Source organism: Rutidosis leptorrhynchoides, chromosome 7 (genome assembly GCF_046630445.1).
Source record: "Rutidosis leptorrhynchoides isolate AG116_Rl617_1_P2 chromosome 7, CSIRO_AGI_Rlap_v1, whole genome shotgun sequence".
Classification (NCBI taxonomy): domain Eukaryota; kingdom Viridiplantae; phylum Streptophyta; class Magnoliopsida; order Asterales; family Asteraceae; genus Rutidosis; species Rutidosis leptorrhynchoides.
The window spans coordinates 8,973,588-9,045,676 of record NC_092339.1 but is presented as its reverse complement, the minus strand read 5'-3'; the positions used below and the strand labels follow the sequence as shown (position 1 = coordinate 9,045,676).

General features: G+C 33.5%; 3 protein-coding genes across 3 annotated transcripts; 1 reads left to right on the top strand and 2 right to left on the bottom strand.

Annotated features, from left to right (window-relative positions):
* Positions 1-17,418: 17,418 nt before the first annotated feature.
* LOC139858916 (uncharacterized mitochondrial protein AtMg01250-like) lies at positions 17,419-17,769 on the bottom strand. Its single transcript, XM_071847753.1, has one exon. It carries the CDS (start codon positions 17,767-17,769, stop codon positions 17,419-17,421), a length of 351 nt encoding a protein of 116 aa, XP_071703854.1.
* Positions 17,770-27,022: 9,253 nt separating this feature from the next.
* LOC139858891 (calcium-dependent protein kinase 33-like) lies at positions 27,023-30,476 on the top strand. The gene is made up of 7 exons (XM_071847731.1): positions 27,023-27,991; positions 28,566-28,709; positions 28,975-29,127; positions 29,222-29,337; positions 29,532-29,908; positions 30,094-30,193; positions 30,310-30,476. The coding sequence occupies exons 1-7, from the start codon at positions 27,310-27,312 to the stop codon at positions 30,379-30,381; spliced, it is 1,644 nt and encodes a 547-aa protein (XP_071703832.1). The 5' UTR covers positions 27,023-27,309; the 3' UTR covers positions 30,382-30,476.
* A 1,256-nt stretch (positions 30,477-31,732) lies between these two features.
* Positions 31,733-33,057, bottom strand: LOC139857362 (protein translation factor SUI1 homolog 2). Its single transcript, XM_071846105.1, has 2 exons — positions 32,931-33,057; positions 31,733-32,296 (listed from the first exon to the last, which is right to left on the bottom strand). Exon 2 carries the CDS (start codon positions 32,268-32,270, stop codon positions 31,923-31,925), a length of 348 nt encoding a protein of 115 aa, XP_071702206.1. The 5' UTR covers positions 32,271-32,296; positions 32,931-33,057; the 3' UTR covers positions 31,733-31,922.
* Positions 33,058-72,089: the final 39,032 nt, after the last annotated feature.

Genomic DNA, 72,089 nt, shown 5'->3' with positions numbered 1-72,089 from the left:
AAATATTTATTTGAATATATATGATAAGTTGGAATATTAATTGTATGAATAACTTACGACGTATATTTAAAACGTGTTTATGAATGTTGAAAATATATATTAACTTGGTCATAAAACGATTTGTTATTATATATATATATATATATATATATATATATATATATATATATATATATATATATATATATATATTAACAAATCGCGAGACAATGATTTATAGAAGTAAATGACCAAAACACTAGAAAGTTTAAGATACACTTTGAATGATATGGTTTAGTGATAATTTAATACTATATTTTGACAAAGGTACGAGTCACAAAATGTAAATTGCGAGTTTTCTAAGCGTACGAAAATGCGTTCGAGAAACCGGAACCGGGACATAAGTCGAGTGACAACGTACGAGTCATCGGAACGAAAATTACTAGTCAACTATACACATGAATTTAATATAATATATAATTAATTATTTAAATTATATATATTATATATATTATATTTAATTATGTCGACAAACAAGAAAACAAAAATATGTGAGCTGGATCTGACGGCCATACGATCGCATGAGAAATAGGCATAAAACCCATGCGATCGCATGGACATCAGAATCGGGAATTATGCCTATAAATACCAGGTTTCTGCGCGAGTTGTTTTACACATGTATTACTATGTGTAAATTTATTTATTTAAATTATTATTATTATTATTATTATTATTATTATTATCATTATTATTATTATTAAGATTATTATTATTTATTTTATTATTATTAATAGTATTATTATTATTATTATTAATTATATCACTTAAAATACTACGACGAGGTCATGAGCGTGTCACTTTCAAAATGGGTTTTCAAGTGGGATAGAGCTAAGGAAACTATGGGTTATTACTAAGGAGGTTATGGGTATTGTTCGAGGGTTTTGCTCGTAAGTTAAACCTAGTGTTTATCATCTCCGTTACTTCTACGTACTATCCTACAATATTGAATCTCAATATTGATACGTAAGCACTCATATTTTATCTTTTATATATTAATTGTGTATCCATGTCTAGTGCTCGAGTATATATATTTGTACATACGTGTATGCTAAATTTCGTCGTTAAACAGTTTATAATAGATCACGAATTAAATACATATATTACTGGTAAAAGGTATATGATATACATGTTTTTGGAAAGCTGGCGAAAAATCAATAACTTTTCATTTAGATATCGAATAATTTCGATGAACGGATTAAAATATATGAGCAACTGAATTATGATTGAAGTTAATTGAAATTGCTTATGAATCTACAATTAAGATTTAAACAACTTGTTTACGAGATTGATAAATTGGATTTTTGAATATTACCAACCGAGTAAATGAATCTTTATATAAGGTACGTCTCGTTTTGTTAAACTATTGTCAAAATTGACTTTTTGAAACGACTTTGGATAACTTTTGTATGTCGACATCGAGCATTAGGATTGTGATACACTATGACCTGACCTAGCTTGATAGACATTTATTGACCAACATATATTCTCTAGGTTGAGATCTACGGTTATTTGGTAATCCGAGTTTCGGTCACATTTTGGTGAACGACTTTATATGCTGCTAAGGTGAGTTTCATATGATCCCTTTTACTCAATATATTTTTGGGCTGAGAATACATGCGACTGTTTATAAATACTGAAAATACTAGATTTATATGCGTGAGTTTCATTTGCTCCCTTTTTAATTGCTTTTGCAATCTATATTTTTGGGCTGAGAATACATGCAATTTATTTTAAAACGCAATGGATACAAGTACATACTAAATTCTACACTGAGTTTGAACCGAAAATCCCTTAGCTTTGGTAACTAGTAGCTGACAGTACATAGGATATGGACTGGTGGGCGCGAATAACAGTATATGGATCCATAGGGCTTGACATCCCCGTCCGAGTTAGAGCGCTAGCCTTTTAACGGACGTGTGTTATTTGAGTTTAGGACACGTTGGTTTGCGTGTATTAAAACGAATGGGGTATTTATCATTATAACGTTAAAGCTTAGTTACCAGGGTGCTCTGTTATGTAGAATCTATTGATAAACGTTTCTGGATGAAACAACTGAAATCTTGTGATCCACTTTTATATACAGATTATGCGAAACACTAAAACTATGAACTCACCAACCTTTGTGTTGACACTTGTTAGCATGTTTATTCTCAGGTTCCCTAGAAGTATTCCGCTGTTTGCTTACATGTTATACAAGCTATGTGCATGGAGTCTTGCATGCTTTATTCAAGAAAACGTTGCATTCACAAAATCATCACCATGTATCTTATTTTGACTGCATTGTCAATGGAAGTACTATTGTAAACTATTATTTACGGTGATTGTCTATATGTAGAATTCATCAGATGTCGAAAACCTTTGATTTAAATATTCATTGATGGTGTGCCTTTTCAAAAGAATGCAATGTTTACAAAACATATCATATAGAGGTCAAATACCTCGCAATGAAATCGATGAATGACGTGTTCGTCCATATGGATTTGGAGCGATCGTCACAGGTTAGCATCACCTTGACTAAGATTCTACCATCAACACGCAATATGTTAAGACCAAGTAAGAACACAACTCATTTAAGAGTCTTAGATGGATGATGAACCAAGGTTACATCATATCCTTAGTCTTAACACAATTACAAGTTACATTTACAACTAAAGTGTAACGACCCGTCAAAATCGCTACTGACGCGGCACGTTAATCATTGATTCCACAGTGAGGTTTGACCTCTATATGATACGTTTTGATAAAATATTGCATTCATTAAAATAAGTGACTTTCTAAACATAGAAAGTTATAAACATGTGGGTGAGTGCTTACGTATAAGCAAATCCCCAAAATACATAAGTTTTTATCATACAGTTTGACATCACAGTCAACTTATTTATTACACAACGCAGTTTTTATTTCGAATGCAATAAACTTTATACAAAGCATGAGAGACTCCATGCAGGCAACAAGCACATCACAGCGGAAGCAGTCTAAGGACCTGAGAATAAAACATGCTAAAAAGTCAACACGAATGTTGGTGAGTTATAGGTTTAATTGCTCGAGTCATAATTATATATAAAGATAGACCACAAGATTTCATCAAAAATTTATCAATAGATTCTACGTAACAGAGCACCCTGGTAACTAAACTTTAATGTTATAATGATAATTACCCCATTTGTTTTATGTGATGACCCGGAAATTTCTGACCAAATTTAAACTTTATCTTTAAATGATTTAACGTTTCCGACACGATAAGCAAAGTCTATGAAGTTGAATCTCAAAATTTTAGAACTGTTTCATTACATTTGACTGCTCTCAACGATTCATGAACAATTATATGTATGTATGTATGTATATATATATATATATATATATATATATATATATATATATATATATATATATATATATATATATATATGTACAAGTAAAAACGACTTTCCTACAGTAAAACACTATTTGCTACAGTAAAATGACTTTGCTACAGTAAACACTATTTGCTACAGTAACACTATTTTGCTACAGTACACTATTTGCTACAGTAAAACACTATTTGATGTCGACGAACTAGCAAACAAAAACGGATAAGGCGGCCATGCGATCGCATGGCAAAAACACTGAAAACTCATGTGATCGCATGAGGTACTGTAGCAGGCCACATACTATAAAAGCTCGATTCATTCCTCCGTATTATTATTTTTTTATATTATTATTATTATTATTATTATTATTATTATTAAGATTAATATTATTATTATTAATCTTATTATAATATTATTATTTGTAGTATATATACCTAAAATACTACGACGAGGTCATGAGCGTGTCACTTTCAAAATATGTTTTTGAGCGGGATAGAGCTAAGAAAATTATGGGTTATTGCCAAGGAGGTTATGGGTAATGTTCGGGGGTATATTTGTGAATCAAATCTAGTGTTTATCATCTCTGTTGTGTCTACGTACTTTTCTACAATATTGAATCTCAATATTGATACGTAAGCACTCATATTTTATCTTTTATATATTAATTGTGTATCCATGTCTAGTGCTTGAGTATATATATATTTATATATGCTTGTATGCTAAATTTCGTCATTAAATAGTTATAATGAATCACGAATTAAATACATATATTACTGGTAAAAAATATGATATACATGTTTTTCGAAAGCTGGCGAAAAATCAATAACTTTTCATTTAGATATCGAATAATTTCGATGAACGGATTAAAAGATATGATCAACTGAATTATAATTGACGTTAATTGAAATTGCTTTTGAATCTACAATTAAGATTTAAACAACTCGTTTACGAGATTGATAATTTGGATTTTTGAATATTACCAACCGAGTAAATGAATCCTTATATAAGGTACGTCTCGTTTTGTTAAACAACTGTCAAAATTGACTTTTTGAAATGACATTGGATAACTTTTGTATGTCGATCTCGAGCATTAGGATTGTGATACACTATGACCTAACCGAGCTTGATAGACATTTATTGACCAACATATGTTCTCTAGGTTGAGATCTACGGTTATTTGGTAATCCGAGTTTCTGTCACATTTTGGTGAACGACTTTATATGCTGCTAAGGTGAGTTTCATTTGCTCCCTTTTTAAATGCTTTTGTAATATATATTTTTGGGCTGAGAATACATGCACTTTATTTTAAACAATGGACACAAGTACATACTAAATTCTATACTGAGTTTGAACCGAAAATCCCTTAGCTTTGGTAACTAGTAACTGCCGGTTATAAGAACTGGTGGGCGCGAGTAGTAGTATATGGATCCATAGGGCTTGATATCCCCGTCCGAGCTAGAGCACTAGCCTTTTAACGGACGTATGCTATTTGAGAAGCGTACACGTTGGTTTGCGTGTATTATTAAGATGATTATACAAAGGGTACAAATTATATATACGTTAAGTTTAGTTACCAGGGTGCTCAATTTCATAGAATATTTTGATAAACGTTTCTGGATGAAACAACTGAAATCTTGTGATCCACCTTTATGTACAGATTATGCAAAACATTAAAACTATGAACTCACCAACCTTTGTGTTGACACTTGTTAGCATGTTTATTCTCAGGTTCCCTAGAAGTCTTCCGCTGTTTGCTTAAATGTTAGACAAGCTATGTGCATGGAGTCTTACATGGCATATTTTTTCAAGGAAACGTTGCATTCACCAAATCATCACCATGTATCTTATTTTGACTGCATTGTCAACGGAAGTACTATTGTAAAATATTATTACGGTGATTGTCTATATGTAGAAATCATCAGATGTCGAAAACCTTTGATTTAAATATACATTTATGGTATGCCTTTTCAAAAGAATGCAATGTTTACAAAACGTATCATATAGAGGTCAAATACCTCGCAATGAAATCGATGAATGACGTATTGTCCATATGGATTTGGAGCGATCGTCACATTTTAATACACGCAAACCAACGTGTCATAAACTCAAATAACATACGTCCGTTAAAAGGCTAGCGCTCTAGCTCGGACGAGGATGTCAAGCCCTATGGATCCATATACAATTATTCGCATCCACCAGTCCATATCCTATGTACTGGCAGCTACTAGTTACCAAAGCTAAGAGATTTTCGGTTTAACTCAGTGTAGAATTTAGTATGTACTTGTGTCTTATTGCGTTTAAAATAAATTGCAAGTATTCTCAGCCCAAAAATATTTAAAGTATTTAAAAAGGGAGACTATAAACTCACAGTTCAATATTGAGACTCAATATTGTAGGCAAATTGCGTAGACGTAATGATGGTAGACGACTGTATGGTTGGCCTTGGATTCAAGAACAATACCCCGAACAATACCCAATATTTCCTTAGCTTAAAGCGGTTTGAAACCCGAATTAAAAACACCCTCGTATATACCTTATTATTATTAAACTTAAATTATAATTAAAATTATAATTATAAATATAAATACAGATTATAGAAGAAGAAAAAAAAATGTGAAGAATCCGTCGAGCAAACATGCGTATTTATATTACTTTTCCATTTACTGTAGCTCATTCGATCGCATAAGTTTTCAGTGTTTTTGCCATGCGATCGCATGGACGCCTTATCCGTTTTGTTTGCTAGTTCGTCGACATCAAATAGTGTTTTACTGTAGCAATAGTGTTACTGTAGCAAATAGTGTTACTGTAGCAAAGTCGTTTTCAATGTAGCATTTCAATGTAGTAAAGTCGTTTTCACTGTAGCTACTGTAGCAAAGTCGTTTTCACTGTAGCAAATAGTGTTTTACTGTAGCAAAGTCGTTTTTACGGTAGCAATTAGTGTTTTACTTGTACATCTTATAATATATATATATATATATATATATATATATATATATATATATATATATATATATATATATATATATATATACCGGTTTACATAATATTAAATCATATAAAGAATTGGTTTAAATTAGTCAAAATTTTCTGGGTCATCACATAAAGCTACAAACTTTACTTTAATCAAACAAGTATGAACATAATCTAAGTCAAATGAAGTGATGGAACCCTAAGCTAGAGAGCTTGGATCCCTTTCACACAAGTTATAAGGTCACAAAGCTAGAAAGCTTGAACCTTTAGTGTTCTTGAAGATCTTGAAGCATAAAGCTTGGATCTTTAAGTTACATGAAGACCATAAACACAAGTTTTGATCTTTATAACAAAATAATGATATCATAAGTTAGAAAACTTAGATCCAACAAAAGATTTGAAGATTTAAACTAGAAAGCTTGCATCTTGGTTGTTCTTGAAGATCTTGAAGCATAAAGCTTGGATTTTTAAGTTATATGAAGATTACAAACACAAGTTTGAATCTTTATAACAAAATAACAAGATTAAAATTTAAAAAAAATATAGATCTACAAAGTGGGTGAAGATTCAAAGCTAGAAAGCTTGAATCTTCCATGTTCTTGAAAGATTCAAATCCATGTTTGAATCTACAAGATGTAATCAAGATCAAAAGCTAAAAAGCTAGACCCATGATAATGATGATGATGATGATGAATTCGTGATGATGAGAAGGAGAAGAAGAAGTAAAATTCAAAATACTTACACTTTTAGAGAGAGAAAGAACTAGAGAGAATTAGAGAGTGAGTGTGTGTGAACATGGGGGGAACAAGGGGGATAACTTTTTGCTTTATGGATGGATTAAGGCTTGTATTTATAGATGGTGAGGAGGTGGTGGTGGTGTTAAAAATGTGGGAACATGGGGGGAACAAGGGGGATAACTTTTTGCTTTATGGTTAATGGTTGTCTAAAGTTGGTGCTTATGTTAGGATCTCATGCAACATTAAGGATAATACTTGACAAAAATGCTAGCATGTTCCCTCTAATAAATAGGCATTTGTCTTACTTATTAATGGGTCACTACCTATTAATAATTGGGCTAATTAAATAGTACACTAACTAGTGTAGGGTGGGCTAAGGTTCAATAAGGTAGAAAGTCCAACAAGACTAACTAGTAAGCATAAGTAAATTACTAAGCGTAATTAAGCATCCAAAAACCCAAGTAATTATTATTATAAAATAATGATTAATATTTTGTAGTCATAATATTCCGATTATGACAAAAGTTAAACGTGTACACAGTACGCAGTTTGTTCGAAACGTCAAGTGACACTAACGGTCATAAGGGCTTCCGGTGATCAAGTTAAGTGATTACACACTTAATAGCACGTTGTAAGGTATTAATAAAAGTAATTAATCATTAAATAAGATCCCATAGCATAAACTAGCTCAGTACGCACATATACACAGTTTCGCGAAAGCACAAAAGCAAGTTGAAAAAGCCGGGTCGTTACACAGACTCCTCGACCAGGACCACGTGAAGCTCCACGACCCATTCAGAAACTGTAGTCTTTCACTTATTGCTGCTGATTTGAAAGTCTCCAACCTGTACAATCTTGGAAACAAATCTTTAAGATAGGACCCACCTACCCATGAATCCTCCCAAAACAGAATATCATGCCCGTCGCCTAATTTGCGTTCAAAAAATGAGTTGATGTTTATGCCAATCTTGAGCATGTCGATTCCAAGTTTAATGATGTTGCGCCATATTGAACAACGTTTTAAATTCGAATTATTATTGTCAGACCCCAACCCGCCATCCCGCCCGTAGATGCTTTTGACAACTTTGACCCATAATTGTAACACCCCGTTTTTCCCCGTACATGATTTATAGGTGTATTGTGTATGTACGACAGGCGTATGAAGGGTTCGATACATGTTTGGGTGTTAAAGTCTTGTATGCGAGAAAATGTGTCAGGCCACGTTGGGTGTCGCGGCGCGACAAAGGGAGCCGCGGCGCGGCGTTTCAAATAAATCCAGATCAGAAAGCTTGTTAACAAAGTCACCAGTTCGAGGCAATCGTCGCGGCGCGACGAATTAGGCCGCGGCGCGGCGAATGGTGTGAACTGGCACCAGATTCTTGTAAATTTAAATGAAGTTCAAGGGCAATTTGGTCTTTTCGCGTTTGAGCCAGATTTGAGGATTTAACCTCATCCATTCATTTCATTTCTCATTTTAATTTCCCTTTTCTTTTCATTTTTCCTCTTAAACTCAAACACCCATTTGATTTCAAAAGGATTTTTGGAAAGGAAGGATCGGGAGTTGATCCTTGGCATAGTTGACAAGTGTGTTCTCCTCGTTCTTAGCTACACGGTGATACTAGTGGTAAGCTCTAACTCCGAAATTCATTTTCGTGTTCATCATTCAAGTTTAGGGCTTTTGATTGTATGATTCATAGGTGAAACCCATTTAGTTGTTAATTGAAGGTTAACACCAAGATTCGGGTTTTTTGTTGTTAATGTCGGGTTTTGGGTTTGGTGTGCAAGTTCATGCTTGTAAGACTTGTAAATGGTGTATAATCACTAGTATTAGTGATTATTGAGGTTTTGGGGACATTTAGGGTTCTTGGAGTTGACTAATTTTGACTAGAGCCAAAATTAGGGTTTGGTGATGATTTTGACCCGATTGTTGATTTATTAAGGTTTATAAACTTAAAATGGATTAAGTTGAAGTATTAAACCGAGTTAAATGTGTTTTGGTGTCAAGACTTGTAAACGGTGAGATTTTGACTTAATGGGTCAAAATTACGATTTTGGTGTCAAAATGGGTGAGACATGTGTTTAACACTTGTGTTTGGGTTTACTTGGCATATTAGGACCATTTTCACCCGTGTTAGTAATTATTGGTTAGTTTGGGCGCGGTTTGTACTTGGAATTACATTTGGGTCGAATTTGCACTAAGTGTCAAATTGGGTTGGTTTGTAAATCCAATCTAAGTGTGTTGTTGAATTTGTGATAATGGAATAGGTACTTTCCATTGACGAGTTGCGGATTACTTGGTTGCATTCATCAAGGCTTAAGGTGAGTGTTAATATCCTATATGCATATGTATGTGTAGGATGGGTGCGGGTCGGGTGAAGTGGTTCTCGGTTATAGAGCTCACTTCACATATAGGTGGATTGATGGACTTGTGTGTAGGTCCAATTGGCACGGTTGTGCGTTTTGGTTGACCATCTTTGACGAGGTGCACACCTTGCGTGTACTCTATCACATGGGCGTGTGATGTGGATTATATAACCCCAATGGCGAAGGGTTAATATTGTGAGTGGAATAATTATGCGTGTACGTATATAATGTATTTATTTGTGTAGTATGAATGTGGTATTGTCGCGGTGTTCAAGACACCACATTCTAAGTAACGAGTAGTAGTGTCGCGGTGTTTAAGACACTACTCATTGTTTGATTGGCATGTGGTATTGTCGCGGTGGTTAAGACACCACATTGTCATGGGAGTGGAATTGTCGCGGTGTTCAAGACACCACTCATTATTTTGATTGACGTGTGGATTCGTCGCGATGTTTAAGACGCCACATTGTCATGGGGTGAATTAGTCGCGGTGTTTAAGACATCACCCGGGGGATTAGTGATTACGCGGTGTTTAAGTAACGCTAATGGATGTTACGAACTCCGACGGTCTCTTACGAGTATCGTTCCCTTGTACGATTGGTTAACCATGGTTATTGTGTTGTAAGCGTAAGCAAATTATGTTATTCGAGAGATATATACATATATATACATATATATTGTATACATATAATGTTGTATTGTCGTGTTGTAGCTAACCCTCCGGGTGTAGCTTATTGGCATTGTTCACATCGTTGTTGGCAAACTTATATTTTGTTGATGTATCTTTAGCTCATTGCTTAGTGATCTTACGGTATGCTTAGACTAGCTTGCCTTTATGTTTGGATGCTCCGGTATGCGGTATTTGCTATTTTGTGGCGTGTCCATTTTATGCATATATATGTATGTAGTATATTCTCACTCACTAAGCGTTAGCTTACCCTCTCGTTGTTGATATTTTTATAGGTTCGCATGCTTGGCGGCTCGGGTAAGCTTGGGAATTAGAGATCTCGGCTAGGTTGCTTTAGAAGATCTTGCTTTTGGACTCGATTAGGATTTGGGTAGCGTAGTCCCAAATCACCATGCTCGGTTTTGTGTAAACGTAACTAGTCGGGTCATAATGATTATAACCAGTTTACGATTTAATTAATGAACCATTGTATTAAGGAGTTTAAATCATTAATGTATGTTTTAAGTTCGATGAACTTACTTTGATAACAAATACGTTTTGGAATATGTGTAACGGGACTTAAAGTATTATTTAACGCGTATTAAAAGGAAAAAATTTTATGGGCCGGTTTTAATACGGGTTGGGTTGTTTCAAGTGGTATCAGAGCATGGTCTAAGGGATTTAGGTGACTTGAGATAGGTGCCTAGACTTAGACTTTTGTGTGTGATTAATTGTTGCGGGACTTGTAGGAGTACGGGTCAGAATGGGTTCTAGCTAGTGCCTTGTTTATAGGTTGACTAACGTTTATATTAGTAATGCGAATATTATTAATATGCTATTGTGATGTGATAATAATTCTCGCGTGTGTTTATATCGCGTAGAATTTTGTTTGTGTTTGCATATATCATCGAGCGAGATGGTTGTTGTACTAACGAGCCGATACAGCGTGTATGCGTAATAAGGACTTGCAAACCTTATTACGGGTGCAAATCGTGTCTAGCAAGTGATGTACGACAAATGTTTAGCAAGATGGGGCGGTGTTGTGCGTGTGATTTACACGTTCGTGGTCTAACCGCTTTGCATTCCTTAGAATGGCGACGGGAAATGGGATCGAGACGAACGACGCTGAGTTTAACGCTAGAGTTGCGGCCGCCGTTACGGAGCAAATGAGTGCGTTTCGAGAAGAAATGGATAGGAAGTATTCCGAATTTCGAAATGGTGGAGAAATGGAGCATTGTTTTAAGAGCTTCATGAGGACTAAACCTCTGATGTATGACGGGAAACCGGATCCTTTAGTAAGCACAACTTGGATCTCGGATGTTGAAGGGTGTTTTCGTACTATTGAATGCCCTCCCGAGAAAAAGACAAGACTCGCTACTAGTTTATTGCGGGGTAGGGCGAAGGATTGGTTGGATGGTAAGATTGATCTTGTCGGTGGTGAGCCGTTTATGGCATTATCGTGGGACGATTTTAAGAAGGAATTCTTCGAGGAGTTCCGGACTTCGGCCGACTTGTCGGAATTGCGTGATGAGTTGCGAAACTTGCAACAGGGATCTATGGATTTGAATACTCTCAAGACGACCTTTATGGCGAAGACTCATTTTTGCCCGGAGTATTTAGGGAATGATCGGTCGTTGATGGAGGATTTCTATCGAACCTTGAATGATGACTTGAAGAATAAGATTAGCCGGGGTCACGCGAAATCGTTTGCGGAATTATTCGCCGTGGCTAGAGGTTTCGAGTCGTATTCACGATCAAAGAAGGGTGAACCTTCGAGCGAGAGAAGGGTTGTTTCGCATGGTGCTCCGAGTAAGAGGACTAAGGGTCCGAGTGTGAGCACGGGTGGTACACGGACGGGTATATTGGATTCTAGTGCGTCTAGATGTTACAATTGTGGCACAAGGGGTCACAAGTCTTGGGAATGTTCGGTACCAAAAGGCGATGGCATGGTGTGCTTCAATTGCCAAGAAGAAGGACATCGTAGGTCAGAATGTCCCAAGTTAGCGGGGACGGGGCCGACAAGGAGACGTTAAGATACGTTTCGTTTTTATAAATATGTCTTTTGATTATTTATTAAGTGCCGTTTGAAGTTGAGTTTATTAAATGCATTGTGTTGTGCATGTTATTGATATGGGTGACGTTCCTAATGGAAGTACCCTATGACGACGTTTTGATTGACGGGCGAAGGGCGTAAGACTTGGTGTAACCAAGCATTCCTTGATATTTGTAAAATGTTTCTACCAAGCCATGGAAATGGGTTGGTGTTCGGTTGTTAAGCGCGTGTTCGCTTTTGTGTTGAGGTCGATGAACCGTGAGGTTGGACGGGTGGGCTGAAACCCTTGAGATCGAGTGTTTTGAATCTCGATGTATGTTGGTAATGGAGTCTTTATGACGCGACATTAGGTGCCTCTTTTATACCTACTAGCGTGGTGTTCGACTCCGATTATGTTGCGGTTACATTGTACTTAGGGTACCGAAGTGAAATCCTTAGGTACATGAGTGACTAGGTGGAATTTGACAAACTAAAGCAATTGGATGATTGCGAAGGTATGGTTTGTGTAATCGTGGTACACTTTTTGCTCGAAGTGTTTAAGGATTGATTGAAATCCTTTGTGTGCTCAAGGCTGGAGCAAGATATGGTGACGGGTCGTGTGAGCCCAATCTTTGTAAAGTCTACCTTAGGTAGCATTGTACGGTTGTACGAGTTGTGGATATGGGACGTAGTTCCAAATGGGGGAGTTACACTCCCGCACGAGGAAGTTTTAGTGTGAGATTTCGGATGATGCTTTTGGTAGATCCGGAAAATGTTGTCGAGACCTGATTTTGGTCGATTTGTGGTAGATTACAATTTCGGATAAATTGTACTTATGGTTTGGATTTGAATTATCACCGAGGTGGTAATGTGGTAAATCTCGATTGAGAGATAATGGACGTGTTTGGCGAGCAAGGTGAAATCCTTCGGTTAAGGGAGGTGTGTGTCGGATTCTCTTCTAGAGAATAATTGTTTTGTGCCTATGTTTGATATAGGTGGTTCTTGCTCGTGTATGTGAATGGTTAGTGGTATCCGTTAGGATTCACTATGGCGTAGCAGAGCGCGATGTTACGCTACTCGTCGTTCGAGGCCAAAAGGGCGTTGATTGATGAAGCATGACTTTCGGGTCCGCTGACTTCATCATGGTATTGGTGATTGATGAAGCATGACCTTTAAGGTCCGCTGACTTCATCATGGGAGTATGCGATTGGTGGAGCATGACCTTCGGGGTCCGCTGATTTCATCATGAGCGAGGTGTTATATCGGTGAAGCATGACTTTCGGAGTCCGCTGACTTCATCCGGTGTTGAGATTGGTGAAGCATGACCTTCGGGGTCCGCTGACTTCATCATGGGATTATTGATTGGTGAAGCATGATATTCGGGTTCGCTGACTTCATCATGGTAGTGAATCGCGTGTAGTTCGGATTCACTAAGGCGCGTGTGTTTTCGGCCAGCCTTCGTGTTGTGTGATCTGTCGGTTGTTTTATACACCGATGGTGGGGTCGTAAGGACCGTGATGTTGATCTGTTGGTTGTTTTATACACCAATGGTGGGGTCGTAAGGACCGTGTTGTGTGATCGATCGGGTGTTTTTATACGCCGATGGTGGGGTCGCGAGGACCATGTGGTATGATTAGTGATGCGATAGCCGTGTTTCGCTCACGTGTTGTTACGGGTGTGACGATAGTCGATTTTGTACACCTTTGGATTTGGCGTTTTCATAGTCGTTTTGGGCGCTATCGGTTTTAGCCTTTTGATTATGATGTTACGGTAGTTGCGTATTGATCGTATTGCGCACTATAAGGGATGTTTAGTGATTGGTGTTATCCGTCAGGATTCGTTGGTTCGGTCTTCATCGTTTCGGATTGTTGACCTTAGGTTGAGACTTGGTTGCTTTTAGCGTTGTACTCTGTAAGGGTACGCTAAGGGGTTGATATCTCTGTACGAGATTGGTTGAGTTTTCCCGATGTTAGGGAATGAGCATGGTTTTAGTGCTCGGATTGTGGATTTGATAAATCGCGGGTGACGATTTAGTTGTTAAAGGCAATTCAGTGGGAAGAATTGCTTAGGAAAGTCGGTTTGGACTTATGTTTGAGGACCGTGAAGTGTGGTCCGTTTGGTTAAATGACAAGGATCACGAGGACGTGATCGAGTCTAAGTGGGGGAGAGTTGTAACACCCCGTTTTTTCCCGTACATGATTTATAGGTGTATTGTGTATGTACGACAGGCGTATGAAGGGTTCGATACATGTTTGGGTGTTAAAGTCTTGTATGCGAGAAAATGTGTCAGGCCACGTTGGGTGTCGCGGCGCGACAAAGGGAGCCGCGGCGCGGCGTTTCAAATAAATCCAGATCAGAAAGCTTGTTAACAAAGTCACCAGTTCGAGGCAATCGTCGCGGCGCGACGAATTAGGCCGCAGCGCGGCGAATGGTGTGAACTGGCACCAGATTCTTGTAAATTTAAATGAAGTTCAAGGGCAATTTGGTCTTTTCGCGTTTGAGCCAGTTTTGAGGATTTAACCTCATCCATTCATTTCATTTCTCATTTTAATTTCCCTTTTCTTTTCATTTTTCCTCTCAAACTCAAACACCCATTTGATTTCAAAAGGATTTTTGGAAAGGAAGGATCGGGAGTTGATCCTTGGCGTAGTTGACAAGTGTGTTCTCCTCGTTCTTAGCTACACGGTGATACTAGTGGTAAGCTCTAACTCCGAAATTCATTTTCGTGTTCATCATTCAAGTTTAGGGCTTTTGATTGTATGATTCATAGGTGAAACCCATTTAGTTGTTAATTGAAGGTTAACACCAAGATTCGGGTTTTTTGTTGTTAATGTCGGGTTTTGGGTTTGGTGTGCAAGTTCATGCTTGTAAGACTTGTAAATGGTGTATAATCACTAGTATTAGTGATTATTGAGGTTTTGGGGACATTTAGGGTTCTTGGAGTTGACTAATTTTGACTAGAGCCAAAATTAGGGTTTGGTGATGATTTTGACCCGATTGTTGATTTATTAAGGTTTATAAACTTAAAATGGATTAAGTTGAAGTATTAAACCGAGTTAAATGTGTTTTGGTGTCAAGACTTGTAAACGGTGAGATTTTGACTTAATGGGTCAAAATTAGGGTTTTGGTGTCAAAATGGGTGAGACATGTGTTTAACACTTGTGTTTGGGTTTACTTGGCATATTAGGACCATTTTCACCCGTGTTAGTAATTATTGGTTAGTTTGGGCGCGGTTTGTACTTGGAATTACATTTGGGTCGAATTTGCACTAAGTGTCAAATTGGGTTGGTTTGTAAATCCAATCTAAGTGTGTTGTTGAATTTGTGATAATGGAATAGGTACTTTCCATTGACGAGTTGCGGATTACTTGGTTGCATTCATCAAGGCTTAAGGTGAGTGTTAATATCCTATATGCATATGTATGTGTAGGATGGGTGCGGGTCGGGTGAAGTGGTTCTCGGTTATAGAGCTCACTTCACATATAGGTGGATTGATGGACTTGTGTGTAGGTCCAATTGGCACGGTTGTGCGTTTTGGTTGACCATCTTTGACGAGGTGCACACCTTGCGTGTACTCTATCACATGGGCGTGTGATGTGGATTATATAACCCCAATGGCGAAGGATTAATATTGTGAGTGGAATAATTATGCGTGTACGTATATAATGTATTTATTTGTGTAGTGTGAATGTGGTATTGTCGCGGTGTTCAAGACACCACATTCTAAGTAACGAGTAGTAGTGTCGAGGTGTTTAAGACACTACTCATTGTTTGATTGGCATGTGGTATTGTCGCGGTGGTTAAGACACCACATTGTCATGGGAGTGGAATTGTCGCGGTGTTCAAGACACCACTCATTATTTTGATTGACGTGTGGATTCGTCGCGGTGTTTAAGACGCCACATTGTCATGGGGGTGAATTAGTCGCGGTGTTTAAGACATCACCCGGGGGATTAGTGATTACGCGGTGTTTAAGTAACGCTAATGGATGTTACGAACTCCGACGGTCTCTTACGAGTATCGTTCCTTTGTACGATTGGTTAACCATGGTTATTGTGTTGTAAGCGTAAGCAAATTATGTTATTCGAGAGATATATACATATATATACATATATATTGTATACATATAATGTTGTATTGTCGTGTTGTAGCTAACCCTCCGGGTGTAGCTTATTGGCATTGTTCACATCGTTGTTGGCAAACTTATATTTTGTTGATGTATCTTTAGCTCATTGCTTAGTGATCTTACGGTATGCTTAGACTAGCTTGCCTTTATGTTTGGATGCTCCGGTATGCGGTATTTGCTATTTTGTGGCGTGTCCATTTTATGCATATATATGTATGTAGTATATTCTCACTCACTAAGCGTTAGCTTACCCTCTCGTTGTTGATATTTTTATAGGTTCGCATGCTTGGCGGCTCGGGTAAGCTTGGGAATTAGAGATCTCGGCTAGGTTGCTTTAGAAGATCTTGCTTTTGGACTCGATTAGGATTTGGGTAGCGTAGTCCCAAATCACCATGCTCGGTTTTGTGTAAACGTAACTAGTCGGGTCATAATGATTATAACCGGTTTACGATTTAATTAATGAACCATTGTATTAAGGAGTTTAAATCATTAATGTATGTTTTAAGTTCGATGAACTTACTTTGATAACAAATACGTTTTGGAATATGTGTAACGGGACCTAAAGTATTATTTAACGCGTATTAAAAGGAAAAATTTTTATGGGCCGGTTTTAATACGGGTTGGGTTGTTTCAATAATGAATTATTTTCGACCCGGTAACGCCACCATCATTTTTCGACTAAAGCCCAATTTTTAGATTTAAGTGACCCAATATTTAACCCGCCCGACTCATAAGGTAAAAGAATAGACTCCCATTTGACCCAAGATAATTTATTATCATCCCCAAACCCGTCCCAGAAAAACTTACGACGGATGCTCTCAAGATGATTGATGACGCTTGCGGGCGCACGAAACAAAGAGAAGTAATATAGAGGTAAACTACTTAGAACCGATTTGATGAGTGTTAGACGACCCCCAAACGACATAGCTCACGCCTTCCACTCCGATAACCTTTTGGTAAATTTATCAATCACAACATTCCACGATTCTTTTTTGTGCATTTTTTGATCAATGGGCAAGCCTAGATATGTGAACGGGACGTTGCTAACACCACATCCAACTTTCGAAGAAATGTTAATAATTTCAGAATGTGGAACCCCCACCCCGTATAAGTAGCTTTTATTTAGACTGATTTTTAGTCCAGAAGCTTTTCAAAACAACCAAGGGTTTTATGAACATTTTTGACATTTGATTTACTCCACTCACCGAAAAAGATTGTATCGTCCGCGAATTGAAGATGAGAAGCACAAACTTTGTTTACACCAATCTCGACACCCCTGATTAATCTGTCACGAGCTGCAATATTGGCCAGTACATTAAGACCCTCACTAGCAATGATAAAGAGATACGGGGAGAGCGGATCACCTTGACGAACACCTCTTTGGATATTAAACTCCTTGGTTGGGGAACCGTTGACTAATACTGAAATATACGCTGATCGGAAACATGCCTCCATCCAATTTCTCCACCTGACACCAAACCCCATACTACTCACGACATCAAGTAGAAATCTCCATCGAACAGTATCAAAGGCTTTCTCGAAGTCTGCTTTAAATATGAAACATTTGGATTTTCTTTTTCTAGCATCATCAACAAGTTTGTTAGGCAATAAGAGTACTATCCAAGATAGATCTACCTTTGACAAACGCGCTCTGTTCAATCCCAATGAGCTTATTGATTACACACCGAAGTCGGTTAGAGAGGATTTCGATATGATCTTATAATAGCTACCTATTAAGCTTATGGGTCTATAATCCCGAAGACACGTAGGATCATTTTTCTTAGGAATAAGAGTGATGAATGAAGCATTGCAACCCCTAGATATCTCACAACGTTCCCAAAACCAATTAAAAGCGTTCATTAAATTATGTATATGTTATTTGCAGGGCGGAAATATTTGAGGGCAGAGGGGGCACCTGTTCCCAGTCGATTTGCAATTTTTAATGTAAAAGTGGATTTAGTCTTTTGCCTCAAAGTCTCCACATTTTACCTCAAAAACTCAATATTTTATCCCAAAACCTTCATATTATACTAAAAAAACCTTCACATTTTGTCTCAAAACCTTCATATTTTTGCCTCAAAACCTTCATATTTTGACCCAAAAGAAGTTGTTACGCTCTTTTACTTAAAATAACCATAAAAATCGCTTGAAGGTCCAGTTATACCCTCTTTATAACTTAAGAGATATAATTGAATATGACAACTACTAGTTAATATTCTATGCAATCTTTAATATATCCTTTTGTGCATTATTTTATGTGGCCGTTATTTCTTTTGTGGTTCGCCTTGTGTGATAAAAATTCTTGAGAATGTGAGGAGAGTGTTCTTTTGGGACGGGTTGAATACGGGTTCTAAAATTTCATGGGTTATATTACTCCAATGATCATTAATTCATTATTCGATTATAAATGTCATAAATATACAGTACTTTACAAGAAAAAGTAATATGTTGTCAACATTTTAACAGTGAGATTAGTTGAAGATATCATTGATTGTAGATATCTTTTATATTAAATCTATAATTAAATTATTGTCTTTTTATAATAAAAGGCTGATAAGGTCTATGAATAACGGCCACATAAAATAATGCATAAAAAGATATATTAACTTTGAAAAATATATGTATATGTATATGTATATATCTTAAAACTCAACCTTCCTTTTGTTTTCCTCATAAATTTCCTTGGATTATATTAGTGAAGAAAAACAAAATTATTTATCAAATTGACGAAGAGACAAGCTAGTTGGAAACTGAATTGAACCATATGCTAAAACTTAAACATCAACTGAAATAGTAGCATCCGGTTGACCTCAACAATTTCATCTTTTGTAAAAAATAAAAAATTTAGGAAGATCTTGAATTTTTACCCACTTCGATTTGTTTCAGGCTATTTTTTACTCATTTTTGTCTATTAAATTTAATAGACATTGGGTTTTTTTTACACTCTTCGATATGGAATTATGGATCTCTTGATGCTATTTTTTTTTACTCATTTTTGTATCGAATTTAACAAACATTTTCTTTGCGCCGTTTAGACTAAACACTAGTTGTAACTTGTACGGAGTAAACAATTACTACGGCACATTATTTTTTCATATCGAAACCCGATTTTATGTACGAGTACCATGAAAATTATTTTATCAGTTAAAATTTGTAAAAGTTAATTATTTCGTTTCTAAAAACGTGTCAATAAGATAATAATGTATTAAACTAGTAAATGAGCCCCCACGCTTCGCAGCGGAATGTCAGAACGAACACTAAGGAAAAACATAATATTAAAAAAACAATGTGTATGAATAATAACCCGAGATATTTAGCGTTTTTTGAAAAGCGTCCATTTATGCGTATAGGTAGTTGCGTTATATTCGTAAAATATTTCGAGTTGAACCGTGATTTCGGAAAAATTTAACACGTAGCGAGCGAGAAGATGTGGTCCGTTGAAGATTTAGGTGAGTTTTTTTTAGTTTTTTTATTTAAAAAATGTAAGTTTCACTTTAGCCCTTGGAGTTTGAGGTGTTTGACATTTGTTAGTAAAATGTGCTAGTGGGTACGACGATTTAAGCGAAACGTACAACTCCTCTAAGCATAGAAGTGAGCTACTATTCATCCATAGTAACCCACTTTTGCTCAAATGTATATATATACAATAGTAAATGAGCCCCGGCGCTTCGCAGCGGAAGGCCAGAACGGACACTAAGGGAAAACATAATATTAAAAAAAACAATGTGTATGAATAATAACCCGGGATATTTAGCGTTTTTTTAAAGCGTCCATTTATGCGTATAGGTAGTTGCGTTGTATTCGTAAAATTATTTCGAGTTGAATCGTGATTTCGAAAAAAAATTAACACGTAGCGAGCGAGAAGATGTGGTCCGTTGAAGATTTAGGTGAGTTTTTTTAAGTTTTTTTATTTAGAAATATGTAAGTTTCACTTTAGCCCTTGAAGTTTGAGGTGTTTAACATTTATTAGTAAAATGTGGTAGTGGGTACGACGATTTAAGCGAAACGTACAACTCCTTTAAGCATAGAAGTGAGCTACTATTTAGTAATTCACTTTTGCTCAAATATATATATATATGTTATAAAAGTAATATTTGGATGATAATTTTATTATTATTATAGATATTGCATAGTATATTTTTTTGAGTATAAATATGTGTGTTGAGTTAGAGTTTATGGTATGTATTTTTTTGGTTAACAAAAACACTCTCTCTCTAGATTCCAAATGCCACCAAACTCTCATTGTACATTTTTCTATAAATAAAAAACCAATTACTCATACCTTTTGTTCAACCTTTGTTTTCTCAGTTTTACAGTATCTCTATCTCTATATACCTTCTACAGTCAAGAACCACTAAAGGTAGTTATAAGCCTACTGAATTATAACACGTTATCAGCACGAAAAGCTTAGTGTAATTAAAAGATATCTCAAACGATCACGAATCACTAATCAAGGTATGAAATTATTAATAATTTTCAGACTCGAATATATCAAATTTTGGACTACTAACATTTATATTTATGTTATTTAAGTTATATATGGTCGGTTATACCACCTGAATTATATTTCTGTAATCTAACTTTTACTAACTTCACTAACATTTATATTTATGTTATTTAAGTTATATATGGTCGGTTATACCACCTGAATTATATTTCTGTAATCTAACTTTTACTAACTTCACTAACATTTATATTTATGTTATTTAAGTTATATAGGGTCGGTTATACCACCTGAATTATATTTTCTGTAATCTAACTCTTATTAACTTCACTAACATTTATATTTATGTTAATAAGACCTCATGATTGTACGCAACACGTCATTTGACAACACGGTACTTTATGTACGCAACACGTCATTTGACAACACGGTACCATGGGTCGAGATTAATTCCGATCAATACGAATACGACGGGGTCTTTATATGTTATCTAACATTTATGATTACTTATGCAATTAATCATTATTTATTTCATGTATACTAATGTTTATTCTTAAATTTATAATTTTAAAAGTTAAAATAAAAAAATAGTTTGTATTTTTATTAAAAGTAAATCTTAAAAGTTAAAATAAGAAAAAGTAGTTTGTACTTTTATTAAAAGTAAATCTTAAAAGTTAAAATACAAAAAGTAGTTTGTATTTTTATTAAAAGTAAATCTTAAAAGTTAAAATAAGAAAAAGTAGTTTGTATTTTTATTAAAAGTATATCTTAAAAGTTAAAGTAAGAAAAAAAAGGGATGGTAAAATAGAATAGTTTTTTTGTCAAAAATGAAGTATTGAAAATGAAGTGGTCTCCTTCTATAACTAAAAAAAAATATATATACTTTTATCAAATGAATTTTTTTGTGGCCGACAATTTCAAACACGAGTCCGTGTTTAGTTTATCAAAAATATCTCTTGCTTTGGTGAAAGCTCACGATCACGATATCAGGTGTTGTGAAAGAATTAAAAAATTGGTCAAGTGGCCTTTTAAAAACTAGAAAAAAAAAATTAAACAAAAAGTTTTTTTATATATTTATAATTTACGGGTAACGTAAAAAAAAGGAAGTTTTTTTTTAAAAAAAAAAAAAAAAAAAAAAAACAAAGAAAGTGTTTAAATGAGTTTTACAGAAAGGGTGAAAGCAAAGTAAAAAAAAAAACTTTTTTCCAAACAAAGATAAATGAAAGTAGGACTTAATACAAGAAAAAAGTAAACATCTCCTAGACGTGATAAAATCTATCAATGATAAGTATTAGACTTGATGAGCTAAATGTGACAAAAATATTTCAACATGTCTTATGTTAATTTTCTAAAATAAGTTATTATTTTTCCGAGTTTAACACATATACATATGTTAATTAAAAACAACCTTTTTGTTCTTATGTAGTGTTGGGTTGCAATTTTGGTTGTATGCCATAATTCCATCCAGTAGAGTGACAATAGAAAACTTTTGATGATAATCAATAAAAAACTTTTTTCCAAACTTGTCAAATGTTTTGTTAAAAACGTGACCGTTGAAAAAAGGAGGTTGAATAATAAAACTTAAAAAACAAATTATTTTTGTAAGAGTGTGCATCAAAATGACCCGTTTAATAATGGGGAGTAAAAATATAGTCAAATTGTTTCAACGAACAAGGGTTCAATTGGATGTCTTTTAAAAAAAATCCGCGGGTACGGGTGATGGATCCAATGGATCCGCATCCACGACCCGCGGGTGCTATCCCTAATTGTGACAAGTACAAATCAACTAAAAGTCTAAAAAATAAATGCTCTTATAGGGACCAAATGTTCACAATAATTGCCTAAGCTAGATATGAAACAAATAGTTCATAAAAAAAAAGGTCGTTGTGCGTTTTCGGGATGATAGCCGAAATACACTTACAAAAGTAGGTCAGCCGTCAATTCTTTATGGCCATATCAACGTAGATCAATAAAATCATTTATGGTTTTGATAAAAGATTAATTAAAAATTAATTGTTTTTTTTGGTCTTGGATTCTCGGTAACAAAAGCAAAGGTTGTTTTTGGTTGCCACAACAAACAAGACAGAGGTTGTTGACTTTTGTTGTTAAACATGGCACAAGTGAACAATAACAATAGATTATTGTTTTTGAAAAGAATAATGATGCGTTAATTTTATTGTATAAAATAAAATTAAAGAAAATGGTTTTCATTGATGACTATGAACAAACGCAAACAAAGTGTTTGTGGTATTTGGTGATTAAAAAAAAAGTGCATCTAAAGCTTCTACTGAAAATTAATGTGCAAGGTACAACGTATAACTATATGGTCAAATTCATTTGAGCCTTCGGAGTCACAAGTATATGATGTATATATATATTACTCAATTAACAAAATAGTAAATCTAAATTAATTCATATGAATAGTAAAACGTAATTAATTAATTTACTATTCACATAAAAAAGCGCATATGATAAAAAGCGCATCGCATATGATAAGCGCATATGATAAAAAGCGAATATGATGAAAAGCACAACGCATATGATGAAAATCGCATATGATTAAAAGCGCATATGGTGAAAAACGCAGCGCATATGATTAAAAGCGTATATGGTGAAAATGATATATGATAAAAAAACACATATGGTGATTTATAAAAAAAAAAAAAAAAAACACATATGGTGATTAATGGAAAGCACATATGGTGATTAATGAAAAGTATATTGTGAAAAAGAATCACAAATGTTTCTTGAAAGAATTCAAGGTAAGATATATGAACCAATTCATCCATCATGTGAACCATTTTGATATTTCATGGTTCTAATAGACGCATCTAGCGGATGGTCTCATATTTGTATGTTATCAAGCCGTAATATGGCATTTGCAAAGTTTCTTGCACAAATTATTAAATTGAGAACACATTATTCTGATTACACCATTAAAAGGATGAGACTTGATAATGTTGGTGAGTTAACATCTCAAGCATTTAATGATCATTATATATCTACAGGGATTGTTGTTGAACATCCAGTTGCTCATGTGCATACACAAAATTGGTTTAGCTGAATCAATAGATAAACGCTTACAGCTAATAACTAGGCAATTGATAATGAGTACAAATCTCTCAATATTTATATGTGGACATGTAAATTTACATGCTGCGACATTAATTCGCATTATACCATGTGGAAGTCTTAAATATTTTCACTTAATACTTGATTTTGGCCAAGAGCCAAATATTTTCTACCTTAAAACATTGGTTGTGCAGTGTATGTTCCAATTGTATCACCACAACACAATAAAATGGTTCTTCAAAGAAAGATGATAATATATTTTGGATATAAAACATCTTCAATCATAAGATATATTGAACCCATGATGGGTGATGTTTTTACAGCACGTTTTGCTGATTGTCATTTTAATAAAACATTGTTCCCTAGATTAGGGGGAGAAATAAAAATAAAAAATAAAATGATGCTTCATGATGTGAACATCAATTAAGGTATATTGAACTCGCACAAAAGAATGTGAAACGAAAGTTCAAAAATAATGCATATGCAAGAACTTGCAAATTAATTACTTTATGCATTTACAGATATAAAAAAGTGACTAAATCATATATACCAGCGATAAATGCTCCAGCTCGAACTGAAATTCCAAAAGCTGGCAATAATGTCACTGTTGAGTCTTTGCCACGCATCAAACGTGGAAGATCAATTGGTTCCGAAGATAAAAATCCTCGAAAAAGAAAATCAGCTGATAATGAGGTAAGAGAAAGTGTTCAAGAAGAATCACAAATCAATATTCCTTCTGCAGAGGATATTGATAAATGTAAATACTAAAATTGCGATAAATTATGCAATATTATGGAACCGAAATGAAACTAAAATCTCTATGAGATATTTTCATATAATGTTACAATGACATCATGAATAAAGATGATGATCTGGAACTAAAATCTGTCATTGAATATACAAAATGGACATGATTGAGCTCAATGGAAAGGAGCAATAAGAGCTGAATTAGAATCGCTCGATAAAAGAAAAGTTTTCGGATCAATCGTTATCACTTTTAAAGATGTGAAACGTATGGGATACAAATGAATTTTTATCCGAAAAGAAATGTGCAAATGAAGTTACAAGGCAAAACTAGACTTGTAACTCAATATTTCCCACAAAGACCAGAAATGAATTAGGAGGAAAAATTATCCTCCTGTAATGGATACAATTACTTATTAGATACTTAATCAACCTGGTAGTTATTTAAATGCATCTCATGAATGTTGTTACTACTTATCTGTATGGATCACTTAATAGTGATATATATGAATATACCTAAAGGGTTAAGGTATCATAAGCATCTAATGTAAAACCCAAGGGAATATATTCCATTAAATCACAAAGATTTCTAAGTGGGTTTATACAAACGGGACGTATGTGGTATAACCGATTAAATGACTACTTGATAAAAAAAAGGGTATAAATATAAACTTATTTTGCACGTATGTTTTATAAAAACAATGTTCGGATATGAGATCGTAGTTGTTTATGTCAATGTTCTTAACATCATATGAACAAATAAAGAGATCTATGAAATCATTCAACTTCTAAAGAATTATTTTGAAATGAAAGATCTTGAAAAAACCAAGTATTACCTTGAATTGCAAATTGAGCATATGTCTAATGGTTTACTTGTACATCAAACAGCTTATACCGAAAAGATTTTAAAACATTTTTTTTTAAAGACAAACTCATTGTTGTTAGATCACTCAATATTGACACTGATCTATTTCATCCCTGCGAAGATCATGAAAATTTTAACAGATCGGAAGTTCTATATTTTAGTGCAATTGAGGTTCTTATGTATCTTATAGATTATACAAGATCTGACATTTCTTTTGCAATTAATTTGTTGACAAGGTTCAGCTCAGCCCCTACCAAAAGACATTGGAATGGGATCAAACAAATAGTTTGATACCTTCGGGGAACTACTGATTTATAATTATTTTATTCTAACAACTCGAAACAAGATTTGTTTGGTTATACAGATGCAGATTATTTATCCGATCTACATAAAGCTAAATCTCAAACTGGATATGTATTCCTAAATGGAGGCACCGCAATATCATGACATTCTCAAAACAAACACTTGTTGCAACATCATCAAATCATGCCGAAGTGATTGCATTACATGAAGCTACTCGGGAATGATTTTAGTTAAGATCAATGATACAAATCATTATTGATTCTTGTGGACTAGAACGCTATAAAAGCGTAACAACTATCTATGAAGATAATACAGCTTACATAATACAAATGAAAGAAGAGTATCAAAAATGACAGAACAAAACATAAATGCTGACGAGGCGCTAAAGCTATAAACGGTCTTAACGGTCATAAGTTTGATGGAAAAGAATGGTATATTGGTAAGGCTCAGAAAAAGACTGAAAGGGAATAGGAACTGAAACAACGATTTGAACAAACCATGAAGGAGACTGTAGACAAATCACGAGGGCCAAACTTGTACATAAAAGATTTAGATGATACAGTTTCAGATGAAAACCTCAGATTTTTCTCATATACTCAAGATATCGTAAAAGACAACCAGATTAAAATGAGATACGTTCAATCAACAACTCTGCTGATCTTTATACCAAAGCACTGCTAACTGCTATTTTCAGAACACACGTTCATAATATTGGCATGAGGCATGTTCAGAAGATGTAACAACTCAGGCGTTGCCTACTTGAGGGGGAGTCAACTCTATGCTGCACTCTTTTTCCCTTAGCTAAAGTTTTATCCCAAAGGGTTTTCTTTAGCAAGGTTTTTAACGAGGCAGTACTAGTTATTCACTAATAAAATTATCATCCAAGGGGGAGTGTTATAAAAGTAATATTTGGATGATAATTTTATTATTATTATAGATATTGCATAGTATATTTTTTTGAGTATAAATATGTGTGTTGAGTTAGAGTTTATGGTATGTATTTTTTTGGTTAACAAAAACACTCTCTCTCTAGATTCCAAATGCCACCAAACTCTCATTGTACATTTTTTTATAAATAAAAAACCAATTACTCATACCTTTTGTTCAACCTTTGTTTTCTCAGTTTTACAGTATCTCTATCTCTATATACCTTCTACAGTCAAGAACCACTAAAGGTAGTTATAAGCCTACTGAATTATAACAATATATATACAATGGTAAAATGATAGCCAGGTGAGTATTTTTCATGTCATAGTGGGACAACTGTTTCTGTTTCACCTACACACAATTCTTTAACAAACTTTTTTTGAAAAATCATCTGTAAAACTACAAGTCAAACTGATCCAAAACAGTAGACAAACGCGTTGTGAATTGTGATTAATTCTCACACACAAACTGTATCATTTATTTAATATTTAATTCAAAGCTTTCAAGCCATCAACTGTAAGCTACCCACGTTCTTTCCACTCCATTTCCTTAAATACTTCATCTTTTTTTCGATTTCAACCTCATAAAAATCCTTACTTTCGATCTGGGTTCTAATTTCTTAATAAAATTTCCGAACTTTTCCATCTGGGTACCTGTAAATCAATCAAAAATGGGTGTTTGCATAAGCAAAAACAAGAATTCTTCAAGAACTGAATTGGGTGTTCCTTATAACCAAAGATCCGGTGAGCCAAACATTGTGTACACCAAATCTCCGGCTCCGGCAGCTCTATTTCCGGGCAGAGCACAGCCACCTCCAGCAAGCCCAAAAAGAGCTACTAAATCAGATACAATTTTAGGTAAAACACTTGAAGATGTTAAAGATCACTACACAATGGGAAAAGAATTAGGCAGAGGCCAATTTGGTGTTACATATTTATGTACAGAAAAATCAACTGGTCAAAAGTATGCTTGTAAATCAATATCTAAAAAGAAATTGATTACAAAAGGTGATAAAGAGGATATGAGAAGAGAGATACAAATTATGCAACATTTAAGTGGTCAAGCTAATATTGTTGAATTTAAAGGTGCTTATGAAGATAAACTTTCAGTGCATTTAGTTATGGAAGTTTGTGAAGGTGGTGAACTTTTTGATAAGATCATTTCAAAAGGTCATTATAGTGAAAGGGCTGCAGCTTCAATTTGTAGATCAATTGTTAATGTGGTTCATGTGTGTCATTTTATGGGTGTGATGCACCGCGATTTAAAGCCGGAAAATTTCTTGCTTTCAGATGAGAGTGATAATGCATTATTGAAAGCAACTGATTTTGGGTTATCAGTCTTCATTCAAGAAGGTATTGACAATTTTTGATTATAATTGTTATGTTTTTTTGTTAGTATCGATATGGATATTTAAGTAGAATAGATTTATTTAATGATGCAAATATTGATTGCTAAAATAAATGGTCAAATCCATGGAATTTTAAGTAGAATTTTTAGAATTGAACCTGTTGATCCTGCAGGTCTGCAAGAATGTATAGTTTAGTACCTGATTAAAGATTTAAATTTGTGTTTATCCATGGATCATGAAGTAGAATTCTAGTAGAATAACCCTTTAATCATGCAATACTTTATGCTTTAGTACATGCTTATTAGTTGATCTAAAATTAGTATTTAGCATATGAACTTTTCGACACTGCAACATTTCAGATTTTGCTAGTTTGTTTTCGTTCTTCGCTTATCAGTCATTACTTATGTATTAGGTTGGGTAATGAAACACTGTCCAGATTTTGGCTACGAATGTATCAAATGGAAGTTTATATAAAAAAAAAAAAAAAAAAAATCTTTTTTGAAAAGGGTAAAATTCTTAGATTTAGATAGTCGTGCGTCATGCTAATGTTTTTGGAATTTTGAACCAAACTACTTCAGGAAAATCGTATAGGGATATTGTTGGCAGTGCGTATTACGTTGCTCCAGAAGTGTTGAAACGTAAATACGGGAAGGAAATAGATATATGGAGTGCAGGTGTTATGCTGTATATCTTACTCAGTGGTGTGCCTCCATTTTGGGCCGGTAAGTTACAAGTCAACTAGATTCGCAGTAGTTTGGATCATTTTTGTACAGATCGGGTTGAATTGGGTTGACTCATAACCACATTATGTCCTTAGAATATTAAAACACTGTTTAGGAGGTTTTATACATTAGTAATTGACTTTGGGCTAATCAAACCTGTTTGAGTCAAAAACACAACCCAAATCAACTCATTAATAAGTAAACAAGTTGAAATTGCCACCTCTAATTAATTTGATTACGACTGAAAACGGATACCAAACTGCAGAGACGGAGAAGGGAATATTCGATGAGATTTTAAAAGGAGAAATTGACTTTGAAAGCGACCCTTGGCCATCAATTTCGGCTAGCGCCAAGCACCTTGTCGAAAGAATGCTAACACTTGACCCAAAGAGGCGTATAACATCTGCTCAAGTTCTTGGTATGCTTCCATCTCAATTATTATTTCATAAATTTTCACTCTTTATATTTAATTAATTGTAATTAATTGCATATTTTTTGTTAAACGTGTACAGAGCATCCATGGATTAGAGAAGATGGAGAAGCATCAGATAAGCCAATCGATAGTGCAGTCCTGTCTAGGATGAAACAATTCCGGGCTATGAACAAACTCAAGAAACTTGCTCTCAAGGTTTTTTTTTACAACATAACTAATTTGTATCTGTTGACCTGAATTCATCTTAGCTTATTAAGGTTGCGTTTGATAAAACTGAATAATCTAGCGCCGAATGGTTCATAATATAATCTGACTGACTCAATGAAAATAAGCTGTTTGATAATCTATTTGAATGAACTGGGTAAAATTACCATTTTGTGTCGATGCAGGTTATTGCTGAGAATCTATCAAAAGAAGAAATCCAAGGGCTAAAATCGATGTTTATGAATATGGACACTGATAAAAGTGGTACGATCACGTACGAGGAGCTTAAAACCGGATTGGCTAGACTCGGGTCAAAACTAACAGAAGCTGAAGTTAGACAACTCATGGACGCTGTAAGATTCTGTATTGAAACACTTTTAAAACATCGAAATTTGAACACGAGTTTTCAAGAATCTAAAGGTTTTATGTTGCAGGCGGATGTAGATGGAAACGGGTCGATTGACTACATCGAGTTCATTACAGCAACAATGCATCAACACAAACTAGAACGCGAAGAAGATTTGTACAAAGCATTTCAGCATTTTGATACAGATGGCAGCGAGTACACATCTATATGATATTATTTCATTATAATTTTCTAACTAATAATTGCTCCAATCATATTTACCATTCGATAACAATTAAAATGTAGAATCGAACGATGTAGGACACTATATGGATCGATTTGGCGACGCTAATCCTGTTGCAATAATGATTTTTGTTAACTTATTTGTGCTCTAAATTCAGGTATATTACAAGAGATGAACTAGAATCAGCAATGAAAGAATATGGAATGGGTGATGAAGCTACCATTAAGGAGATTATAGATGAAGTCGACACCGATAACGTAAGTTTATCCTTCTCTATATGAAAACACATTTGCATATAAATTCAGGTATATCCTCTGTTTTTTGTTATTTTTTTTTTTTTTTTTTTGGGTTCTAAATGAAAACACATTTGCAGGATGGGAAGATAAACTATGAAGAATTCTGCACAATGATGAGAAGTGGAACACAGGGACCAAAGCTGTTTTAATACCAATTTCTAAAACGAATCAATTGCTTTAGCAGATCCACGAACCAGATCCAATACGGGTCCAGGCACTTTGTCAATCGGGTCGGGTTCAGTTACTAGGTTTGAGCTTGCTATCTTTCTTGTAGAACTACTGTAAATTTTCACCTGTATAATGTTTAATTGTATTTGTATCGATCCTAAAAATCACATGTACATTGTTTGCTTGAATGAATACAATCGTTCTTTTTCCCGCATTATATATTTACCTGGATGATCAGTTTTTTAGATTATGGTATAAACTAGTTGCGGAGCCCTCGTTTTGAATGTCAGTTAAAAAAAAGTCTTGATCTATTTTATAAAAAAGAATTTTTTTTTTCGACATCTAACATTGAAGGGTTGTTTCTTTTGAGAAATTTGCTTCTTTTAGCGTTCGTGTGTTTTTTTTTTTTTTAAAGTTAGTTGATCTATTTTGTAAAAAAAAATGTTTTTCGACATCTTTTAGTAGCATTGAAGGGTTGTTCCTTTTACGAAAGTTGCTTCTTTTATCGTTGGGAAAAAAAGAAATTAGCACAATAGTGGCCTATGTGGGTCCTACTGTTTCAGCGCAATGTATAAGTCGGTAAAGCGTAGTTGGTGTTATTATTCAGTATTTTTGGTGTTAGTGATGGAATAAATAATAATTTAGAATATAGGTATAAAGTAAAGGGTTCGATTTGTATTTTAATAAAAGTTATATAAGTATAAAGTAAGGGGTTCGATTTGTATTTTAATAAAAGTCAAGGAGTTAGTTTTGTGAAATGTGAAAAAATAAATAGTCCTATTCATAACTAATAAAAGTTTAGGGGTTCAATTTGTATTTTAATAAAAGTTAAGGGGTTTTGTGAAATGTGAAAAAATAAATAGTCCTATTCATAACTAATAAGACAAATTTTGTTTATTAGTTATGTTATTAATTTATCCACCTCTATGATCAGTTTCAAACGCCAAATCGCTTCATCGTATGGGAAATGATACCTTAAATATATAGAACACAATGTTATCAAAAGAGCCAAGCTCTGTTATACAGTAAATTACTGTTATTAACTGTGTTTGATATGGTGTTGCAGTTTTCTGCTTGTATTTGATTTGGGCAGGTTTATACACCGTGCCTTGTAATTTGTTTGCAGTTTTCTGCTTGTATTTGATTTGTGCAGGTTTATATACTCTGTGCCTAGTAAATTTTTTGCAGTTTTCTGGTTGTATTTGATTTGGGCAGGTTTATAGACCGTGCCCTGTAATTTGTTTTTGGTCTTTCAACATACGACTATGTTTTGCCAAAAAAGAGGGAAAAAAAAGAAATTGATTTTTAATATGTAACCAAACAAATCAGATAGGAAGAAAAATATAATTAACACACCAAGAACTTTTATTTCAAAATGATCAGCCAAACTGGCAAGCATCATCCAATTACATATATCATCCATAACTAAGAAAACACGGTAAACATCAACAGAAATTCAAGAAATAGTAATAGGCATCAATAAGTAACACAAACAGATTATGCAAATCAAAGAACTATAGTTTTAAAAACCATGAATCTTGATCTGATCCTTCTTGACAATCGCAGCTTTGGTCAAAAACGCAGAAACGTTTTTGCGTTGATCACCTTGAAGCTGGATTACTTTCCCTAGTTCTTTGTCTTGTACAACAGTACCATTGCAACAAAACTCTTTCTTCAAATCTTTTAAAATCTTTTCGTAACTCAGCTCCTTTCGAAGACCTTGAACTGTTGTCAAGCTTTTTCGACCATTCCTTTGTTGTATACGAATATGAACATACTCTTTAACCCCAGCACCACCACCACCAGAATCTTGATCAACGTCAGTAAATGGATCGAAAGCAGATGGAATATGAACTTCTATATCAACCATGAACTTTCTTGGAATAAAATTAGTTTCTGTTTACAATATAAACGCCATACATCAGTATCAGAAACAAGTAATTAAAATCAGAATAGAAAAATCAAGGTTAAAGAAACAATTTTTACCATGGCCAATATGAAGATCAAATTTTCAAACATGAATAGTTTCAAACAACAGTAAAGTATAAAGCTTTGTTATCAATTCAGAGATAATTTTAATATTTAATATGTATTAGGATCAGCTATAGCATCAGACACGGATATCAAACTACTTGAAAGTTAGGGTTTTCACATTAGGGTAAAAAAATTCACGCATGTATAACCTACTAAAGAACAAATCAACGATAATTGAGTTCTATAATTGGTCAATTAGCTTTTAACATGATCGAATTACTCGGTAAAATCAATAACTGATTACAACAAATTAAAAAGAAAAGAGTCCCTGTTTATATATAATCATAACACAAACAAAATTTAATCACCGTCAATGAAATTGATCATCAGAATCAACGAATATTGAATAGATCAGTAACTACGACACGAATTCGTTCGTTAAATAGTCTTCGATTAGTTGAATTAAACAGGAAGCAAAATCAATTTAGGGAAAATAAATGATTTTAATTTATTTAATTTCATAAAATAAGTACGAAGAAATTAGATCAAAACATACCGATAATCGCAGGCTCCTTCCGAAAGAAACTCGAATGAAGCAAGATTTGTAGTTTTTATGAGGAGAAAATAAATAAGGGTTGAGGATGTTTATATAGAAAGAAAATCGGGTAATTTTTATGGCGGTGAGTCTACGGGTTCTCGGGTCGGGTTTATATGAGTTGCGTGACGAGTATTTTCTCGAGTTTACTTGTTAAATTAAAAAAGAAAAATAAAATAAGGAAACCAAGTTGGGGTGGGCAACTGGGGTGGATGGGTGTGCTTGGCGTCACATATGAAGTCAAAATACTTAAGAATTAAAAATTACTTTTGGTGTCGGTATGAAATTATTTATGGTTATTATTATTGTTATTGTTATTATGTTATGTTATTATTATTTCTTTTAGCGAAAAAATAAAAACTTTTATAACAAATCTTTTTCATAGAAAGAAAGAAGTAAAACAAGATAAAAACGTGGATATGGTTGGAAAGCATAAATCAAAAACCTAATTTCAGAATCTTAAGAAAAGCTAACAAAACCCGAAGTTCGCCGAAAGGCAATTATCAATGTGACAAACAAACTGAATTCATGGAAATAAACCAGACTAACAAACAATCTAACATGAAGACCGTAATAAACAACAAACGAAGTCAACTCCAACTAGCCGACATCGTCATCAACATCTGTAAAATTGGGACCCGTCATGGGACCTCATCGCGAGTGTTGTTGATGTCGACGCCAATACTTGTGCCAGCCTTTAACGAAAAGGTCGAGCCGTTACATATCCAGATACCAGTGAAAATACCCGCTAAAGGAGGACTGAAACCGCGTTTATTATTATTATTATTATTATTATTATTATTATTATTATTATTATTATTATTATTATTACTATTATATTATATTATTATATTATATTATACTTATATACTAAACCTCCTCCCAAATTTGGTCGCCAAATTTGGTCGTTTCAGTTTTACCGAGTTTGCGTTCACACTACAAATGGTCCTCCAAATTTCGCACAAATTACACAACAACCCCTCAACTTTACACTTTTTCAGGGGTAAAAAATGTAAATTTATAATTTAATTAAAATAAAAAAACCTTACTCCACCCGAATTTATAACGGGTCCTATCTTCTCGTTCGGTGCGAGTTAAATTTTTCCGAGGCCACCGTTCAACTCGAAAAAATCTCACGAACCCAACGGGACTAACTATATGCAAAACGGACATCGTTAAAAAAACACTAAATAACGGGCCCTATATTCACGCTCGGTGCGAGTTAATTTTTTCCGAGACCACCGTTCAACTCGAAATAATTTTACGAACACAACGCGACTAACTATACGCGAAACGGACATCGTTAAAAAAATAAATATTTCGGGTTATATTACATACATATATATACATATACAACACGACTAACTATACGCGAAACGGACATCGTATATCCAAATTGGACCGCGCGTCGAATACAACCGCAGCAACGCGCGGTCGGATTTTTTCTAGTTATTACTATTATTATTATTGAAACTTTTAGTAATACTAATACGAATAATAATAATAAGAGTAATAATAATAATAAAATTATAAATAATATAAATATTTTATTTATTTATTTATTTGTTTATATATTTATGCATCATGAGTGGAGAAATAGTCCGCGAGTGTTTGCGTAAAAAATTATTTCGCTCCATAATGTAAATATTGTCTAAATAGTAAAGATTACTCGTGCATTGCTGCGAAAAATCGTTTGCAAAAATACATGACTTTTAGGTATCCATTTAACATTTATTTGGTAATTTAGAATTACAATACGTGTATCGAAAATATGTACAATTTATTAAATGAAATTAAAAAAATAATGAAATGAATATATTATAATGGTAAAGAAAATCAGTTGAAGAAAAAAACACAAAACTAAATGGTGTTGTTTAAATGACAACCAATAACACGTTCAACGACCAAAAATCTCCATAATTTATTAGTTACAAATTCATCTTAATACTAAGAACTTATAATTTCGGGGTTAGATTTCCAATTTTCAATATATAATTTAAATTAATTAATGATTAACACAATAATTTTTGATTAGTTTGGTAGACCCTTTATCTGACCCTATCAAGTAGTCAGACGACGACTTATCAAACGAAACGACAATTTGCAAAAAATTAAACGACCCAAAATTGCTCTAGTATGTACTCACTAGTCACTAGTATATATATGTATGTGTATATATATTACTACGTATATATGTATTATATTATACGGAGTATTATATTATTGTATTTTATATTTTATTTATTTTATGAGAATTGATATGTACACAACCATTTTTTATATGTACACAACCAAATATGTTTTACTATGTTGTACAGTACAACATTCAAAGCAATTTGGTTGTGTACATATCATCCTCCTTATTTTATTTTATATGTGTGGGTTACGTGTTATTTGATTTGGAAAAGTAGAAATCTAAAGGTTTTTAAAAAGGACGGATGGGCTACATCGAAGATCATAAGTGAGATACAAGTGAAATCATTTGAGTGGATTAAAAACCGTTCGAGAAACTCCTCTATGTCTTGGCATCATTGGCTTACTAGTCCGACATCGTCATGTGCACTTGGAGCTAGTTTTGATCCGGGGTGAAATGTAATGGGTTTAGTATCGTGTAGTTATTCCTCGGGTTTCTTGTTTTTGTAACTTCAGTGTCCAATGTGGGTAGCTACTTCGGCTACCTCACTCTCTGTGTACATTCTTTTCTATATATTTTATAGGTGTCTATAACAAAAATAAAAATTCGGTCAGCAGTTTGTAAGGTATTCTTTTTTGGAAAGTTGCCCGAATCATGCTCCAACAAGAATCCACCCACCATCTGTCTAAACATGGAATCTAACCTGGCCTTTGTTGTCTTTAAATGACCCATATCCCTCGATCCTCATCCATTCACAACAAATATCATTCACTCAATCAACTTGCACCCATAAACTATATTCTTTTCTTACATTTTTTGAATTCATAAAACAATGAATTGTGAATATCATCCCCTTGCTACAAGATTTAATTAATTCTCATTGACTAACTTTTAATATCTGTTGAGAAAACTGGAGAAAATTAAATATGAAAACTATATTATGTTTAATCGAAGAAATGAATAATTGAAGATGACACTTACAAGATAGATAATTCATTCGTGGTTGAGATACAAGATTATGTGAAATACAAGGATTTTTCATATTAGGAGACTAACATGACTTATATTTTCATTTTACTTTATGTAAGAAAAATTGTAAATTTGAAAATAAAAGTAAGACTAGCATACTGGTCTTTAAAAGTTGTCTCTTATATCATCCGTTATGATAAAGGGCATGAGTTATGTAGAGACCCGTCCTAGTCTATCTGGACGAAGTCTTCAACATATGGTTCTATTGCGAGGTACTGAACTCTATATGCCATGAACGACTCCATGTAATATCTTTAAAATGAGCAAATGCACAGCGGAAGACTTCTTTCAGACCTGAGAATAAACATGTTTTAAAAGTGTCAACCAAAAGGTTGGTGAGTTCATAGGTTTATTGTAAACAATAAAATTCAGTGATTTTGATAGACCACAAGATTTAAATATGGCATGGTACAAATGGACCCGAATCCTATACTCACCTGTAATGTACATGCGAATTCTTTTAAATACAGTACACATATCTCGTGTACGAAATCATTTTTTCAAAATGCTTAATAAACCGTACACATATCTCGTGTACAAAATATAATACACATAACCTGTGTATAAAAATCATTCTCTCGATACATAACATTCACATCAATTGGTGGCAATTATCATGTCCACATAATTCAATGGTGGCAATTATCATGTTCACATAATTCAATGGTGGCAATTATCATGTCTACATAATTCAATGGTGGCAATTATCATGTCCACATAATTCAATAATAATCCGCAGAACTTCTGTCTGCATAATAATTCATTCGAGAAATGTTTTGCTTGTGTCTATCTCGTCAAACATTTATAAAAGCATTTCATGTATTCGCAGTTCAAAATATATTTCAAAAACATTTAATAAAGCAGTTATAAAATCAGCGCATGTATTCTCAGTCCCAAAAATGTAAAGAGTAAAAGGGAATCAAATGAACTCACTATACGATATTTTGTAATAAAAATATGAATACGACCGAACTGAACAATGCAGGGCTGGCCTCGGATTCACGAACCTATATCAATTATATATATATTAACACGTATAATTCATAATCGAACAAATTTATTTACTATTAGTGATATAATGGTTACATTAATAGATTATATGTTTTATTAATAACCTAATTAATTACATTTATTAATATTTATTCTAAAAGTATTAATATAGTTATGTTATATGTAGTAAATATATTTTTATTATATATATGTAATATTTATTTAGTACATTAATAATAATAATATTAATAATGATAATGAAAATAATAATTTTGATAATAATAGCCATTTTGCTTGTAGCAATACTAATACTGTAATAATGATAATATTAATGATAATAATAATGATAATAATGTAATTAAAATTATATAAAAATCATGTTAATGAAATTAATAATAATGATAATAATAATACCAATAATAATAATAACTATGATAATAATAATAATAATAATAATAATAATAATAATAATAATAATAATAATAATAATAATAATAATAATAATAATAAAAAGTATAATAAGAATGGCTACCTTATGAAATAAGCCTTAAAAATAATAATGACAATGCCCGGGCTCGAACCCAAGACCCCTTGCTTATTCTAAACACCTTGAACCATAGCTCTGCTATTTCATTTCTGTTTTAATTCATATGTCAAAACTATTTAACCCGTTTCATTCCTGTTTCCTTTTTCTTAAAAACAAAACCCATTTAAATTTAACGCCTTAGAACGAGTAAATTATTTTTTTTTTTTTTTTTGAAAAACTAAGTTACTGCCCAGACAGGGCAATCGCCGCGGCGCGGCTTGCCTTGTCGCGGCGCGGTACATAACAGGAAAAATTGCACTTCTTAACTCAGTTACTGTTACCAATACTAGGCCATTGCCGCGGCGCGGAGCCTCTTGCCGCGGCGCGACATATAACGGGCCCAGGGCCTGACCTGCAACATTTTATCTAAACCACAAATCATGAACACTTCAATAACCCAATCTCATAAACCACTTTCAATTCATCATCAGACATTACAATGACCAAATAAACTACAAAAACATGTTTTTACTTTCAAATTCACATTTGGTCCCAAAAGTTAAACGACGACATCAATGACACATACAAAACGTTCGGCGTTGGTAAGCGGTAATCGTAGAGCTAGATTTTAAGAAAGACTTGCAATACCACTTACTATAGTGCCAATGCTCCTCAAGTGCTTCACATGGGTTCCTTACCTTCACGATGGACTTTAGTACCTAAAACATAAAACATCATGGGGGTAAGTTTTTACACTTAGTGAGTTATAGGAAAGTAATAAAACACAAAGCACAAAACATTTGGGCACAAATCATAACACTTATCCTTCAACCCATTGGTTGCTTGCATACATTCGGATCCAATTCATTCATACCATAGACATGACTTACTAGGCCGAACCTAGTAATCATGCCTAAGCTAACCATAGACATACTAAATATGCCTAAGCTATCATCATCTCATACATAGACACTTAATGTGTCTAAGCTAACACAAACCATAGGCAAGATTACTAGCAATGTAATAACCTTGCCTAAGCTAAACATCAACCATAGATACAACTATTAGGTTAACCCAATAGTTCTATCTAAGCTACATAACTAGTGCACTTAGTCGTTTCTCTCTTGCACGGATGCAATCCGAGAACACTAAGCCACTCTTGACCCGCCCATATTACCCCCTATGAACTCACCTTGCTTAATTGAATTTCCTTGATCACTTGAAATCTCTTTTCCTTGATTAGCACCTATACATGAGCTAATCCCATTAATCACATAACTCAATCAAAAACACAACTTTCTTGAATCATTACATCTTTTCATACTTACACACACATTTAACCCCCTAATCACAACAAGCATACAAGTAGCCTTAAAATCTCATTTTTCCTAAGATGACAATGTTACCAATTCAACATCACATTTTAATCATGTACATTACTAACTCATCCCTTTTAGCTCTATCATGCAACTTTTTCTTTAATCCTTTCATTAATCATCAAATGTGCATAGTAATCCAATTTCATTACTAACACCATTAAATTATCAAATTATCAATTTCTATAACTTACAACTATAACAAAAGTTCATACATGAACATCCTTCATCACAATTTCTAGCTAGAACACATAATTATCTCTTTGAGACATTTTAACAAACACTTGGTGTGCATGACTAGAAACTTAACTAGAACATCACCAAATTCACCATATTCATAACAAAAATCCATCATGCAAGTCTATACATAATTCCTCTTCCAAAATCAATAACAATTACATTCTAACTCAAACAATTGTGCACAATTCAACAACTAGCAACTATTTAAGCATAAAACTCATCATAAACACACCATATAAGCAATACTTGGACACAAAATCCATACCTTGACTTTTAGAGTTTAAGAACCCTAATTTGTGCACAAGAAGAGAAATAAGAAGAATTAAGGCTTGCTAGTGTGCTTAGAATATCTTAAATTTCACCAATTTGAGCTTGCATGAACACACTTTTATCAATTTATGGTTTCCTTCTTCTTCTCCCTCTAAAATCGACACACACACATATACAGGAGGCTTTCTGTATTATTTTTTTTTGTGAATAAAACTAGATTTCCAGCATTTGATTTCTTTTATTTAAAATAACTTTGGCTTATTTACACTTTCTACCCTCCCCATCACATCTATAGTTAAGGAGGTCCTTAATTCTAACTTTGCACTATTAGTCCTTCTTAACTTAACCAATAAACTTAACTTTTATCCATTTAACATAAAATAACCTTTACCATTTAATTTCTTAGCAATAAAAAAAATTTACATAAAATAATACCTTAAATATTTGGGATGTTACAACTCTCCCCCTCTTGGATCGTTCGCGTCCTCGCGAACCATTCTTGATGCAACGACGGATAATACTTCAAGAGCCATTCTTCGGGTTCCCATGTACACTCGGAACCTTTTCTAAATTGCCATAATACCTTCAATAATATTACCGACTTATTCCTCAAGTGCTTAACCTTTTGATCCATAATTTTTATCGGCTTTTCCGCATACCTTAACTTATTATCGACCTCAATTTCATTCAAAGGAACATAGGTTGATTCATCCGCCAAACATTTCCTCAATTGTGACACGTGAAACGTGTCATGTATATTACTCAATTCATCGGGTAGAGCCAAACGGTAGGCTACCTTCCCAACTTTCGCCACTATCTCAAATGGTCCCACGAACCTTGGACCCAATTTTCCCCTCTTTCTAAAACGAATGATGCCTTTCCATGGAGAAACTTTTAGCATCACTTTATCACCTACTTGAAATTCTATCGGTTTTCTCCTTTTATCTACATAAGACTTTTGTCGATCTTGTGCCGCCTTTATTCTTTCACGAATTTGGTCAATCATCTCGGTGGTTTGTTGTACTATTTCCGTGCTTCCTAATTCCCGTTGACCTACTTCGCCCCAACAAATCGGGGTTCTACACCTCTTTCCATACAACATCTCATATGGTGCCATTCCAATTGTAGAGTGATAACTATTGTTGTATGAAAATTCAACTAATGGTAAATGAGCATCCCAACTACCACCAAAATCGATAACACATGCTCTTAACATATCCTCGAGAGTTTGTATAGTCCGCTCACTTTGACCATCCGTTTGCGGGTGAAACGCGGTACTTACATGTAACTTAGTACCCATTTCCTCTTGAAACTTTCTCCAATATCGCGATGTAAATCGGGTGTCTCGATCCGAAACAATAGAAACCGGCACTCCATGCCTTGCAACAACTTCTTTCATATATAACTTTGACATTGCTTCCGACGACGAAGCTTCTCTTATTGCCAAAAATAATGCACTCTTAGTCAATCTATCAACAATAACCCAAATTGCATCGTGTTGTCTAGGGGTCTTAGGCAACTTAGTCACTAAATCCATCGTAATATGCTCCCATTTCCACACCGGTACCTCTAAAGGTTGCATTTTACCGTAGGGCATTTGATGATCGGCTTTCACTTGAAGACAAGTAAGACACTTGTGCACATACTTAACTATATCCCTCTTCATTCCCGGCCACCAATAGTCTTTCCTTAAATCTCTATACATTTTCGTAGCACCGGGGTGAATCGAATACTTAGACTTGTGAGCTAAGTCAAGGAGCTCACTTCTAACATCACTTTGCAAAGGTACCCAAATTCTCCCATATCTAAGCCTTAAACCACGAGAATCTACCACAAAATCGTCAACTTGCCCCTTGATTCTTTCTTTTCTCACGTTTTCGGGCGATAATGCTTCACCTTGTGCAACACGAATATCATCAAATATTTGAGGTGATATTACCATAGCCAAGCTTGTTATCTTAATCGGTTGATGACTTGACTTCCTACTAAGAGCATCCGCTACTACATTCGCTTTTCCGGGGTGATATAAGATCTCACAATCATAATCTTTCACCAAATCGAGACCTCTCCTTTGCCTATCATTCAGATCCCTTTGATCAAATAAATATTTTAAGTTCTTATGATCGGTATAAATGGAAAACTTAACACCATAAAGATAATGACGCCAAATCTTTAGAGCAAAAACCACGGCCGTCAATTCTAAATCATGCGTAGGATAGCGTTTCTCGTGTTCCTTCAATTGTCGGGAAGCATAAGCTATGACCTTCCCATTTTGCATCAATACACACCCTAAGCCTTTCTTAGAAGCATCACAATAAACCGTCATGTTCTCATTCCCTTCCGGTAAAACCAATATGGGCGCTTGAACAAGCTTCTCCTTAAGGAGTTGAAACGCTTGTTCTTGCTTTTCTTCCCATTTCCATGGCACACTTTTACGAGTCAACTTGGTGAGTGGGGTGGCTATTCTAGAAAAATCTTGTATAAATCGCCGATAATACCCCGCTAAACCTAGAAAACTCCTAACCTCGGTAGGATTCGTAGGTGGTTCCCATCTCATAATTGCCTCTATCTTCACCGGATCAACACAAATACCCTTCTTGTTAATGACATGGCCCAAAAATTGAACTTCACGAAGCCAAAACTCGCACTTAGAGAACTTAGCAAACAATCTTTCTCTTCTTAAAGTCTCTAATACTTGTCTTAAATGTACCGTATGTTCCTCTTCACTCTTAGAATATACCAAAATGTCATCAATGAACACAATTACAAACCTATCAAGCATCGGTCGACAAACTCTATTCATCAAATCCATAAACGCGGCCGGAGCATTTGTTAATCCAAACGGCATAACCACAAACTCATAATGACCATACCTTGTTCGAAAAGCCGTTTTAGGGACATCTTCTTCCCTCACCTTCAATTGATGGTAACCCGACCTTAAATCTATCTTTGAAAAGAAACTAGCACCTTGTAGTTGATCAAACAAATCGTCTATCCTTGGCAACGGGTACTTGTTCTTAATAGTGACTTTATTCAATTCTCGATAATCAATACACATTCTCATAGTTCCATCCTTCTTTTTCACAAATAAAACCGGAGCTCCCCAAGGTGAACTACTAGGACGTATAAAACCTTTATCTATCAAATCTTGTAATTGAGTCATCATTTCTCTCATTTCCGACGGGGCTAATCGATAGGGAGCTTTGGCAATTGGCGTGGCCCCGGGTATCAAATCTATTCTAAACTCTACCTCTCGCTCGGGAGGTACACCGGGCAATTCACTTGGAAACACATCCGGAAACTCGTTAACTATTGGTACATCATCTAATTCAACAACCTTTTTCGAATCATCAACAACATGTGCCAAAAACGCACAACACCCATGAGACAAAAATCTTTTAGCCTTAGCATATGTGCATATAGGAATTGCACGCCTAGCTCGTTCCCCATAAATCCATATAACTTTTCCACTTGGTGATTGAACTAACACTATTTTCTTACGACACAAAATTATCCCCTCATTGTCATCTAGCCAATCCATGCCCACAATTACTTGAAATTCCCCCATTTGCATGGGTATTAAATCAATGACAAACTTTTCATCATCCAAAATAATTTCACACCCCTTAATGATACTATACACCATCACGGTCTTATTATCCGCTATTTCAACCTCTAATGGGTGTTCTAACATACTTGGGGTCATATTAAAATGCTTACAAAAAGAATATGATACAAACGACCGCGTAGCACCGGAATCAAACAAAACATGCGCAGGTAAAGAGTTTACAATAAAGGTACCTGACACCACATTTTGGGACTCCTTCGCTTCGAGTGCGGTAATCTGATGAGCTCGGGCCCTTGGTCGGCTATCACTAGTCTTTGGTTCCGTCTTAACCTCTTTCTTAACACTACCACTAGCTAAATCCTTCTTGTATTCCGGACATTCGGCTTGAAAGTGACCTTTCTCAAAACAATAATAACATTGCTTACCTTTCTTAGGACATTCGGCGGCCCTATGTCCTGGCTTTCCACAAGAGTAACAATCGGAGGTACCCGCTTTACATTCACCCGTATGATTTTTACCACATCTAGTACACAACTTGGCTTCTTTCCCACCGCTCTTACCCGACACAAAACCCCCTTTTGACTTGTGCGGGGATTCGGAACCAAACTTACCCTTCTTCGGACTAACATTATGCATCGCCTTAGAGTCTTGATCTAACTTCCGTTTAAACGCCGCCTTCTTCCTAAGTTCATGCTCTCTAACAAGTGCTCTATTCATCATCTCGGCTAAGGTCTTATAAGTGCTCTTGTCGATAAATTCACTTATCTCGGGATTTAACTTTTCATGATAATGATCCATCATCAACTTGGGACTTGACACGAAGTCCGGACAAAAACGAGACTTGTCATTGAACTCAGCATTAAACTCGGTCACCGACTTACTTCCATGCTCTATATTCATAAACTCGGATTTCAACCTACTAACCTCGGCGGGCGGAGCAAATTGAGTCATAAACATTTCACGGAATTTGTCCCATGAGAAACTTGTAGCTACGTCTCGCCCATGAGACTTAACTATAAAATTCCACCACTCATAACCACTACCCTTCATTTGATGTGCCGCATAAATTACCTTTAAATGCTCGGGGCATTCACATAACATAAAAGTTTCTTCAATTTCGTCTATCCACCTTTGACTAACGATTGGGTCAACCTTACCATGAAACTCGGGGGGATGGCAATTTGCAAAGTTCTTGTATTCAAAACGATCATCCTTCTTCTTTGGGGCTTCTACCTCTTCTTGTCTTACCCCACTACCGCCTTCACCTCTTAAGGTAGGGTTATTAGCAATAAGAGTCTTTAACTTCTCATCTAATTGATCATTGATCAATGTCTTGATCTTTTCTAACAAGGTTGGGGTATAACGTATCAAAGCTTGCCCTATTTGCCCCGAAATGTCATTTGGCATGTTAACTTCTTCCGATTCGTTTTGAGAGTCTTCTATAGACTCCGTGGATGGGGTGCGGGCGTACTCATCATCCTCATCTTGACCTCGGTTTGGTGATACAATAGCCATTCTGAAAATTACATTCAACCCATTAGTTCAAATACCGGTAACACCATTATTCATCAAAACCAAACAATCTGAAAGAATTCCTAACTCGATTCACCATGACCATAGTAGACGTCCATGTGTACTAGAATGAAGTAATAGCAATGGCCTGTTGTTATTACATCATTTCATTACACATCTAGTCTACCACGACATCATGGCTAGCGAGTATCAAACTCCTTACATAAACCAATTCGTAATCTTATTCATTATTCTATGGGTCTTGTCAATGACTCTACCCTATGGAGCATGGCACAACTATACGACTTAAACACTTATGCAAGTCCTAAACCGCTTATCCTTTCACAACAATGGTTTAAGCCTAGATAATCCCTATCGTGGGTTATCCAAGTCCCTTAAACCTCAGCTCTGATACCAACTTTTAACGCCTTAGAACGAGTAAATTTTTTTTTTTTTTTTTTTTTTTTTTTTTTTTTTTTTGAAAAACTAAGTTACTGCCCAGACAGGGCAATCGCCGCGGCGCGGCTTGCCTTGTCGCGGCGCGATACATAACAGGAAAAATTGCACTTCTTAACTCAGTTACTGTTACCAATACTAGGCCATTGCCGCGGCGCGGAGCCTCTTGCCGCGGCGCGACATATAACGGGCCCAGGGCCTGACCTGCAACATTTTATCTAAACCACAAATCATGAACACTTCAATAACCCAATCTCATAAACCACTTTCAATTCATCATCAGACATTACAATGACCAAATAAACTACAAAAACATGTTTTTACTTTCAAATTCACATTTGGTCCCAAAAGTTAAACGACGACATCAATGACACATACAAAACGTTCGGCGTTGGTAAGCGGTAATCGTAGAGCTAGATTTTAAGAAAGACTTGCAATACCACTTACTATAGTGCCAATGCTCCTCAAGTGCTTCACATGGGTTCCTTACCTTCACGATGGACTTTAGTACCTAAAACATAAAACATCATGGGGGTAAGTTTTTACACTTAGTGAGTTATAGGAAAGTAATAAAACACAAAGCACAAAACATTTGGGCACAAATCATAACACTTATCCTTCAACCCATTGGTTGCTTGCATACATTCGGATCCAATTCATTCATACCATAGACATGACTTACTAGGCCGAACCTAGTAATCATGCCTAAGCTAACCATAGACATACTAAATATGCCTAAGCTATCATCATCTCATACATAGACACTTAATGTGTCTAAGCTAACACAAACCATAGGCAAGATTACTAGCAATGTAATAACCTTGCCTAAGCTAAACATCAACCATAGATACAACTATTAGGTTAACCCAATAGTTCTATCTAAGCTACATAACTAGTGCACTTAGTCGTTTCTCTCTTGCACGGATGCAATCCGAGAACACTAAGCCACTCTTGACCCGCCCATATTACCCCCTATGAACTCACCTTGCTTAATTGAATTTCCTTGATCACTTGAAATCTCTTTTCCTTGATTAGCACCTATACATGAGCTAATCCCATTAATCACATAACTCAATCAAAAACACAACTTTCTTGAATCATTACATCTTTTCATACTTACACACACATTTAACCCCCTAATCACAACAAGCATACAAGTAGCCTTAAAATCTCATTTTTCCTAAGATGACAATGTTACCAATTCAACATCACATTTTAATCATGTACATTACTAACTCATCCCTTTTAGCTCTATCATGCAACTTTTTCTTTAATCCTTTCATTAATCATCAAATGTGCATAGTAATCCAATTTCATTACTAACACCATTAAATTATCAAATTATCAATTTCTATAACTTACAACTATAACAAAAGTTCATACATGAACATCCTTCATCACAATTTCTAGCTAGAACACATAATCATCTCTTTGAGACATTTTAACAAACACTTGGTGTGCATGACTAGAAACTTAACTAGAACATCACCAAATTCACCATATTCATAACAAAAATCCATCATGCAAGTCTATACATAATTCCTCTTCCAAAATCAATAACAATTACATTCTAACTCAAACAATTGTGCACAATTCAACAACTAGCAACTATTTAAGCATAAAACTCATCATAAACACACCATATAAGCAATACTTGGACACAAAATCCATACCTTGACTTTTAGAGTTTAAGAACCCTAATTTGTGCACAAGAAGAGAAATAAGAAGAATTAAGGCTTGCTAGTGTGCTTAGAATATCTTAAATTTCACCAATTTGAGCTTGCATGAACACACTTTTATCAATTTATGGTTTCCTTCTTCTTCTCCCTCTAAAATCGACACACACACATATACAGGAGGCTTTCTGTATTATTTTTTTTTGTGAATAAAACTAGATTTCCAGCATTTGATTTCTTTTATTTAAAATAACTTTGGCTTATTTACACTTTCTACCCTCCCCATCACATCTATAGTTAAGGAGGTCCTTAATTCTAACTTTGCACTATTAGTCCTTCTTAACTTAACCAATAAACTTAACTTTTATCCATTTAACATAAAATAACCTTTACCATTTAATTTCTTAGCAATAAAAAAAATTTACATAAAATAATACCTTAAATATTTGGGATGTTACATTAAACTTCCTGATCCATTAATCCACTAACCCTGTAAGTATATTCGATGGACTCCTGGGTAATAACCTAATAACGTAGCAGCAACTAATAATTAGATTACTTCGGTTTATTATCATCTTCAAACACATAAAATCATAACTTATTCATCCTAACCTTAATCGTGTTTCATCATCATCGTTATCATCCTCATATATCAACATATATCGTTATCATCTTCTTCCACATAAAATCATAACCTTAACCCCATGAAATAATAATCCTAATCATTATCATTCTAGATTATATCAATTTATCATCGTCATCAAATTATTATCTTCTTTAATTGCTCAACACTTTTATTCTCCACAAGGTCACGTCAGTCTTCATCATCAATACCATTAAGGTGGATTCGAACCAACAGTAAACAACAGATGAGTCACGGCCCAAAACTCTAAATTATATAAGTCTAAACAAACAGCCCGTTAACAAAGTTCCATACTCGTCTGGCCCAACAGAAACATAAGTCCATTTAAACAGCCCAACGATTTGACTGAATCTCAGTCCAACAAAATTATAAAATATACGGCTCAATCATCGACCAGCTGTGATATAATAAAGAAAACTTTCGGTTCTTTTAAAAATAGATAAATGATGAATTGGCTTCACGTGTTTTTCTTGGATACCTTTAATAAGTGGTTTATCTGATTAATATGTCGGCCACAAAACAAAACACGCCAAATCACTATGGATATATAATCTTGTTTGCCCCTATTCAATTTATAACGGTTTTGTGTTTTAGGGTTTTCGACATCTTACAGTAGTAAGGATTGAGTTGAAGAAGATGAACATGGGGTTTCATCGAAGCAGGCAAGAAAAAAAATAGGGTAAGCTGTAGTTCGATCATCATCTGTATCTATCAACAGTCATTATCTTTATTACTTCTTCTTCGTGCTTGTTTATACAGAAAACAGACAAGGAAACAGCAGTAATTGTTGCAGTCGTGACCTCCAGGCAGAAGGGTGGTGATGGTTTGGGTTGCGACAGAAAAACAGGAATAAAAAAACAATAGCAACAGTTCAAATGGGTTGTTTGGAACATGAAACATTAACAGATGTAAAGAGTGAGAGAGATAGTGGTGGTTTAATTACTAAATAGAACAGAAACAGATAGTAGACTTGTGAAGGTGGTGGTGATCAGATGGTTATGGGTTTGATGGTTGTCTGGTTTCGTACAGGTACGATAAACAGCTGAAATGGTGTTTTGGGTTCATGACTTCAACAGAAAAATATAAAGTGGAGAAAAGGTGAGTGGTGAATGTAAATCTATAACTCTCTCTCCCTCTATGTGCTTCGTATATGTAATTATGTATATATTGTGAGTGATACCGTAATAATAACTGATCAAATTTTGTTTTAAAGTGGTGTAGGGTTTTGATGCAGAAGATGGTATGATTGTTATATACCATGGAAAGAGTCGACAACAATATTCGAGCTAGAAGTATCAAACAAGAATATATAAAGCAGAAAGTGAAGTGTAACAAATTCGTACAATATGTGACGATCGCTCCAAATCCATATGGACGAACACGTCATTCATCAATTTCATTGCGAGGTATTTGACCTCTATATGATACGTTTTGTAAACATTGCATTCTTTTGAAAAGGCACACCATAAATGAATATTTAAATCAAAGGTTTTCGACATCTGAAGATTTCTACATATAGACAATCACTGTAAATAATAGTTTACAATAGTACTTCCGTTGACAATGCAGTCAAAATAAGATACATGGTGATGATTTGGTGAATGCAACGTTTTCTTGAAAAATATGCCATGTAAGACTTCATGCACATAGCTTGTCTAACATATAAGTAAACAACGGAAGACTTCTAGGGAACCTGAGAATAAACATGCTAACAAGTGTCAATACAAAGGTTGGTGAGTTCATAGTTTTAATATTTTGCATAATCTGTACATAAAGGTGGATCACAAGATTTCAGTTGTTTCATCCAGAAACGTTTATCAAAATATTCTACAAGATTGAGCACCCTGGTAACTAAATTTAACGTATATATAATTTGTACCCTTTGTATAATCATCTTAATAATACACGCAAACCAACGTGTACGCTTCTCAAATAGCATATGTCCGTTAAAAGGCTAGCGCTCTAGCTCTAACGGGGATATCAAGCCCTATGGATCCATATACTACTACTCGCGCCCACCAGTTCTTATAACTGGCAGTTACTAGTTACCAAAGCTAAGGGATTTTCGGTTCAAACTCAGTGTAGAATTTAGTATATACTTGTATCCATTGTGTTTATAATAAAGTGCATGTATTCTCAGCTCAAAAATATATATTGCAAAAGCATTTAAAAAGGGAGCAAATGAAACTCACCTTAGCAGCACATAAGGTCATTCACTGAAATGTGACCGAAACTCGGAATGCAAAATTAATCGTAGATCTCAACCTAGAGAACATATGTTGGTCAATACATGTCTAATAAGCTAGGTTGGGTCATAGTGTATCACAATCCTAATGCTCGAGACCGACAAGCAATAGTTAACAAAAGTCATCTCAAAAGTCAAACTGACCCAATATGATCTTTAAATCTATACATGTTTATTAACATAGTATAAGTCTTGATAATTGAACGAAATTATAGTTTATCAAACTCAAAATATTATTTATTTCATGAGCTATATTATATTTGAATTATCATGGCAATCAAACATGTTTTATTATTTCATATAGTTTTCCAATACTTGTAAAATCAGATTATAGTGTTTATAAAGCTTTAAAACATGATATGACAGTCAACTTTGACAATTGTTCAACAAGACGAGACGTGCCTTATAATTAATTATATATTATATTAAATTCATGTGCATAGTTGACTTGTAATTTTTGTTCCAATGGCTCGTACATTGTCACTCGACTTATGTCCCGGTTCCGATTTCTCAAACGCATTTTCGTACGCTTAGAAAACCAGTACTTTTCGTTACGCGACGTGTACCTTTATCAAAAATTAAACTTAATCATTGATAAACTATGTCACTCGAAGTGTAGCTTTAATCAATTACGTGTTTTGGTTATTTGCTTCTATAAATCATCGTCTCGTAGTATATACATATACATATACACATATACATTTTTATTTTGAAATAGTGTTTTACTGTAGCAAAGTTACTGTAACAAATAGTGATTTTCGAAAACACTGTAGCTTTTCGGGTACTGTAGCAATTCGAAAATACTGTAGCAAATTAGTGTTTTACTGGTTCATCTTAAACGCTTTAGTTAACTTATCTAAATGTCAATCGAATCAATAAACGAATGTTACTATCGTTTACTAAATAACTTGAAATTATATATATGTATATATCTTTATTTAATATACATAAATCAGTTTTTAAATACACATTGCAAGTTATTTATAAATAATTAATATTCCAATTTATATATATATATATATATATATATATATATATATATATATATATATATATATATATATATATATATATATTTACAAATAGATGTTCGTGAATCGTCAGTCAATAGTCAAAGGTTAACTGAATATATAACATTAGTTCAAAATTTTTGAGAATCAATATTACAGACTTTGCTTATCATGTCGGAAACATATAAAGATTAAGTTTAAATTTGGTCAAAAATTTCCGGGTTGTCACAGTACCTACCCGTTAAAGAAATTTCATCCCGAAATTTGATTGGTATGGTCATGGCTGACAATAAGTATGTTTTTATGACGCATACGAGCTGAAAATTAGAGTTTTATCATCATTTAGTAATATAGATAAAACAATTCGATTTTGTGAAGAGTACGAGTGAAGTTATCACAAAAGAGTGAAATGAATAAATGTAGATTCGTCATATCTTTTGACGTATATAGGATTGATTTCCGAAGTTCAAGGGATTTAGAGAAAATTTTCGTAATATGATTTGATTCTTCGGTAAATAAGGAAATTATGATCTTCTTTGATTAAATGCGATAACCTGTCACGATTGCTCTGTCAGATTTTTTTTTTTTTATAAATCCATTCCTTTCGTTTCTTTATTTCCACAGCTCACCTTCTATTCTTCCTCCCTCAACTCGCATTTTAAAGTATTCGTCAATATGCTCCATCCAGTTCTGATTCTTGATATACTCCTAACTTTCATATCTGTCATTCTTCTTTTCCATCTGCCGCCAGAAGAATCTATTCACTTCTACTATACTCTTGGTTTTATAGTGTTTTTAGTCCTCCCTTGTATTTATATTGCTATATTCATCGATATATACGGTTTATAATTTCTGGGTGGTTGTTGGATTTTATATCTTCCCTTGTATTTCGATGTCTCTGCTTCTGTCTTTCCATAATCATTGAAATCCACAGTTAATACTCTCTCCAATTTACTGTGATTTATACTTCCATTGATATTTTGAAGCTTCATGCTTTTGTTTTATCTTCCCGACTTTAAATCAAGCGAATAATGGTCCAGAATTCGTAGGTATGGAGTTTCGAATAATCTTAATATACAAAGCAGAAAGGAAAGGTAATAGCACGATTTAATTTGTCAAATTACTAGAATATCCGAAAAAGACCGAATCATCAAGAAAATATTTTCTTGATATGTTTTAGAGGTTAAATAGAATGAAAGAGTTATGTAATATGGTTCATGATGAAGGCATGATCTGTGAACCCTTATCACGTTCCATTAGAAACTCAGCATGACTTACTGTAATATAACCACGTTGATCAAGTGTCATTATATTATACTAACTCATGCTTCAGTTCCCAACACTGCTTCAAAATATTCATAATTTAAACTCGAAGGTTTACAGAATATAGAAACTAAACAGTTTCCTTTATGATGTAATACAGATAACGCGAGGAGATAAATGATTTCAGATAAGGATAGTTATGAAAATATCTTCAGAAATATCGAGGATATTTATAATGAAATATCCGATGATATCTTAAAATTTCTAATATCGAAGGATGATGAAGAAGATTTGTCCGTAAAAGTTTAGAGTCAGAAGCAAGGTATTCGTTAATATCTTCAGCAGATACTGAATCATTTGGATTCTTTGAAGGCAGGTTTAGTCTTTGTGATTTGTCCATAGCCTCCTTCATGTTTTGCTCATTCCGTTTTCCAGTTCTAAACTTTCTCTTTTTCTGAGCTTTGCCAACACACAATTCTTTATCATCAAACTGTTGACTGTTAAAGTCGTTTACAGTTTTTGCTGCTTCATCAGCTTTTTCAACATTCAAGGTATTGATTCCTAGACTGGTTGCTTTTTAGAATTTCAGAATGAATGCTCATAATTCTAAGAGATGAATGTTATATGTATACATATGATGTTCTAGTACAGTTTTGAAGTCAAAGTATAGCTTTAAAATATGTAAGAATCTAAGAGTTATGTTTTCTGTTAAATCTTGACTTGGATTCTGATTTTTCAAAATCAGAATATGTAATCAAATTTGAATGCGAATGGTTGTTTTGATTTCTAGGAAAGAATGTATATCGTTGTGAAAGTAGTGAGTATAGTTGATGATTTGTTGAATCAGAATCGAAGAATGTAACTTATTATTTGTGAATTTATATATCTTTTGGGTATTACCTACCCGTTAAAAGTTTCACAAATAATATTTTGTACAAGAGAATTTTATTACAATTTTTATGAAAATATTAGTATGTATATTTTTGTGACGATCGCTCCAAATCCATATGGACGAACACGTCATTCATCGATTTCATTGCGAGGTATTTGACCTCTATATGATACGTTTTGTAAACATTGCATTCTTTTGAAAAGGCACACCATAAATGAATATTTAAATCAAAGGTTTTCGACAGCTGATGATTTCTACATACAGACAATCACCGTAAATAATAGTTTACAATAGTACTTCCATTGACAATGCAGACAAAATAAGATACATGGTGATGATTTGGTGAATGCAACGTTTCCTTGAAAAATATGTCATGTAAGACTCCATGCACATAGCTTGTCTAACATATAAGCAAACAGCGGAAGACTTCTAGGGAACCTGAGAATAAACATGCTAACAAGTGTCAACACAAAGGTTGGTGAGTTCATAGTTTTAATGTTTTGCATAATCTGTACATAAAGGTGGATCACAAGATTTCAGTTGTTTCATCCAGAAACGTTTATCAAAATATTCTACAAGATTGAGCACCCTGGTAACTAAGCTTTAACGTTATAATAAGTACCCCTATTTTAACATACATGCAACCAACATGTACAATACACGCAAACCAACGTGTACTAAACTCAAATAGCATACGTCTATTTTATAGTTCAGGCTAGGGTTTCTATACCTGGAACAGATGGGGATGTCAACATTGCATTCGTTTTTAAAAGACAAACTTTCATTACATTAAAAGTTGACGGCATGCATACCATTTCATAATATGTCCAACTATAATTGACTTAATAATAATCTTGATGAACTCAACGACTCGAATGCAACGTCTTTTGAAATATGTCATGAATGACTCCGAGTAATATCTTTAAAATGAGCAAATGCACAGCGGAAGATTTCTTTCATACCTGAGAATAAACATGCTTTCAAGTGTCAACCAAAAGGTTGGTGAGTTCATAGGTTTATTATAAAATAAAAAAATTCATCATTTTAATAGACCATAAGATTTAAATCCTGCATGGTACAAATGAGCCCGAATCCTATACCCACCTGTAATGTACATGCAATATCTTTTAAATATAATACACCTTTTTCGTGTACAAAATCATCTTTCATAAATCTTAGTAATCGTACACATATCTTGTGCACAAAAATAACATACTCATAACCTGTGTATAAAATCATTCTCTCGATACATAACATTCACTTTTCATTTCTTTCATAGCTTGGCTTGGTAACCGACCTTAACATATAATGCGCATAATAATATCCCCAAAACAGAACATCTCGTCTGTATAATAATCATATAAACTTCGAAGTACCAAACACCACGCCCACTAGCCCTTCCGTCTAGTGAACATTCTGGGTGGGGGTGTTAAACTTGGTAGCTACCTTTAGGATTCACGTGAATTAGGGCCATACCCGATTCTAATTCTTAGGTTACCAAGCAATAATAATCAGGGGAAAATATTCACAACAATTAGTGGCAATTATAACGTCCAACTAATTCAATAATAATCCACAGAACTTCTGTCTGCATAATAATTCATTCGAGGAATGTTTTGCTTGTGTCTATCTCGTCAAACATTTATAAAAGCATTTCATGTATTCACAGTTCAAAATATATTTCAAAAGCATTTAATAAAGCAGTTATAAAAACAGCGCATGTATTCTCCGTCCCAAAAATATAAAGAGTAAAAGGGAGCAAATGAACTCACACATATAAATATTGTAAAACAGTTAATAAAGCATTTGCATGTATTCTCAGCCCAAAAATGTAATGAGTAAAAAGGGAGCAAATGAACTCACCATACTGTATTTTGTAGTAAAAATACATATGAATAAATTGAACAATGCAGGGTTGGCCTCGGATTCACGAACCTATATCATTGGTATATTTATTAATATACATAGTTGTAATCGAACAATATATATAATTATTAGTTATATACTTTTTATATTAATAATATATATGTTTTCATATATTTATTTTGTTATATAAAATATTACTTTTCGTTATGTTCTATGTATTAAATATATTTTTTATATATGTATATATCATTTGTTTGTTAAAAATGGAAATTTTAGTAATATTACGAAGAAAAAAAATGATAATAATCATAACACTTAATATTACCAAATAAGGTATTATTGTTAATAATTATATTAATGATATTAATAATGATATTTATAATAATACAGTAAAATATAAATTTTTCAGTTAATGATACTTATAATAATGCTTTTAGTAATTACATATTAATAACACTCATTATAATATAAATAATCATACTTGTAATGATAATAATAATAATAATGATTTTTCTAATGATAATAATAATAATAATAATAATAATAATAATAATAATAATAATAATAATAATAATAATAATAAAAAGAATACCTCAATGTATCTAGCCTTTAAAAGCAAATAAATGTCACTGCCTGGGCTCGAACCCGCGACCTCCCGCTCACTTGCAAACACCAAACTCCTAACCACTAATCCATTTCCGTTTTTGTGATTTAACATGAACCCATTTGTATTTATACTATTTGTTCGGCCCAACAGAAAAATGACCTCGGCCCGATTATTAAAACAAGTTTACGGGCCAAGTCCTTTAACCCAACTACAATTCGTCCCAAATATAAAAGTAGGAACATGTTGACCCAAGTTCCATCAATTAAAGGTTTTAATGGTATATCTTGCTCGATTACAGTATCCAGCTATCACTTTCACCCTTTTTTTTTTTAACACGCATCATCATCAATTTATTATTTTATCTATCATTACTAATCAATGACTAAAACTTAAATAATGGTCCACTAGGTGTAAAAGTTACGGAGTATATCATTATCTTTAATAACCCATCATAGATATGTTTATAAAATAGGAGGTCTTCGCAGTAGCAGAAAGCAACGAAAAAATAATAATTCAGTTTTGATGTTTGCATCGACAATAACAGAAAAGAACAAGTGTTTCAAGGTGGTACTTGCAAGTGGTGTTTGGTTGTTGACTAGGCAAAAGAAAAATAAAAGAACTTGTTGGTTTTCCTTTATGGTTTTCGACTTAGAACAGAATAGAAGGCAACAAATAAGTTGCATCAAGTTACGATGGGTTCTTGATTATACTCAAATAGTAGAATAAACAAAGAGAAGATGGCATTGGTGTTCGGTTTGTATGGTATTTGAACAAAACAGAAAATAGCTGTAGGTTGTTGGTAACGGTGGCAGTCGACTAGAAAGTGAACGTTTAGTATTTGTCGTGATAGATAGTAGTTGCAGGAGAGTGTTGATGGTGGTTGTGTGTTGGTGGTGGTACCGGTGGTCTTTACTACAAACATGGTGAGGTGGTGGCAGTTTGGGTGTGGTGTTCGATGGTTGATGTCAAAGGGGTGTGAATGAAGGTGGTGTTGCGATTTGAGATGTCGGTTAAGGTGATCGTGGGTTTGAAACTATATATGTGGGTTTGGGTCTTGAGACTTGAATCAGTAAACGAAAGAAAGAGGAAGAAGGATAAAAATATAGAAACACAAAGAAGTTTATAGGTACTTTGATGGTTGATGTAGGGTTGCATATATGTTATCTATATGTGTATTATATAGACTAGTGGAGGTTTGAAAAAGAAAAATAGTACCACAAATTATTCAATCACACATCACGGGTTTAAATAAGAATTTATTCGGTCGACACTAAATCATGGGGATCAGGAAAAAGCCAACACTTGATTGAGATATGTAACAACATTTGTATTTGTTTACATCTATATATTACTTACAAGTAACAATACTAATATTAATATTAAGAATAATTAAAGTAGTAATAATAATATTAATATTAATACAACAAATATATATATATATATTTTTTTATTTTTTAACTTGTAATTGTTTATATATAAATAAATATTATAAATTCCTACCTATAATATTTATAAATTATTTATACTACAATATATTATATATAGGATTTATATGTATATTCATATATTAATTCACAATTATTAATATTTAAATATTCATTTTTAACTTCGTTAACAATAAAACGAGTACTTCTTGATAATGTAATTCAAAGTTTTTAGAATATATAATTATATGTATATATTCTAAGATACTATATATATATATATATATATATATATATATATATATATATATTACTTAATAGGTTTTTATTTGGTATATGATTCTACATTTTTTTTATCCAAATGATTAAATGGTATTATATCAATTCAAATTAATATATACACTTACTTTTATATTACATATATATTTATTTACATATTTCTTTACACGCAACTGTTCGTGAATCGTCGGGAATGGTCATAGGTTAACTGAATCTATATAATTAGTTCGAAAATTTTAAGACTCAATATTACAGACTTTGCTTATCGTGTCGAGATCATAATAAGATTAAGTTTAAATTTGGTCGAAAATTTCCGGGTCGTCACAGTACCTACCCGTTAAAGAAATTTCGTCCCGAAATTTGATCGAGGTCGTCATGGCTAACAATAAGAATGTTTTCATGACGAATATGAGCTGATAAATAGAGTTTTATCATCATTGAGTAATATAGATAAAATAATTCGATTACTCGAATAGTACGAATGAAGCTATCACTAAATAGTGAAATGAGAAGGACATGTTTCATCATAACTTTTGACTAGTCATGGTTGAATTTAGAAAATAAAGTTCGTCTTAACTTTTGACGTCATCTTGGTTGAATTCCGGAATTCAAGGGAGAAGATAGAATTTTCAGAAAAATATGTTCTTGATATGTTTGGAGATTAGATAGAATGTAAGAGTCGTGTAATGTAGTGACCCGAACTTTTCCATGTTTATATATATTAATTGAGATTGATATTTACATGATTAAATGTTTCCAACATGTTAAGCAATTAAACTTGTTAAGACTTGATTAATTGAAATATGTTTCATATAGACAATTGACCACCCAAGTTGACCGGTGATTCACGAACGTTAAAACTTGTAAAAACTATATGATGACATATATATGGATATATATATAGTTAACATGATACTATAATAAGTAAACATATCATTAAGTATATTAACAATGAACTACATATGTAAAAACAAGACTACTAACTTAATGATTTTTAAACGAGACATATATGTAACGATTATCGTTGTAAAGACATTTAATGTATATATATCATATTAAGAGATATTCATACATGATAATATCATGATAATATAATAATTTAAAATCTCATTTGATATTAGAAACATTGGGTTAACAACATTTAACAAGATCGTTAACCTAAAGGTTTCAAAACAACACTTACATGTAACGACTAACGATGACTTAACGACTCAGTTAAAATGTATATACATGTAGTGTTTTAATATGTATTTATACACTTTTGAAAGACTTCAATACACTTATCAAAATACTTCTACTTAACAAAAATGCTTACAATTACATCCTCGTTTAGTTTCATCAACAATTCTACTCGTATGCACCCGTATTCGTACTCGTACAATACACAGCTTTTAGATGTATGTACTATTGGTATATACACTCCAATGATCAGATATTAGCAGCCCATGTGAGTCACCTAACACATGTGGGAACCATCATTTGGCAACTAGCATGAAATATCTCATAAAATTACAAAAATATGAGTAATCATTCATGGCTTATTTACATGAAAACAAAATTACATATCCTTTATATCTAATCCATACACCAACGACCAAAAACACCTACAAACACTTTCATTCTTCAATTTTCTTCATCTAATTGATCTCTCTCAAGTTCTTTCTTCAAGTTCTAAGTGTTCTTCATATATTCTACAAGTTCTAGTTACATAAAATCAAGAATACTTTCAAGTTTGCTAGCTCACTTCCAATCTTGTAAGGTGATCATCCAACCTCAAGAAATCTTTGTTTCTTACAGTAGGTTATCATTCTAATACAAGGTAATAATCATATTCAAACTTTGGTTCAATTTCTATAACTATAACAATCTTATTTCAAGTGATGATCTTACTTGAACTTGTTTTCGTGTCATGATTCTGCTTCAAGAACTTCGAGCCATCCAAGGATCCATTGAAGCTAGATCCATTTTTCTCTTTTCCAGTAGGTTTATCCAAGGAACTTAAGGTAGTAATGATGTTCATAACATCATTCGATTCATACATATAAAGCTATCTTATTCGAAGGTTTAAACTTGTAATCACTAGAACATAGTTTAGTTAATTCTAAACTTGTTCGCAAACAAAAGTTAATCCTTCTAACTTGACTTTTAAAATCAACTAAACACATGTTCTATATCTATATGATATGCTAACTTAATAATTAAAACCTGGAAACACGAAAAACACCGTAAAACCGGATTTACGCCGTCGTAGTAACACCGCAGGCTGTTTTGGGTTAGTTAATTAAAAACTATGATAAACTTTGATTTAAAAGCTGTTATTCTGAGAAAATGATTTTTATTATGAACATGAAACTATATCCAAAAATTATGGTTAAACTCAAAGTGGAAGTATGTTTTCTAAAATGGTCATCTAGACGTCGTTCTTTCGACTGAAATGACTACCTTTACAAAAATGACTTGTAACTTATTTTTCCGACTATAAACCTATACTTTTTCTGTTTTGATTCATAAAATAGAGTTCAATATGAAACCATAGCAATTTGATTCACTCAAAACGGATTTAAAATGAAGAAGTTATGGGTAAAACAAGATTGGATAATTTTTCTCATTTTAGCTACGTGAAAATTGGTAACACATCTATTCCAACCATAACTTAATCAACTTGTATTGTATATTATGTAATCTTGAGATACCATAGACACGTATACAATGTTTTGACCTATCATGTCGACACATCTATATATATTTCGGAACAACCATAGACACTCTATATGTGAATGTTGGAGTTAGCTATACAGGGTTGAGGTTGATTCCAAAATATATATAGTTTGAGTTGTGATCAATACTGAGATACGTATACACTGGGTCGTGGATTGATTCAAGATAATATTTATCGATTTATTTCTGTACATCTAACTGTGAACAACTAGTTGTAGGTTACTAACGAGGACAGCTGACTTAATAAACTTAATACATCAAAATATATTAAAAGTGTTGTAAATATATTTTGAACATACTTTGATATATATGTATATATTGTTATAGGTTCGTGAATCAACCAGTGGCCAAGCCTTACTTCCCGACGAAGTAAAAATCTGTGAAAGTGAGTTATAGTCCCACTTTTAAAATCTAATATTTTTGGGATGAGAATACATGCAGGTTTTATAAATGATTTACAAAATAGACACAAGTACGTGAAACTACATTCTATGGTTGAATTATCGAAATCGAATATGCCCCTTTTTATTAAGTCTGGTAATCTAAGAATTAGGGAACAGACACCCTAATTGACGCGAATCCTAAAGATAGATCTATTGGGCCCAACAAGCCCCATCCAAAGTACCGGATGCTTTAGTACTTCAAAATTTATATCATATCCGAAGGGTGTCCCGGAATGATGGGGATATTCTTATATATGCATCTTGTTAATGTCGGTTACCAGGTGTTCACCATATGAATGATTTTTATCTCTATGTATGGGATGTGTATTGAAATATGAAATCTTGTGGTCTATTATTATGATTTGATATATATAGGTTAAACCTATAACTCACCAACATTTTTGTTGACGTTTTAAGCATGTTTATTCTCAGGTGATTATTAAGAACTTCCGCTGTCGCATACTTAAATAAGGACGAGATTTGGAGTCCATGCTTGTATGATATTGTGTAAAAACTGCATTCAAGAAACTTATTTTGTTGTAACATATTTGTATTGTAAACCATTATGTAATGGTCGTGTGTAAACATGATATTTTAGATTATCATTATTTGATAATCTACGTAAAGCTTTTTAAACCTTTATTGATGAAATAAAGGTTATGGTTTGTTTTAAAATGAATGCAGTCTTTGAAAAACGTCTCATATAGAGGTCAAAACCTCGCAACGAAATCAATTAATATGGAACGTTTTTAATCAATAAGAACGGGACATTTCATGTAACATGGCACATGATGATGTTATAGTCTGTGAATTATCACGTTCCATTAGAAACTCAGCATGACTTACTGTAATATGATCACGTTGATCAAGTGTCATTATATTATACTAACTCATGCTTCATTTTCAACACTACTTCAAAATCATTCATAATTTAAATTCGAAATTTTCAGAATTTAGAAACTAAAATAGTTTGCTTTATGATATATCAGAGATAGTGTGAAGAGATAATTAATATCGGACGAGAATATTTATGAAGATATCTTCAGAAATATTGAGAATATTCATAATGAAAGATACGATAATATCTTAGGATTTTAGAATCAAATTGTGATGAAGAATTTCATTCACGATGATATAGAGCGATTAAGGAGCAAGGTATTCGCTAAAGATTTCATCAGAAACAGAATCATCAGGATTCTTTATGTACAAGTTTAGTCCTTGTGATTTGTTCAGAGTTTCAGAATGAGAGATCATAATTCTAAGAGATAAATGTTATATGTATATATAACTTTTGATGTAGAAACGCTGCGAGATTCAAAATACTGATTGCTGATTTCCCGATACTTGGTATAGCAATTCTTGTTACAAGATGCCGATGAGTTCATGATAAGACTTCAATAGATAAATATAGTGTTTTGTCGAAGAGATTTAAGCCAAGGAGCAACGAGGTTGCTGGTACGTCTGCTGGTAATATGATGGAATATAAAAAGTTCCCCGGTAACAATAAAAGAGCAAACATATATATCAAGGTTATAATAAGGTTGTTTCGAACGAGAAGTCGAAGTTGTCTTGCTGGAGCTGTGACAAAATTGGTTAATTTGGAAAGAGATTGCAGAGTTATTTTCGGTAATAATAACGCTAAAGGAATTAGCACAGCTACACGTTAAACGTTTACTCAGTTTTCGAGAGTTTTCAAGTGCATAACTATATGCATCGATCTTTTCTTCCATAGATGAAGTGCGGTTGGTTCATCCTCTCGATTGCGGTGTTTTCAAGAATTATGAAATGTTTGAACGCAGATTGGAATCGTCAAGATACAAATGAGGTTTTAAGATGAAATCAAGTGGCAAACTTGAAGAATTATTTAGTTTCATATGTTATAATCAGTATTTTAATTCATTTTAATTGTCCAATATTATTCTTCCACAGTCGATAGTCCACAGTTAACAGTCCAATCATTCATATATAGTTTAATATATAATATTCAAATTAATTAATACGTATCGTGACCCGTGTACATGTCTCAGACTCGATCACAACTCAAACTATATATATTATTGTAGAATCAACCTCAACCCTGTATAGCTAACTCCAGCATTACTGCATATAGAGTGTCTATGGTTATTCCAAATAATATATATAGATGCATCGATATGATATGTTAAAACCTTGTATACGTGTCCCGATATGTAAAGTGCGTAAAAATAAATAACAGAAATTAAATGACGATAAATAAAGTACGTAAAGTAAAAAACAGAAATTAAATGACGATAAATAAAATTGCGAGAATGTAAATTGCGATAATTAAATTGCGATAAATAAAATGTAATCAGTTAGCTAGGAGCAATTAGCTAGGAACAGTTAGCGAAGATTCTTAACAAAATTTCTCATAGTTAATTTGTTTGTTTCTAACAAATTTTATTTTGTCAAATGTTTTCTTCATTATGCCACTTGTTGGATTCTGGTAAATCAAAATCCAAATATGAAATTGGATGAATATGTTTATTCTGTGGTGAACGGATTTGTATATCGATGGATGTAAGTAGGATAGTAAACGACTGTTGAATTAGCTTCGAATAATGTACAGTGTAACTTATTAATGTGAATATGAATATTCCTCGGGTATTACCTACCCGTTAAAATATTTTCACGATTAACACTTTGTACGAAAGAATTTTTAATTACAATCTTTATGAAAACATATATACATATATATTTTCTTCAGATGTAATCATGGATTCATTGAGTTAATATGATATCAAACTCATTTGGTTTACCGTTAGAACTAGAATACATAATCTTTAAAACATTAGAGATTACTTAATCGCCATGAAGAACGAAGATAATTGATGTAGAACGATACGTTGAACGATGATTATACTCGAGGTACAGAATGAGATGTTGAGGCATGGATTGTTGATGGTAATGGTGCTATTACTGATGGTACCGTTGGTGCCGGTGATGTTGCTGAAGCTGGTAAATTTTGCACCATATTCTCCAAATTTATTTTTCGAGCGCGAAGTTTGTTGACTTCTTTTATTATTTCGGGATGACTGTCTGTTGGAATGAGTGAATGAATAAGGTTTAGAATTTTAGATAGAATATAATCTTGGCGAGATATTCGGAAAATGTGAGAGAAAATAGTATTACGAACAGGTTCGCCGGTAAGTGTTTCAGGTTCATCGTCAAGAGGTAAATTCGGTTGGTGGAAGGGATCGCCTTCTTCGCGTCTCCATTGATTAAGTCGACTACGAACCCAATAGATGAATTGGGGATGACTGATTGGTTGATTCATTCTGGTGATGCTGATAGGTGAAACTCCATATCGGAATAGCTGTCGGAATCCGAGAAATTCGAACTGGTTGAGGGATTCATCTCGTACGATCAGATGAAGGACTTTTCGATAAGAAATAGATTATAGAATGTAGATTAGTACCCTGCAATACATAATTTACATATGCATATATAATACTAAAATCCCATAAGTTACAGAGAAATCTACGAAAACTGTCAGGTAAAGGAAACAATAACAGATACGCTAAGATATGAATTTATCTATACACAGTCTATGCAATAGAGGCAGTAAGACGTGTCTAGACTTTAAGGATGATAAGAAAATAATTTTCGACACTAAATGATAAGCAAAACTTTTGACATGCAGACACGGTCGAAGTCCAGACTCACTAATGCATCTAAACAACTACTAGTTAGACACACTAATGCAAGACCTGGTTCGCTAAGACCACCGCTCTGATACCAACTCTAATGACCCGTCCTAATTCATCTGGACGAATACATTACATTTGGTTACATTGCGAGGCACTTGACCTCTATATGATACATTTTACAAACATTGCATTCGTTTTTAAAAGACAAACTTTCATTACATCAAAAGTTGACAGCATGCATACCATTTTATAATATGTTCAACTATAATTGACTTAATAATAATCTTGATGAACTCAACGACTCGAATGCAACGACTTTTGAAATATGTCATGAATGACTCCAAGTAATATCTTTAAAATGAGCAAATGCACAGCGAAAGATTTCTTTCATACCTGAGAATAAACATGCTTTCAAGTGTCAACCAAAAGGTTGGTGAGTTCATAGGTTTATTATAAAACAATAAAATTCATCTTTTTGATAGACCACAAGATTTAAATCCTGCATGGTACAAATGGGTCCGAATCCTATACCCACCTGTAATGTACATGCAATATATTTTAAATACAGTACACTTTTTTCGTGTACAAAATCATCTTTCATAAATCTTAGTAATCGTACACATATCTCGTGCACAAAAATAACATACTCATAACCTGTGTATAAAATCATTCTCTCGATACATAACATTCACTTTTCATTTCTTTCATAGCTTGGCTTGGTAACCGACCTTAACATATAATGCGCATAATAATATCCCCAAAACAGAACATCTCATCTGTATAATAATCATATAAACTTCGAAGTACTAAACACCACGCCCACTAGCCCTTCCGTCTAGTGAACATTCTGGGTGGGGGTGTTAAACCCGGTAGCTACCTTTAGGATTCGCTTGAATTAGGGCCATACCCGATTCTAATTCTTAGGTTACCAAGCAATAATAATCAGGGGAAAATATTCTCAACAATTAGTGGCATTTATAACGTCCAACTGATTCAATAATAATCCACAGAACTTCTGTCTGTATAATAATTCATTCGAGGAATGTTTTGCTTGTGTCTATCTCGTCAAACATTTATAAAAGCATTTCATGTATTCACAGTTCAAAATATATTACAAAAGCATTTAATAAAGCAGTTATAAAAACAGCGCATGTATTCTCAGCCCCAAAAATATAAAGAGTAAAAGGGAGCAAATGAACTCACGCATATAAATATTGTAAAACAGTTAATAAAGCATTTGCATGTATTCTCAGCCCAAAAATGTAATGAGTAAAAAGGGAGCAAATGAACTCACCATACTGTATTTTGTAGTAAAAATACATATGACTAAATTGAACAATGCAGGGTTGGCCTCGGATTCACGAACCTATATCATTGGTATATTTATTAATATACATAGTTGTAATCGAACAATATATATAATTATTAGTTATATACTTTTTATATTAATAATATATATGTTTTCATATATTTATTTTGTTATATAAAATATTACTTTTCGTTATGTTCTATGTATTAAATATATTTTTTATATATGTATATATCATTTGTTTGTTAAAATGGAAATTTTAGTAATATTACGAAGAAAAAAAATGATAATAATCATAACACTTAATATTACTAAATAAGGTATTATTGTTAATAATTATATTAATGATATTAATAATGATATTTATAATAATACTGTAAAATATAAATTTTTCAGTTAATGATACTTATAATAATGATTTTAGTAATTACCTATTAATAACACTCGTTATAATATAAATAATCATACTTGTAATGATAATAATAATAATAATGATTTTTCTAATGATGATGATAATAATAATAATAATAATAATAATAATAACAATAATAATAATAATAATAATAAAAAGAATACTGATGTGCAGTGGGGTGTATATGAAATAGCTTATATTTTTACAGGAAATACTATTAAATACGATACAATTTTACACAAGATATTTATTTATTTATAGAATGGATATACTTAAACCTTGCTACAACACTTATAGGCAGTGTACCTAATCGTACATTAGTGTAGTTTTTAGTAAGTCCGGTTCGTTCCACAGGGAAATCTTTAAACAAAGCTTAACGCTATATTAGTTTACTTTTATAAAAATACAAATATATATAAGTAATATTATTATTATAAAGGGGGGTTTTTACCGTTTAATGACCGGTTTGTCGATTTTAAAACTTTAGTCGCAGTTAAAACCAAATGTAAAATATTAAAAATAAATACAAGACTTAAATTAAAGCGTAACGTAAATAACGATAATGAAATTGCGAATAATAAAAGTGCGATAAAATAAACTTGCAATAATTAAAAAGTACGATAATTAAAAGTGCAATTAAATAAAATAACAATAAAAATGCGATAATTAGAAGTGCAATTAAATATAAAATAAAGGAAATTAAATATGAAATAAAAGAATTATGCTTTTTTAAACTTCCGTAATCATGATGTTTGACGTGTTGATTTTAGTTTTATGCCCATGGGTTAATTGTCCTTTGTCCTGGATTATTTAATATGTCCATACGGATTTTTTTCATAATAGTCCATCAGTCATAAATATAAAAAGCGAAAGCCTTCGTCAAATTATTCTTATTCCCGAAGTCAAATATTCCAACTAATTGGGGATTCGAATTGTAACAAGGTTTTAATACTTTGTTTAATGAATACACCAGGTTATCGACTGCGTGTAAACCAAGGTTTTACTACTTTGTTAACAATTACACCAATTACCCTTGAATGTAATTCACCCCTGTTTCAACAAGTCTATTAACTATTAATTCAGTTCCGTATCCGGTAAAATGAATAATTATTGGTATTTATAGATATCCCGCCCACCGTACCCAGTCAAGCGTATGTGGTTATATATAAATACGTCGAATTATAAGTTTGTATATTAAATTAACAAGGTATTGTTTAGTTAATATAAAACCCATTAATAGCCCATAGTCTAATTTCCACAAGTGTCGTTCTTTTATCCAAACCCCAATTATGGTACAAAGCCCAATTACCCAATTTTAGTAATTAGCCCAACATCATGATTACTTCAGATTAAATAAGCATAATAATAACTTAGCTACGAGACATTAAATTAAAAAGGTTGAACATAACTTACAATGATTAAAAATAGCGTAGCGTTACACGGACAGAATTTCGACTTACACCCTTACAACATTCGCTAACATACCCTTATTATTAGAATTAAAATTAAAATTAAAATTAAAATTATAATATATATATATATATATAATACGTTTATGAGAGAAGAAGAAAAAAATATGGTTTTTGCGATCAGAATTCGGTTGCTTTTATAGGGAGTTGCAGAAATTGGGGCTCCGCGACTCGCGGCACATTTTGCCTTCAAACTCCGCGAGTCGCGGAGTTTGTAAATACAGCTCAGTCCCTTTTGGAGTCTTTCTTGCCGACGGTTTTAAATATTAATATAATATATATATAATTTTTAAGAATTATTTATATATTATATTATATTTATGTGCATAGTTGACTTGTAATTTTTAGTCCGTTGCATCGAGCGTTGAGAGTTGACTCATGTCCCGGTTCCGGATTTTCGAACGTCCTTGCGTACAATTTAATATCTTGTACTTTGCGTTTTGAATCTTGTACTCTTGTAATTTCGAGACGTTTCTTATCAATAATTGGAACCTCTTTGATTGTCTTTTGTACTTTTGAGTTTTTTGGTCGTTTGCGTCTTCAATTCGTCGAATCTGTCTTTTGTCTTCACCTTTTATTATTTAAACGAATATCACTTGTAAATAGAACAATTGCAACTAAAAGCTTGTCTTTCTTGAGGAATAATGCTATGAAATATATGTTCGTTTTTAGCATTATCAAATATTCCCACACTTAAGCGTTGCTTGTCCTCAAGCAATATCGTCTTGAAATACTAGAATCACTTCTTTATTCTTCACACTTTGTACATCAGTGATTTCTATACGGCGGTATAAACAATGGTAGTAACGATATGGTTTACAGTCCCACATGACTATGAAAATGTAGATCCTTAAGGAAATTGGATCTTTATTAAAATATTTGATCTTTTGAAAATTCAATCTAGCTTTTACCCTAGATAAGTTTTCTGGAATAACCCTTCACCGGTGTTTGCAAAATATTTTTGTGGGTTTGGTGGGTTTCAGATTTGAAAATTTTAGCTCAAAACTTATGGTTTTGTGTCACCCACTTGCTAACCTTGTATTTGGAAAGCAACACGTCCAGTTTACTTGTCCCGTATATTACCTTTTGGTAAACTACCGTCCGATTGTAAAGGAAAGCATTGAACAATCAACTGTTAAGGCAATGTCCCCTGACATGCTTTTAATTATGGTCTATAATGTGTCGGACGCAATTACTATCCTTGGTAGGAGCAATAGTAAAGCTCACCCTTATAATTTTTCGGTCTGGCACAAGGTCCTGTCTTTGACCATGCTATGCAACCACCGTTCTTACGGTTGACACCCGATTTAGTTCAGGTGACCTAATGAATTCCAGGTGAATTCCTAGGATTTTACGTTCAATGGTAATGAACGCATTGAGAATAGGGTTTTCAGAAAACAAATCGGTTTGAAATTTTGATCAAAATATTTTCTCGTTCAAGCTCGAGTTTAGATATCATTGAATTCCATGAGTTTGTAATTCTCAATCTTTAAGGTCAATCTCAAGGATTGAGTAATATCAGGCTTAAAAGCTGATTTTTGATCTTTTAAGGAGATTATCCTTTCTGGGGATCTGATTTATTAGTCTTATCCAGCTAATTTGCATGGTGCCCCCCCATTTTAAGAGATAAATCCTTCTCATGGTTAGGATAAATCTGACCACTTGGCGACCCTGTTTAATGCTGAGGTCCGTGGATTTCCTGCTGATTTTAGTGATGACTTTTCTAGATTTTTCGTCAACCTACAGCTGGTCTGGACGACAACTTCTTGACCTAAACCAAGAAGCGCGTTTCTTTTTCGGAAGACTTTACTTCCTTTTAATGATGGAATTGATTCATCGTGTAGATCCATCTCTTCTTTTCTTTCATCGGGTAAAACAGTTTAGTTTAGTCCAAATCAAAAGTATTTTCAGTTATTTGTTACAGAAATATGTGACATATGTTTAAGATAACTTGGTAATTTTCCCACACTTGGCTTTTATTTTCCTTTTTATCGTCCTCTATTCCATTTTAAATGAATTTTAACATTTTGGTTTGTTTCTCAATTTATGTCCTTTCTGAGGTAACAATAATTTCGGTGTTAAAACCTAGTTTTATCGTTCATAAATATGTATAAACATGATTTTGAGTTCATTTAATTGAAAATTTTGAAAATTTTTACTAGAATTGGGTAGTCAGTATATAAGACTAGGGCTGTTCTTTATTATCAGAGAGCACTAGATTCTAATACAACTACTACTTTACTAGTATTTTTAATGGTAACCAAGTGTTTAAGATAAAAATTTTAAAATCCGAAAGAATTTAACCCCTTCTCACACTTAAGATCTTGCAATGCCCTCATTTGCAAGAAATCAGTAACAATTTAAATTATTGAGGGTGATTTGTGTGAAAATGATTAAATTTTTACCAAAGTTTCCAAATATATTGGCGTTTGTTTGCTGAATGATAAATGGTGCACATCATTTATTCATTCCGTCTTGTTGTTATTTCACATATATTTTGCATCTTGTCGTCAAAATTAGTTGCTTTTGCTGAACTTAATGCCAGTCTTTGAAAATGCGTTGTTTTACCCTGTTGTTTACATAAGATAAACTGCAAACATATATACATATTTTTGAAGTTTGGTATATTACCCCACATTCAAAAATTATTAAAATCTAAGAATAAAAGTTAGAAAATTATAAAAACTATTACAATATTAACATAAGTATTAAACGTATCAATCATTACAAATTACAAAATAAAAAAAAACTAAGTAGACTAGGGATGATATTGATACCAATAGGGGTTCCAAGCATAACCATAGGTGCTATAGAATGCTTCGGCAGGGTTATACGTAGGATATGGTGGTTGCATCTCTATAGACCAGGAAGGGAATATGGGTTTCGGTGTAGGAATATAGTTTCTACCTATATGTTGGCAATGAGCTATGATTTGGTTCTGATGAACTTGCCAATCTTCAAATGCTCTCTGTCTAGCATTTTCGTACTCCTGTGAAGCTATAAACCTTTGCATTTCTTGCATCTCATTTCCCCCTCCTACATTACCTTGCTGTTGGTTTCTCTCAACCTGTGGATGTCTACCATGGTATTGTACTGCGGTGTTATTTCGCCTCTTCAAAACTTTCGCTCCATGGTATACATTTAAACCTATAGTATCGTGGGGTTCTGGTTCTTCCACTAATAATCCCCCCCGACTTATATCCACACCGAGATATTCAGCAATCAAAGTAATAAAAATACCACCTCCTATTATGCTATGCGGTCTCATCCCCCTAACCATAGCTGATAAATAATAACCCACACAATACGGTATACTTACAGCGCTTTGTGGGTCTCGAATACACATATGGTAAAACAAATCCTGTTCATTTACCTTTTCCTTGTTCTTGCCTCTTTGTGTAATCGAATTAGCTAAAAACCTATGAATCACTCTTAATTCAGCTCTATCTATATCCAAATAAGAGTAATTTCCCCCTTTGAAATGGTGATGGCTTGTCATTTGACTCCACACACCGTGTGTATCAAAATTTTCATCTATCTTTCTACCATTTAGTATCAACCCTCTACAATTGGCAGATGCTAACTCCTCAGGCGTATATATACGTAAAGCCTGAGCCATGTCTAGTAAAGACATGTGGCGCATCGAACCTCCTAACAAAAATCTAAGAAAAGATCGATCGGTTAAACTAGCTACCCGATCATTCAACTTTATACTACACATCAATTCTTCACACCATACTTTATATACAGGTCTACGCATGGTGAATAAACGTACCCAGTCATTAAAAGTAGAATTACCATACCTCTGTACAAGTAATTCCCTAATTGGCCCGGCCAATTCTACAGTTTCTAAGGGTCCCCATTCTATAACCCTAGGTACCTCAACAACCTTAGAATGAAGAGTATGCATACCCCTTTGGTATTTTGGATAATCTATCCAAAGTCTGTCAAATCTCAGGTTTGGGTGCAACTCTTCCAAGTGCATATCAGAAAATGTCATGACTGGATGCGGTATATCTTGCTTGTAGTAGTTATCCACCTCCTGTTGTTCCGCATTCTCAGCAGGAGCATTGCGAGCTTGGAATGAAGATTCACCCCTTTCAGTCTGCAAAACACATCAAACACAATTTTTGTGCATCCAAATATGCATTAGTGTCAGCAAAATCATCAATCAAAATAATTACAATGGCATGATCAATTTATATCAAACTTAAACTCATTTTCATATTTTCATCAAATCTACACTTTTTCAAAATAGCATATACGAAAATGTTCACCGAGTTCATAAGCATTCAACTCAAATAACATGTCAAAATAATCATTACTAGCAATTAAACAAGTTTCAAATAGCATTATCTCTCAAAAATCAAGTTCATGAATTTTAGACTTGAAAAAGTCCACTTTAATTCTCAAAATCATGTTTAGGCTCAAAGTTTGGATCATTTAACTACCTAGACATGTTACACTACTTAATTTAGCAACAATTCATGACAAAAATCGGCCATAACCTGTTTATATCAAAAAGCCCCAAATTTGCTCAAGAACACAAACCCTAGATTACTCAAAATTTGAAGTTTAAGGCTTCTAATCATGTTAAACAGCATCAATCTAGGTTATACAAGCATAATACATAAACAATTTAAGCCTAATTATACTAAAAAGCATCAAAATCAAATTGGGGAAAAAATTGCTCAAGAACACTAATTTCCAGATTAAATGGTGTTTAGGTATAGAAATTTACCGTTTTTCTTGAGTAATTCCTTGATAGCATCCTTCTCAACATGATTTTAGTAAAAGATTTGGTGATTAACGGTTAAAAATTGTGAATTTGGGGTGTATTTTTCGGGTTTTTGCGGGTATGTTTCGCTGTGTTCTTCGCAGTATGTGTTTTGTGGTGTGTGGACTGATCAGTTTTTGCGTTATATTTTTTTTTCTGTATTTCGGTCCTCCCGCGACTCGCGGTGTTTGGGCCTTCAAACTCCGCGAGTCGCGGAGTTTATTTTTTTTTTTATATATAATCTTATATTAATTAAAACAATTAAGTAATTAATTTTAAAATTTTGTTTCCCTTGTTATTTAGGATGAGGTCGTTTCG

Bases quoted from the DNA above. Each gene is read 5' to 3' on its own strand.
- LOC139858891 (XM_071847731.1), top strand. From the start codon at position 27,310: ATGGGTGTTTGCATAAGCAAAAACAAGAATTCTTCAAGAACTGAATTG. The intron at 29,128-29,221 runs GTATGCTTCCAT...AAACGTGTACAG, and splicing joins AACATCTGCTCAAGTTCTTG to AGCATCCATGGATTAGAGAA. The intron at 29,909-30,093 runs GTACACATCTAT...CTCTAAATTCAG, and splicing joins TTTGATACAGATGGCAGCGA to GTATATTACAAGAGATGAAC.
- LOC139857362 (XM_071846105.1), bottom strand. From the start codon at position 32,270: ATGGTTGATATAGAAGTTCATATTCCATCTGCTTTCGATCCATTTACT.
- LOC139858916 (XM_071847753.1), bottom strand. From the start codon at position 17,769: ATGGGGTTTGGTGTCAGGTGGAGAAATTGGATGGAGGCATGTTTCCGA.